The sequence below is a fragment of the Cervus elaphus genome, chromosome X (assembly GCF_910594005.1).
Source record: "Cervus elaphus chromosome X, mCerEla1.1, whole genome shotgun sequence".
Classification (NCBI taxonomy): Eukaryota; Metazoa; Chordata; class Mammalia; order Artiodactyla; family Cervidae; genus Cervus; species Cervus elaphus.
Window position 1 is genome coordinate 57,554,639 of NC_057848.1, and position 72,089 is coordinate 57,626,727.

Sequence of the window (72,089 nt, forward strand, 5' to 3'; positions counted from 1 at the left end):
GAGGTCGTGAGGGGTGAGTCTTAATCCAACAGGATCAATGGCCTTAGAAGAGGAGGAAAAGAGAGAGAGAGATCTCTTTCTGCCCACACACACTGAGGAAAAGCCATGTGAGGACATAGGGAGAAGGCAATCATATGCTGCTGCCTTAAACTTGGAGTTAACAGCCTCCAAATCTGTGAGAAATAGATTTCTGTAGTTTAAGCTACCTAGTCTATGATCCTTTTTTTGGACAATCTGAGCTAAGACACCTAATCTAGGGTTTTCTTAGCTGTGATCTGGAAAATGCTGTTCTGCCTGGACTGTTAGTAGGTGTTGGTTCTATGGTCAAACGCCTTTGAGAATGTTGCATACTATTAATATCTATTGATAGTTCACTACTTACATTAGACTCTTGAAGGCTTTCAGAGCCCTAGAGTGAGGAAACCTGGTTACCATTGTTGGAGGAGCACCTTTTAACATCTACATCACAGATTTCTTACATGGGGCCTGTGGAAGTCCTGAAGATTGCTTCTGTTCTTGTTTCACACCTGTCCAGGCCTTGACTTTGCTAACTCCACAGCTACTGAACCAGAATATCTAGGGGCAGAGTGCCCCAGATTACGAATGACTAAAAGCAGACAGATTTTTGAGGAGCTGAGTCTGGGAACTACTATTCCAGAACAACACTCTCATGTTATAGGTGAGGAATTTAAGATCCTTGGAGGGAAATTGCTTGCCCAAGCATGAGCACAGGGCAAATATTTGGACCATTTCCCCCTCCACTATAAATAACCCCTGAGGCTTTTGATAGTTCTCCCAGCAATCGTGATTCCAGCTTGTGCTTCATCCAGCCTGGCATTACCCATGATGTACTCTGCCTGTAAGTTAAATAAGCAGGGTGACAATATACAGGCTTGCTGCACACCTTTCCGAATTTTGAACCTGTCCTTTGTTCCATGTCTGGTTCTAACTGTTGCTGCTTGACCTGCATACAGGTTTCTCAGAAAAAAGGTTATGTGGTTTGACGTTCTCATCTCTTTAAGAGTTTTCCACAGTTTGCTGTGATCCACACAGGCAAAGGCTTTAGCATAATCAATGAAGCAGAAGTAGATGTGTTTTTTTTGGAATTCCCTTGCTTTTTGTGTGATCCAGTGGATGTTGGCAATTTGATCTCTGGTTTCTCTGCCTTTTCTAAATCCAGCTTGAACATCTGGAAGTTCTCGGTTCACATACTGCTGAAGCCTAGCTTGAAGGATTTTAAGTATAACCTTGCTATCATGTGAAATGAGTGCACTTGTGCGGTAATTTGAATGTTCTTTGGCATTGCCTTTCGTTGGGAGTGCTGGATGTCAATTATATCACAATAAAACCCGGGGGGAATAAGGACCAAGTTATCCGGCAGACGAATTTTTGTGTCTTAGTTGAAAATTTCATAGAGAATGATGACTTCTGAAATGAATACTAAGTCATAAGGAAAGTAGATGGTTGAAGGAAACTATTGCCTAGATGCTAATACCCTTTCCCTTGAGATGGTACCTATGGAACCCAGGGAGGGGAGAGAGAGAGGGAAAAAAAGAACTCAGGGACCAATCAAGTGGCATGTTTCAATCCTGCCTCTCAGCACATAGCCTCTAATTCAGCTTAAATTGGGAAACAGAATCTCACAAGCAGCACAGTTATGGAGACTGATTAAGCGACCCAGAGTGGACTTCCTTCCTTTGAATGGACTCCATGGGGGATTGGAGCTTTGGTACCAGCAGCTGCCCCTTGGGCCCTTCCTCCTCCTCAGCGAGTGCAGACGAATTTGGGTAAGTCTCTCCTGGTTCTTGAATCTCCCATATTGATTGAGATTCTGAGTTTTATTTGGTGGTGGAGCAGGTTACCTGCCCCCTCCTAGTAGGAAAGATACTAGGCGGAGCCCAGTTGAAACATCTTGGGGATACCCACTCCCGGTCTAGACACTGAGTGGGGCTCACTTGAAAGATACCGAGGAATTCCCACCCAGTCAAAAGATGCTAGGTGGGGGGCTGGCTGAAAGATGCCAGGAGAATTTCCCACCCAGTGGAAAGGTACTGGGTGGGGGGGTTCGGTTGGGAAAAAAATCAAGGAACCCCCAGGGTTCGGCTGAAAGATGCCAAGGTCGCTCCATTGAGGGGACTGAATGGCCTTGGCTGAGTGTTTAAGTAAGAGGCTGATCTGACACTTTTCCTCAATTAGACTTCCTTTATAGAATTTGTCAGGATAAAAGTGAGGAAAATACATGAGAGCTTTGCTCTGAAGAAAAGGGATCAGACTCCTCCCGGCCGGTTTCGGTTTTCTCAGGTGACTGAGAAATTTATGGGAGTGGTGGAGGCCTAGTCCTCATGCTGTGCAGTGGGCCCATAGGGAAACCCACTCATTAATTAAAATACTTGCTCGTCCGGGGATCCCACATAAGAACTGGCCATTCAGCTACCTGAGCAGCCGTAATGATCTTAGATTGCTGGAGGCAGAATCCGAGACACAGAAAGACAAGCTGAAATGACTCTGGGGTAACTCCTGAAAGAGTTAGGCTCACAAGCAGCACATGGGCCCACTACACAAGTTCACTAGTGATCTCTCAACAGAAATAAAGGGGTGTCAGAAAGTCAGCCTCTGACTAACTCTCTATCCAGGTTCATGTACAATACCTATGGAGCTCATAGTTGCAAGTAGCTAATTAATTGGAGAAATTCTACTAAAAGAGAGCTCAACCTAAAATGGCCAAACTTGGGTTCTTTTGATATTCTAAGATTGGTATTTTTACATGCACAATTAGAATAGGCTGGCTGTGCTTTGACTGCTTTCTAGCAGCTTCTAAAACAAGAAATGACAGAGCAACTTCTTCCCAGAAAATCAACAAGAAATTGCTTGAATCTATCAGAATTAAAAGGCTGCTAGCACTGACTTTGCCAGCTTGCAGGTCTAATTGAACTGGGAAGTCAGGTTTGGAATTTATGCCACTTGGCTTTTCATTTTGGGGCATCCCTTTACCATCTTTTTGGGGCACTCTTGCCACTTGGCTTTTGATTTCCGGGCATCTCTTTGCTTTTTGTTTCATTTGGAGTGTGACTGCTTGCTGGTGAAGGTCTGGTTTGGTTTGGTTTGTTGGTTTGGTTTGAGTGCACAGACATCTGATACAAACTGTTTGAGCTAATATGTGAATTAAGGTTCCACACCCGACCTGGGAACCATTTGGGAAAAGACTTTTAAATGATTGGTTAATCTATAGCTATGATCCAATGACAAGAAAAATGGCCTGAAACTATTAGGTCTTTATTGACATAGGATAGGAAAATGAACTGAAGTTCCCTTATGTCCAGGACTTCCTCCTGTAATCAACAGCCTGGGGCTGATTAAACCAAGACCCCTACTTCCCCAGAGGGACAGTCCCTGCTGGGACCAATCTGCCCTTGTCATCAGGGCCAAGTTGAGCACTATCTGGTCTAAATTTCGACTATAAAACTATGGTCACAAAAAAAGAATACAATTTTTGACAATATGGTCACAATATTCTTTAGACTCCAGAGGAAGCTTGAAGAAAAAATATCTCTTTAAGAATTCTTGCCCCGAGGAAATAACTCCTTCTATACCTTTAGACCAGATCTCTCTGGATCTAGACCATGTCTAATTCCTGAAACCAAAAGGAACAAAAGGAGAACAAAGCCTTTTAAAATCTTACTCCAACCATTTTTTATGCATAACTAAGTTTGGAAAACAAAGCTATAGGGTCTCTTGTGTCTGTTTGGATGTATGTATGTCTCAGTGTGTGTCTTTGTTTCTTTTTAATTGGTTGTGGCCAATTAACTTTGTCTAGTACTTCTGGGATACCTTGGTGGATTTCTGTTCTCTAGGAATACCCACTAGGAAATTTATTTTAGATGAGTGTTCAGTCCTGTTCTAGCTTCATGATATCACTAGATGGGATTCTCTCACCTGGCCAATTAATAATACCTGCTCTGGGGGTGCTGGCCATAGATTTAAGTTTTCTCTTAGGGTCATTTAAACTCAATCAGAGTGATGAGCTACGTCTCTATTAAAAAAATTAACCTCTCATCTATGAAAAGGTAAAGTCCCACAATTATGAGGTGGATCTACGTGGTTAATATCAGGCTATGGTCATTTAAAAGCTCCTCTATGTTGAGAAGTGTTAAATCATACTAAAACTGATCCACCTGGTACTCATGAGACAAGCCTGGGTGCTTTCTGAACTATGTCTCTTATTACCCTTAGAGAGAGTGATTGGTATGGAACTCAGTGGAATTGTGGAACTAATTTATGGCCTTCACATCTACAGGGATGGATATAAAGGTGTAGCCAGGGATTCCCATGAATTTAAGGTCATACATGATAACAAATTAGAGGTAACATTAACCAATCTACCATTGATATGATCGCAATGGGTTAAAATGTGTATTCTACTGGTATGACCATTTAGCAGCTTGTGTGTGTGTGTGTGCGTGTGCCTTCAATGGGGTTGGAGGATGTAATTGACCATATCTATGCCTTAACAACTTTCATAAGCTTTAAGTGATAGTAATTGGGCTATTTGCTTATTTTTATTATTATTCTATTTTTTCCATTTATTTTTATTTGTTGGAGGCTAATTACTTTACAGTACTGTAGTGGTTTTTGTCATACACTGACATGAATCAGCCATGGATTTACATGTGTTCCCCCTCCCAAGCCCCCCTCCTGCCTCCCTCTCCATTCCATCCCTCTGGGTCTTCCCAGTGCACCAGCCCTGAGCACTTGTCTCATGCATCCATCCTGGCTGATGATCTGTTTCACCCTTGATAGTATACTTGTTTCAATGCTGTTCTCTCAGAACATCCCACCCTCGCCTTCTCCCACAGAGTCTGAAATTCTGTTCTGTACATCTGTGTTTCTTTTTCTGTTTTGCATATAGGGTTATCATTACCATCTTTTTAAATTCCATATATATCCTTTAGTATACTGTATTGGTCTTTATCTTTATGCTTTACTTCACTCTGTGTAATGGGCTCCAGTATCATCCATCTCATTAAACTGATTCAAATGAATTCTTTTTAATGCTTTAGCTCTACACCTAAAGCAACTAGAGAAGGAAGAAATGAAGAACCCCAGGGTTAGTAGAAAGAAAGAAATCTTAAAAATTAGGGCAGAAATAAATGCAAAAGAAACAAAAGAGACCATAGCAAAAATGAACAAAACTAAAAGCTGGTTTTTTGAAAAGATAAACAAAATTGACAAACCATTAGCAAGACTCATTAAGAAACAAAGGGAGAAGAACCAAATCAACAAAATTAGAAATGAAAACGGAGAGATCACAACAGACAACACTGAAATGTGAAGGATCATAAGAGATTACTACCAGCAGCTCTATGCCAATAAAATGGACAACTTGGAAGAAATGGACAAATTCCTAGAAAAGGATAACTTTCCAAAACTGAACCAGGAAGAAATAGAAGATCTTAACAGACCCATCACAAGCACAGAAATCGAAACTGTAGTCAGAAATCCTCCAGCAAACAAAAGCCCAGGACCAGATGGCTTCACAGCTGAATTCTACCGAAAATTTAGAGAAGACCTAACAAAAACTCTTCCAGAAAATTGCAGAAGCTAAATTTCCAAACTCATTCTATGAGGCCAACATCACCCTAATTCCAAAACCAGACAAAGATGCCACAAAAAAAGAAAACTACAGGCCAATATCACTGATGAACATAGATGTAAAAATCCTTACTAGCCTATTGAATTCTGAAATCTCTATGATGAGAAAGGCATTGCTATGCAACTGCAAGGCCATTGACACCTTATAGGATCTCGCGGAGATATCTGTGCTATAATTCAATCTGAATGCCAGATTTTGAAACCTGGTATATCCTTTAATGTAACACATTTGAACCACATGAAAAATCAGATTTCTGCTTTAAGTGACCCATTCCCCAGTCTTGACGAATTAAAAAAAAAAAAAAAACTGGTGTAGGCGGCTCATGGCTAAAATATTTACTTTTAATTCCACTATATCATTTGTATTTTGTTTCACAAGATTCTTATTGTATTACCAACTGTGTGACTGAGCCTCCAATGAAAATGATGACTAGACTTGAAGCAGCTGATCAAATGTATAGCTCAATATATGATGAATGATTTTAATAATGTAACTCTAGGTATGAAAAGTGGAGAAGGCAACGGCACCCCACTGCAGTACCCTTGCCTGGAAAATCCCATGGACGGAGGAGCCTGGTAGGCTGTGGTCCATGGGGTCGCTAAGAGTTAGACAGGACTGAGCAACTTCACTCTCAATTTTCACGTTCATGCATTGGAAAAGGAAATGGCAACCCACTCCAGTGTTCTTGCTTGGAGAATCCCAGGGATGGGGGAGCCTGGTAGGCTATCATCTGTGGGGTCGTACAGAGTTGGACATGACTGAAGCGACTTAGCAGCAGCAGCAGCAGCAGCAGGTATGAAAAGATGCAACGAGAGAGAATACTTTCCTGGACCATAACTAGAAGACAGGTGTCCAGAGATCTTTGACTATTAAGACCTAGTCCAGTAATAGCACATTGAGTGTCTTGTCAACAAAAACCTTCTCCAGAACTGGGAACGAGCCTTCCCAGCAATGCGGGACAACGTGGTCATGAAATGCCTCCCAAAGTATGGTCGGATTTATGACCACAAGGGGGCTGTGTCAACTGCAAACTGGCACTTTCCAAGAGCATTGCCAATGACTGAACATTTGCCATCTGCCTCTAAGGAGATTGAACCGCATGCTGCTATAGCTGTTGACCTTCAACAACCCCTGAGGGAGTGTAGAGTGGAGTGAGGCACTCTGTGCTTCAGGGAATCTGATGGGAAAGGTCTTTAAATAGTTGGATGTTTTTAGGAACAGATTTTATGATCTCAATCCTTGCATCTCCTCATATCTAGAGAAGCACTAAATCCATTCATGGTGATATCAGATCCTATGACTAACAAAAATCCTTTTATAAAATGAGTGCTTCGTGGTATTGAACTCACCCTTCACCAAAATCTTATATATTGACTTTCCCCCACTGCCGCTTTGGAGCAGTCTCTCAGAGCTGTCTGAGATGCTGCCTCCTGGGCTGCAGTCCTCTTGCTGCCCCAAATAAACTGAACTCAACAACTCTCAAGTTGTACATCTTGTTTTGGTCAACACTTCATTAACAGGTAGGACAGTGAGGGATCTTTAATTCATTCTCACTTACTCACCATTTGGGCAAGAGCATTCTCTACTGGATCCCCAGAAGTGTTCTCATATTCTATAACTGGGCTTGTGTGGGCCCTTATCTTTCATCTTCAAGAAATCCCTGTCTCTGTCAGCCTCCCACCCTTGTCTCCAAAGCTGTCAAGCACTGTGCAGGATCTGAGATTTTATCCTACTTACAAATGAACAAGTTAACCTGCTGTATATACATGTTTCATGGATGCTGAAAGAAGACACAAGACTATAGAATCAGACAAAGCACTTTATTACTCACTGCAAAAGTAGAGGCAGAGTGTTCCTGTGATGCTTGTGCCAGCCTCATGCACCCAAGTCCCATGGGGGGATGCCAAGGGTCCATCATGGGTGCCTGCACACACAGTGGACTGTGTTCCAAGAGGAAATGCTGAGTTTGGCAGATTCACTGCTTTCTTTTTTAAACGTTTTATTCATTCATTTGGCTGAGTCAGTTCTTAGTTGTGGCATACGGGATCTTCATTACACCATGTGGAATGTTTTGTTGTGGCACATGGACTCTCTAGTTGTGGTGCACAGGCTCCGGAGTTACGGGGCACAGGCTCAGTGGCTCCATGGCATGTGGGATCTTAGTTCCCTCACCAGGGATTGAAAGCATTTCCCCTGCAGTGGAAGGCTGATTCTTAAAAACTGAACCACCAGGGAAGTCCCTTGTTTCTTTCACAATAAGCAGGAGCAAGCCTGTTCCTTATTGGAGTGAGTCAGCACATCCTTCAGGGTGAGAGATGGCCAGGGGAAAGCATGGTTAGGGCCTCACCCAGCAAAGAACGTGCAGGGACATACACGGCCCACGGTGAATTGTCTCTCACAACAGATACAGACCAAGAGAAAATATTGCAAATCACATCTCTGGCAAAGGACTCACTCCAAATATTATAAAGAGCTCTCAATACAACAGTAGAACAATGCAATTTACATGTGAGCAAAAGACTCAAACAGATACTTCACAAAGAGGAATATACGGTGGAGAATAAGCACATGAAAAGATGTTCAACATCTTTCCTTTAGATGTTCAACAATTCCCATGCAAAGTCAGCCCTGTATGAGATACCTCTATGGAGAAGCTGGTCATCATCTCACTGTAGCCTGACATAGCAGAGAGCAGCGAGGGAAAGCCAGCTCTCTCCTATCTCTTCTTATAAGGGCACTAATCCCATCAAAAGGGCTCCACTCTCATGACTTAATTACCCTCCAAAGGCCCCACCTCTTAATACCAGACAGTGGGGATTAAGGATTCAGTATGTACATTTTGGGGAGACACACACAGAGAAAAGTCCACAGCAGCACCTGTTATAATGTCTGAAATTAAAAATACGGACACTACCAAATGATGGTGAGAACAACCAGAACTCTCACATATTGCTGGGGGAATGCAAAATGATACAGCCACTCAGGAAAACAGTTTGGTGGTTTCTTATAGAGTTAACCATACACTTACCACATGGCTTCCCAGCTGGCACTAGTGGTAAAGAACCACTAGCATTGCTAGCAATGTCTCAAGGCAGGAGACATAAGAGGCCCAGGTTCAATCCCTGGGTTGGAAGATTCCCTGGAGAAGGAAATGGCAACCCACTCCAGTATACTTGCCTGAAGAATCCCATGGACAGAGGAGCCTGGCAGTCTACTGTCCATAGGGTTGCAAATAGTTGGACACAATGAAGCAGCTTAGCAGGCATGCACCACATGACTCATCAATCCCACTTCTAGGTATTTACCCAAGTGAACTGAAAACGTGTGTTCCCACCAAAACTTGTAAACACATATAGCAGCTCAATTCATCATTGCCAGAAACTAGAAACAACTCAAATATCATTCAACCAGTGAAAGGATAAGCAAACACTGGCACTTTCATACACTGAGATGCAGCAATAAAAAGGAATGAATTCTTGATATACTGAACAAGTTGCATGAACTGCAAAGCTGTGCTGAGTGAAAGAAGCTAGTCACTACAGTTGCATACTACATGATTCCACTTATATGACTTTCTTGAAAAGACAGAACTAGACTTATGGAGAGATCAGTGGGTGCCAGTGTATATTGCTGGGGGGAGGGGATCAATATAAAGTGATTGAAGAAGGAAGTTCTTTGGGGGGTGATACAGCTACTGTATAAAAAGACTATTAAAACCCATAGAACTGTATGCCCTCCTCCCTCGCTAAAGTCCCTGCTTTTCCTAGCTTCCCTTGCTGCTAAGCTTTAGACATATAACTTAGGTTCTGCCAATCTGATGATAGTGATTTCTAAGTTCTCCCTTGCCTATCCACCAGAGTTGGTCCAAGAAGCCAAACCTAGAGTCTGTTCCACTATCTTTCCCACAGATTATAACCTCATATATCTCTAATACGTATTTGCTAATTTAAACTAGTTGAGTTGATTCTGTTGTGTAAAACAACAATGATTATTAACATATTTATGTATGACTGATTGTACTGTGCAATTCCAGCCCATGGTCTGCTTCTTGAACATACCATTTAACCGTGATAATCAGTGATTAAACATGGGAAGCCAGCCTTTTCAGAGAGGATCATTTGGACGTCCTTTTAAAATGGCTAAAGGAGGAGCTGTGAATGCTTGCATGCCAAGTACTCCATAACAATTCCTTAGCACCTGGAATGGTGAAATATTGATTCCAGGTAGATTGGTCAGTTGACTGCAAAGAAGGTTCCAACAATTCCTTCCATTGCTAGACGTGCAGCCCTTGGCACTGGGACTATGCCAGTCGTTCCATCAAGAAGTAGAGTCTGTTTCTCTAGGCTCTTGAATCTGAGCTGGTCTGTGACTTGGCCTTGACCTACAGAATGTGGTGCTGGTGGTGGTGTGGATACTGCAGGAGTTCTGAGCCTAGTCAAGGAGGCTCTTGGAACCTTGAAACCTCCATATCTGGAAGCCTGGAAGCTTAAATCTCCTGGAGAACTCTGAAATATATAGACTCCTGAGCCACTCTGCAAGCAGAGCTCCTGAGCATTAGTGCAGGAAGCTATGTCTACCCCACCCACAACTCCATCCCCACCCCAAAAGCTAGCCTGGAAAATACTGACATGTTATCTGCATGTGACACAAAAGACCGATAGCTCTTGACCCTATCCTCTCCAAGGCTGGCAGTGGGGACAGTAACGGAGTTTTCCAGGAGGGCAGAGCAAAGTCCCTGAGTGCTATATGGGCATATATTAATGTACACCATCCACAAGCTGTCCTCAGGACAGCAGGGCACAGAGGAAGGAGCATCTGGGCTCTCTCCAATACACATTTTGCAGGCTGTCCACTGTTTTCTAAATTCTTGCTCCCTGTCAAAGTTGTCTTGCCGGTTCACTCTCACCAGAACAGAACTTTGTTTTGTGTGCATGAGTAGACAGAACTGAGAGGAAAGAGAGAGTCCACCCTGCGGGTGGCTCAGGCCCTGCTCTCCCATCCCACATGAGGCAGTTCCATGCATCTTGGCCTATGAGATCCCCTCTGCTCTATCGTGTGGGCTTGTGATTGGCGTCACATATGACTGAAGCCTTGTGGTCTGCTGATAAAGGTGCTCTCCTCGACCAAACTCTAGCTAGTCTCCTCTGAGCCCTCTTCTCACTTAAGCCTTGAACTTGGTCAATAAAGATGTGAACAAATGCTAAAATAGTTTGTAACAGCTCAGGGTCCCCTCCCAAAGATGACTTGAGTCCCCTTCAACATGCCTGTGTTAGAAAACTCAAGGCTGCCAAAATAAGTTACTGTTTCTTCCAGGCAACAGCAGAACATAGCGTCCCTTTCTCCCAGGTTCTGTGGAAGGGGAGGACCTACATATTGACAGGCACCAGTCAATAAACCCAGATGGGTTTCACACTGACTCCCTTCAAACAACTTTCCACTTTTTGTAATTTTTCACTTTCCTGACTCTACTGAACCTTCACTTACACCCTTCCTTGTTCCTTCATTTTCCCTTTAAAAACACCCAGTCACTTCTGTACAAATCTAAGGTCACGCTGGAATATTCTCTGTGTTGCAATATTATGTTACTGATTAAAATCTGTCCTGACCACTTTAGTGTCTGGCTTTGTTTATCTTTGACACTACCACCAACGGGAACATTCATCCAAATCTTCTAGATGCTACTGTGTTATTCAGATGGCAAGTCCAAAAGGAAAAAGAGTGAGGAAAAATGACTGCACTTGCTGCGTTTTGGGGATGAAATTTTAGCCTTGTTTTGCTTCTCACCCAACACAATTATTTCTTTTGATGTCGCCTTGAAGTTGTTTTGCAGCAAGTAAAGAAAAAAAAATTATAGGTGTGAAAATACATGTTGTCCACCAATACTTTTACAGACCAAATGCCAGTCTAAGATGACAGAACTGATCCTAAATATGATGAATTGCTGAAGACATTAGAAGGTTAAGTTAACCCTCCGGAACTCACCTTGTGTCCTGGCTACTCAGGAATTCAGGAAAAGAGCAGTGAGAAGAAAGGTAGTAAGGGAAGAATTTTGGAGGACAAAGGCTTCCTCACTTCACGTTTTCTAAAAGAAGACTGCGCACTATCATTAGAGATTTTCACTCTTGAAGCCTCGACTCTGTGACTCTGCTTAAGGATGGTGGAAGGGTCCAGGGCTTCTGCTCAGGGACACGGGCTGATTGCTTCTGCAAGGTCCTTATCACAAGCAGCGGTTTATCCTGGTGTACCCCCACGGCGCACGCGCCCCCACGGCGCACGCGCCCCCACGGCGCACGCGCCCCCACGGCGGCTAACCTTGCAGTGGAGCGGAGAGAACGTCCCTTAACAGGGTCTGCTGCATTAGTATCTGCTTTCCTGGTGAAATAGGGAACAGGCAGGCCACCTCTTAGTGCAAGGCCAGGTGAGCATTTCAGTTGCCAGCCCAGACAGAATGGCGGGGCTTTGAATTTGTCCTTTTCAAAATGTAGAATATAGGGTGATTAGGGGAGCAAGGAAAGGGAGGGGGGTTTTTTGTTTGTTTTTTTCATGCAGATGGCCTTTTCTTCCTCAGGGGGATAGACAGAGCTTATGGTAGACAGATTACCTTATTGGTAATTCCAGACATGTTGATTAAGATCACGTTTCTGGGAGAAATTGAAACAAAAGTTGGATCATGTATTAAATCTAGTTTTGGGTTCACGACCTTTTGGGCTTCCCTGATAGCTTGATTGGTAAAGAACCTGCCTGCGATGCAGGAGACACAAGAGATGTGGGTTCGATACCTGGGTTGGGAAGACCCCCTGGAGTAGGAAATGGCAACCCACTCCAGTATTGTTGCCTGGGAAATCCCAGGGACAGAGAAGTCTGGCTGGCTACCGTGCATGGGGTAGTGAAGAGTCAGCCACGACTGAGCAGCTGAGCACAGCTCATCTCCTTAGAACCGGAGACTGGGGAGAGTGGCATGGTATCTGTCTTACCCCCTTCTGGGTTCTCGTGTGTACCAGGTATGACAGTGAATCAGTGCTCAGTAAATGTGTCTTTTACACTTGATTGACAAGGCACAGTTTAAAACACCTGTGAAGAAATATGTTGCCCGTCAAACTGGCAAAGACTTCAAAAGGTAGGACCAGTGTTGCCAATGACAAGATCACAGCAGCATTCTCTCACACTTCCAGAGAGAGTAGAGTTGTCTTTCTGGAAAGCAACTTGGCAATAGGTGTCCAAACCTAAAAGGATTGGTTGGCTTGCCCTTGAGCCAGCAATACCTCTTCTGGTCATTGATCCCCTAAACTAAAGGGCTTATCAGTGGTATTGAAGGGAGAGCAGAGCTTGCCACACCAGAATATGCCTGTTTGGCATATTGATCATTAGGGGCTGGTTATTTCTGAGATGTTACAGACAGAGGAGAAGCTCTGAAAACCAAGTAGAAGTTACTCTTTGATAAGATACCTTTACACTTCTAAGGGAAACCTCCACTTGTAAGGGTGTCTCCTGCTCTCAGAAAGGGGGGGGTGGGGGGTGGATGACTTTATCTCCTGAAACTCTTTATCAGTGGAGAAAGACTTAAGTTTGCATTGCAACTTTACCCTCGTTTACTATTTCTTTCTTGGTTCCCTCCCCTAACCGCCCCCCACCCCCAACACCTGCTTTTGTCTTTAGCTGGAGATGGTACTTAATGTGGTAGTTTGGGCCATTTGGGTGAGTTCCTCAGGTTTCCTAGGTCTCTCCAGTGTATACAGGAGGTATCTATGTTTTTAAGCTTGTTTTTCTCCTGTGTATTTGTCTTTTATTATGCAGGGGAGGGGGGAGTCTCAGTCAAGAATCTAGAAGGGCAGAGGGAACTTTCTTTTTCCTCTCTACTGTATGCATAGAAATTGAACCTCTGTGAAGTATACTGCCCATGTGTTTTGCAATAATTAAATATTAGAAAGTAATGCCATAGAAGAATAAACAACACCTTGGAGAGATCTTTACAAGATTTTATTTCAACGTAGAAGCCAGAGAGTGTGTGGATAAATGTTACGTTGACATTTTATTTATGTTTAAGTAGATGGGAAAAATAATGTAGGCAAAATGCCGTTAAGCTCTGAATGGTTATCTGACATACAAGGTGTCAGATGGTTTTTATTTTCTACTATTGGTCTCTCTATATTTTCCAAATGTCCCCCACTTTTATAATGAGGCAATTAGAATGAAATAGAGCATCGTTGCCCCCTGGTGGTTTCTTCAGTAATGGTCCTTAGTCTGAGGAAGGAATATTGTATCCACTCAGACAGAAGAGCAGATACCACTGCAGGCTTTATTCCCAAGACAGAACTTTCAAACTTCCCAAATCTTTTGCTAGGACAAGTGGTTGTGTCCTAGAGGAGCAGTGCTGTGAAACTCACAACAGAGTTTCATATTGTCCTCATACTGACCGTGTGGGGACTAGATGCTCTCAGCTGCCAGGAGACAGACACAGCAGGAGCAGGGAGAGAGAAATAGGTTCTGGGATCAGCGGGGCACTGGAAGCAGGGCCTTTGCCATCAGAAGGCTAAAGAGGGCAGGCCATTGGAGTTGGGGTGGCGGCCTTGGGGTTGGAGGGGTGGGGACCCATGAAAGTGGGAGTCCAGGGCAGAATGGATTTGGTGACTGTCTGTGGGGGATCAAGAAGAGGGTGGGCACGAAGAGCACTCGGGGTGAGTGAGGGGTGGCAGTGTGGCCTGCAGGGGGACCAAAGGGAGCAGAATACGGGCAAGGTTAAGAGATCTGGGCTGGGCCTGTGACCCCTGAATCTAGCCAGACAGCCTCTTCTGGCCCACGACCTTCCTTGTCATGATGTCAGGGCACCCTCCCTGCCTTTCTTAGGGGTTCAGCTTTTACTAGGATCCCCAGAGGGAGGGGGAAAATTCCAAAAACAATGGTTTTCAAACTTTCTGTGAGTCATGATTTCAGGGATCCCTTTCAACCCAACTCCTACTACACAGTTTCATGTGAAGGGCCTGGAACACCCCATAGCATTGATATACCATTCCACAAACTGCTTCTGTTATTAGCTGTTTTGCCATGACTGGAACCATGAGGAGTTTTTATTTTGTTTTGCTGAATGTGATTCTGACTGACCCCTTTCTCTCCAACTTCCGGGCCCATGGATGTGTGTCTATTTTTGTTTTTAGGTTCATTGCTGCTCATATCTGCCTGTTGGAGAACTTCTGTGGTCACTGCAGCTCACCTGATGGAAGGCTTTTGTCACCGAAGTAGGGAGGGCATCTGGTTTGGCACCTCCAGGAAGCCACCCTGATTGCAGGATTTCCGGGCTTCTCCTACGTGTAAATCATCAATAAACACGACATGACAATTAAGAAGGGAAAAACACTCTTGAGTGAGAGATAGCAGAAACAAATGGCAAAACCAAATCTCCAAAGCCCTCAGATACTGGAAATGTCTGCTTTCGTTTGAATAAGAAATGTATTCTTCCACGCATTTTGTAGACCAAAAAGTAAAATTGATCTCTTCGATATGTATTTTTTTACTTAGTTTTTAAAAAACACTGATTTATTTCTTTGCCTGCACTGGGTCTTAGTTATAGCACAGAGGATCTTTGACCTTTTTTGCGGCATCTGGGTCTTTGTTATGCCCTGTGGGATCTAGTTCCCTCGCCAGGAATGGAACCTGAGCCCCTGCATTGTGAGCTTGGAGTCTTGGCCCCTGGAGCACCAGGGATGTCCTTCTTTGGTATATTTAAAGAAACTAGAAGAACTGGAAACACAAACAAGGAATAGAGGGCTACCCCCAAATGACCAGGTTTCTTCTTTCTCTCCTCTCGCTGACCAATTCAGTCCAAAAGCTATTAGCGGGGGCCAAGCAATGTAGCTGTTTGTGTTGGAGGAGCTTTTGTGATCCTGTATTATGTGGTGTCAGCTGAGGCCAGGGTGAGAAGAGCATCCACGTGGGGGATAGTGTCAGCGGCCTGATGTGGGCTGTTAAGGGTCCAGGTGAGTCCAGGAGAGCAATTCCAGGGGCAGGGGGTGCTTAGTAGCAGTTGGCCCAGCTTTTTAGAACCTGAGAGGAGGTGGAGGATATTCATACGGGGAGGTCTGGCACGATGTTTCAGGATCTGATGACAGTAAGGAGGACAGCTACATGGGATGGCAAGTAACTTGTAGGTTGATTTGTGTCCTACAAAAATTCAGATGTCCAAGTCTGCTGTAGGCTTAGGGATTGTGTCTCCCCAAAGTTCACATGTGCAATCCTAACCCCACAGTGTCGTGGTCTGTGGAAGTAGGGTCTTTGGGAGGTGATTAGGTCATGAGGATGGAGCCTTCATCAATGAGATGAGTGCCCTTAATTCTGTACTGGGATTGGCAAAACATATCTTGGTTCCTGCCTCATTTTCCTAGAGTCAAAGGAGACATGGGCCTTTACGTGCTCTACAGATACACCTGTCACTAACTCTGAAATATGTTTGGAAAAAGATAGTAACCAAGCATGGTGAAGAAGGCTTTCAGTAGCAAATGGTGGGGGGTTGGATCTTGGCAAAAAATGTGAGAGTCTAAGATGATGACAGTCTGTGTGGGAGCAGCTCTGGCCAGAGTGTCTGAGCTTGGGTGAAGTGAGATGGGCATCCACAGGGAAGGGTGAAATCAGCCTGGACTGTCAGAGCGTACGTGGGGTGAGCTGAGGGTGGCAAAGGCAGCACTTAAAATCTTTTTAAAATGTGTTGAAACCTCACACTGAGAACTATAAAACAGTACTGAAATGGAGGAAATGTATTCATGTATTTTTTTTTATTTATATAGTATTTTTAATACATTTTTTTAAATTTGATTGTGCAGGGCCTTAGTTGTAGCTTGCGGCATTTTCAATCTTTTTGCAGCATGTGGGATGTTTATTTGAGGCATGTAGGAAGTAATTCCCTGACCGGGTATTGAATCTGAGCGCCTTGCATTGGGAGCGTGGAGTCTTAACCACTGGACCATCAGGGAAGTCCCATTATATAGTTGTGATGCTTTGACATCTGGGGCCTTGCTGACACTGGAGGGACTGCCCCTCCCAGGGTTGTTCAAGTCCTAGAGAGAGTCAAGAACTCACCTGTGAGCATACCTTTCAAAAGCAAGTCAACCAATTGAAAGGCCATAGCCCCAGTCACTACTGATCTCCTCTACTGGGCTGTCAGACTTTGGGCCACTGTCCACCTGCCCTAATCACACCAGGGCCAGGTACTAGACAACTAGGGACAGCCCCTATGACCCAGAGCCCACTAAAATTATTCAGACTAGCCATGTTCAGTCTGCTTACCTGCCTCACCAGTAGAAACCCCAATAAAGGTTCTTGCTCCCCATTTACCTGCTCCCTTTGCCTCCTGACCAACCCAGGGCCTTCCTCATGTGGTTCCTCATGAGGTGCTCCCTCCTCTTGGGAACTGCCACAAACTGTCTTTTCAATGGCAGTCATCTCCTAATCTGTTGGCCTTACCATACCTGAATAATAGTAAACCTATGTTAAAAGACAAGACCTAAATTAAATGGATACATATGCCAGAATCATGAACTGGAAGGCTCCATATTGTGAAGCTAGCTGTTCTCCCAAAATAAATACATAGAGGCAACACAATCCCAATGAAACCCTCAGCAGTTTATGCATATGTGTGCATGAAAATTAATATGTTATTTCTGAAATTTATATGGAAAGGCAAAGGCCAGGAATAACCAGGACAATCATGTCCTGGATGGCTTATACCAGGAGATACCAAGACCTATTATAAAGCTACTATAGTTAACTAAGTAGTGTATTTGTATGAGGATAGACCTTTTAACCAACAGAACTGAACAGAGATTCCAGGAACAAACCCACATAGATAATCTGATTTGTGATATTACAGGACTCTAAAGAAAGGAGGAACCTGGTGGGCTGCCTTCTATGGGGTCACACAGAGTCGGACACGACTCAAGTGACTTAGCAGCAGCAGCAGCAGCAGCAGCAAAGAACGGATGTTTTTTCCAGTCAGTGGTACTGGGTAAATTTGGCAGTCCCCAACCTTTTTGGCACCAGGTATTGGCTTCGTTGAAAACAATTTTTCCATGGATGGGGGGTGGGTGGGGAGATGGTTTGGGGATGATTCAAGCGCATCTCATTTATTGTGCACTGTATTCCTAATTTAATGCCACCGTTGATCTCAAAGGAGCTAAGAGGTACTGGTCTGGGGCCCGGAGGCTGGGGACCCTTAGTGAGATATCCAAATAGAAAAAAAGTGAATGTTGATCCCTGTCTTACCTTACACAAAAATTATTTCCAAGATGAACTGCTGATCTAAATGTGAAACGTGAAACAGTAGAACTTTCAGGAGACATCTTCATAATAATGGTCATGGAAAAACTATGCAAAGGTAAGGAACAGAATACATGGAAAGACGAAAGAAAAACAATACAAATGGAAAAGTCTTCACCTTACTTGAAATCAAAGAAATGAAAATGAAATGAATTGTTAGGTATCCTTCTTGTTTGTCAGATACAATGGTTATAAAGTAATACTTTACTTTTAGCGAGGGTGTAATGATATGCGCTGCCTTATACTTTCTTAACAGAAGTGGAAATTTATATAACTTCCAAAAATCAATCTGAGAAAATTCATCAAGAGTCTGGAGAATGTTCATGGCTTTGATACAATTCCAATTCTAGAATTCTCACCTAAAGCATGAGCACAAAAGAAGATAAGCATATATAAGGAAATGTTTACAATAGCATCCCTTAAAATAGCAAGGGCTTCCCCAGTGGCTCAGAGGTTAAAGCGTCTGCTTCCAATGCGGGAGACCCGGGTTCGACCCCTGGGTCGGGAAGATCCCCTGGAGAAGGAAATGGCAACCAACTCCAGTATTCTTGCCTGGACAATCCCATGGATGGAGGAGCCTGGGAGGCTACAATCCACGGGGTCGCAAAGAGTCAGATATGACTCACGGACTTCACTTCACTTCACTTCAAAATAGCAAAAGAAATAGAAACAAATTAATATTGTCTAATTTGGGAATACTGTTCATGGGGTTTTCAAGGCAAGAATACTAAAGTGGTTTGCCATTCTCTTCTCCAGTGGACCACATTCTGTCAGACCTCTCCACCATGACCCGTCCGTCTTGGGTGGCCCCACAGAGCATGGCTTAGTTTCCTTGAGTGAGACAAGGCTGTGGTCCTATGATCAGATTGGCTAGTTTTCTGTGATTATGGTTTCAGTGTCTGTCTTTTGATGCCGTCTCGCAACACCTACCATCTTACTTGGGTTTCTCTTACCTTGGACGAGGGTTATCTCCTCACGGCCTCTTGAGAAACCTATCTGCAGGTCAGGAAGCAACAGTTAGAACTGGACATGCAACAACAGACTGGTACCAAATAGGAAAAGCAGTACATCAAGGCTGTATATTGTCACCCTGCTTATTTAACTTTTATGCAGAGTACATCATGAGAAACGCTGGGCTGGAAGAAGCACAGGCTGGAATCAAGATACCGGGAGCAGCATCCAGGAGTTGGGCAGGCAGGCAAATTGGGTGGGTCACAGGCCCACACCTGACCTTAGGTGGGGATGCCAGGAGCTGGAGGTATGCCAGGCCCATGAAGGGAAGTACCCGATGGATGGCCCAGGCCGGCAGATCCCCCAGGACATCTGCAGGCCGCCTTAAGCAAGGGGGTGAGGGCTCAGGCTAGAGCCGGCTCAGGCAGGCAGGGTAGAGGCCTGGCCCCGGGGCCCTTGGAGGGCTCCACTAGGGGCTGCCAATCGACTGGGGCCTCCCTGAGTGGTGGCTGGAACTCAGGATGTGTCTGCCAGCTAGATTCAAGCCCTCCTGGAGGCGGCCAGCGAGGCGGTCATTCCTCTCCTCCAGGTGGTCCAGGCAGGTGTTGACCTGGTCCAACATGGGGTTGATGGCTGCCTGTACTGCTTTTCGGGCAAGCCGTCGACCTTGCCTTCCGTGCTGACATCCACAGGCACACCCTGTTCCACGTGTCCTCCAGACACTGCAGGCTCCTGCACCTGCAAGGCTCATGTGGCGGCCGTAGAGCGAGACCGCACGTTGGGCACACGGACGGCCGAGGCAGGGAGGGTGGAGGGCGGTCATGAAACCCTTGTGCTCATTGAAATCGTCCTCCTGGGGAAAAGAAAGCAAGACTGTCACAGTCTGTCCTGATTGAAAATGTGTCTGCTGGGTGGTGGGCTCGGGTATCTCCCCGATTATTCCCAAAGACCTTACAGGCTGTGGCTGTCAGCAAACTCACCTCTTCCCACCCAGGTCTAAGGGCCCCCCAGAGCTGCAATATGTCATCTCCTGCCCGAGGGGTTCCTCAGGATGTGGAGGTCGAAGAAGGGCCTCTGTACTGTCATCACACCTGTAATTTACTTCTTTTTCTCAGTATTATGACCTACTCCTGTTAAAGAATGACTTATCCATTAAGATGTCAGCTACCTGACTTAGCTATCCAAGTCCAAGTAGGCAGCCAGGAGAGAAACAGGCTGAGATTTGGGGTTTGGTCCTACTTCTCACCTCTCCACCGAATACAGCACTGGCAGGTATTAATTCAATAATTAATCAATTGACACATTTTGTGTTTTGTAGGAGAACAAGGGATTTTGGACCTGGGGAATACTTGAGAGGAGTCTGCATCATTTCTTCCATGCACTGAGGGCTTTTTATGGGCCAGGCTGTATGTGTCTCCCTCAGAACTGTTGCTGTGGGGATAAACGTGGTGCTAAAAGGGGATCTCTGTGAAGCACTGGCTATCCCGGCACTCAGTAGCAGGGTCTCACTGCACAGGCACATGCATGTAGCCTCCCCGTGACTCCTGCACCATGTGTGCACTGCTAGAACTCTGTTATTTTGGTGGAGATCAAGGGTCTCTTAAATCTGGAAGACTCAGTGTTCCCCTCCCAACCCCACCACCACCACACACACTCACACTCAGAGCAGGGGGTCCCTGCCTCCTTCTACCCTCCTTTTTCCTTAAATGTGGTGTCAACTTGGAGATGAATGACTGGGTGACAGGAAGCCTATAGGAAAAGGGGATGAGTAGGGGCCTGCCCATTCTGGGCTCCTTTTCTGCTTTTTGTTCTGGTACTTTTCCCCACCCCAGGTATGCCAAGACTAGAAAGGCATGGAGCACCTTTCTCCCAAGTGTTTGGGAGTGACTGGTGTTCATCTACTGACATTCGGGATGGTTCTCCAGGTACTGAGGGATTCTGTTGAGGCCCGCAGCAAGGGTGGATTAGACTGCAGAGGCTGTGAGGATCCTGGAAGGTGCTAGGGTACAAGTCTCCTCCAGACAAAAGCAAGTGCAGGTTAGTCTGTGCCTTGCTTCCTGTGCTGGTGTCCTATCAGCCTTCCTCCTCCTTCCCCATTCTGTTTTTTTTTAATTCTGTCTCTATATCCCTACAGCGATCATCTATCCATCTATCTGTATCCCCGGGACACAGGCTAGGGACACAGCCTACAATTGCATCCTGGTCTCCAGCCACGGTGGCACAGACATGAAGGTCGGGTTCCTGCTATGTGTGGTCTGAGTTTGTCTGCTGATTCAGACAAGTGATCTGGGCCAAGTATGGGCAGCCAATACTCTTCCAGATGTAGATCTACTCTCGGTGAATGACCCAAGTCCCAGAAGACGACCCACCACAATTTCTATACCCTGGCCCATGTTCCACGTCAGCTCTCCTCAATACACATCTCAGCCTGGTGCAAGTTTTTTCACAGACAGGCCTGATACAGTCAACCAAATCTTCAGTACATTTTTGCCAATTTCTCTTATCAGGGCACCACCCTCGTTGTGCCTTCTGGTTAAACCAATGAGTGGACAAGGGAGTTTATCTCATTCTCATGAGGAATATCGAATATCACGGGGTCTCACCTAATGAAAAGTACTATTTCAGTGTCCCCTTATGTGCTATTGAATATTCATATGTATTGCACTGAATATTGAGCTATATTATACCAGGAGAAAATGAGCGACTAAGCTGATGAATTGGAAACTGGTGCTACAAGTTTTAAGAACAAGAGATACAGATTAAGATGTGTAAAAGTTAATCAGTCAACAAAGACATTAGCATAGATGTAAGTAATAATTGTGGAACAAAACTACTGGCAAACTGGTCAACACGTTGTGAGATGTGGATTATGTTACATGAATGGTAAGTGGAAAAAGAATCAGAGAAAGTAGACGAGTGTTGGCAGAGCTAGCATGGGAAAGTCTCCAGAAAGGAGGTTGTATTTGACCAGAGACCTGCCTGGTGATAAGGTAACAGTCCTAGTTAGTGTGTGTTAGTTACTGGTCTAAATGCTTGTCATGAACTCACCAAGGGTCATGGCAGCCTGATGACAGAGTTCTTATTAGGATCCTCACTCGACTGATTAGGAAACTGAGGCACAAAACAACGAAGGATATTCAGCTGGTAGGAGGAATAATTGTGGTATGAATCCCAAGAGCATACCTCAATCCCATGTACTGTACACAGTAGGTAAGAAGATATGATTTTCCTCAGACAGACCATGAATGTGGAATGAGGTATCAATGAGACAAGAATGAAAGGCAGGCCTTTTCTGGTGGTCCAGTGCTTAAAACTCAGTGCTGTCACTGCTGTGGGCCCAGGATCAGTCCCCTGGTCAGAAAACTAAGAACCCATAAACTGCGCAGTTAGACAAGAGAAAAATGAAAAAGAATGAATGTTGGCCACAGATCGAGGAGACACTGGTGATCTGAAAGATAGGACCTGTGTGGTAGTGGTCATTGTATGCCAGGGATTGAGAGGGTCCAGCATGTACCCATCTGCTGATGCCAGTCAGAGCAACAAGCCTAGGAACACATGGGAAAGACTTGGCAGATCCTGGGGCAGGATTCACATCAATGGCCCCAGTCTTATCTGTCTTCCCTCCCCATGTGGATTCATCATCCGTTACTGATTACTGGACAAGGCCTGCAAGAGCTCTCCTGCCCTCTGGATCATTGTCAGAGGCTCACCTGACAACCCCAGTTCTAGAAGAGCTCACCTGTAAGCTTTCTCTGGGCTTGCAAAGGAACAGCTAATCTAGTGGAAAAGAAACTCCTCTGAGCCAGTATCTGGCTGTTTGTTTCTGGTATCTTAGTTTCCTCACTCATAGTTTGGAACTAATTTTCATGTATTTGATTTTCCTGTTTCTTCCGAATTCTATTTGAGGACTATGAAGCCAAGTCTAACAGCTGCAGCTGGATGCGATGTTCCAGATTTAACAGTCAGAGTTATTCAAGGAAACAGAACCAATAAGAGACATTTTATATCTATCTGTCTGTTTATCTATGTCTATCTATACCTATCTATCTATCTGTATATTGGCTGTTCGTTTAGTCACTAAGTCATGTCCGACTCTTGTGACGCCATGGACTGTAGACCGCCAGGCTCCTCTGCCCGTGGGATTTCCAGGCAGGAATACTGGAGTGGGTTGCCATGTCCTTCTCCAGGGGATCTTCCTGACCAAGGAATCAGGCCTCGGTCTCCTGCATTGCAGGCAGATTCTTTACGAACTGAGCTATGAAGGAAGCCCATATATATATGTATACATATATCTATCTATCTATATATCTTGAGGTTTATCTTGAGTTTAGTTCCCTATTTATGGAGGCTGAGAAATTCCACAATCTCCTGCTTACAAGGTATAAAACCAGGAGAGCCAGTGGTATAATTCAGTCCCACTCTGAAGGCCTGTGAACCAGGGGGGCTGGTGGTGTGAATCCAAGTTGAGGAGAAGGAGAAAACGAGGAGACTCGTTCTATCTCAAGGAGTGAGATGGGGAAAAAACAGGGAATAATTTTTCCTTTCTCTGCCTTTTGTTCCATTTGGACCCTCAATGGATTGGATGATGCCTACCCACATTGGGGAAGGCCTTCTCTTTCACTAAGTCACTGATTCAAATGCTCATCTCGTCCAGAAACACCCTCACAGGTACAACCGGAAATAATGTTTAATTTGGACGCTCCATGACCAGTCAAGGTGGCACGTAAAATTAGCCATCACAGTGGGTAGGGCCACGTCATGGACTGCTGCATAACACTGTGCACACCACGCAGCCTCAGATACCGTCCTAAAAGATCTCTCCCACGGGAAGGACAGTGCTGGCATCAGATCATCTTTCCTCGGAGCACTGTGCACTGTGACCACGCAGTCCAGCTAAGGGACCCAGTGGCTATGTGGTCCACACACCATGTGGAGTGTAGATGAGTTCAACACTCAAGGTAGTCAGGCCTAGGGGAAACTGCACCTTCTTGTTTGTACAACTTACAATTTGAGAGCAGGTGCAGAAATCTCTCAGCAAGAGGATTCCTGGAAAGAAGTAGGCTTCCAGTCTCATTTTGTATAACTGTGAAGCTTAGTGACATTTGCAGCAGAGATATGAAATCCTCATTACTTTCTTCCTATAGCAATAGGAGAAATAACTCTTGTGGTTGGGGTGGGAACATGGATTCAGGAAAAGAGCTAGGGAAGTGATTTATGCCTGGGCCTTATAGGAAGGACAATATTTTCACAGACAGAAAAGCAGGAAAGGATATGGAATTCTTGAAAAGGGTGGTACCAATCCTAGCAAGCTTCTAAGAGTTAGCCTGTTGTCAGTGTTCCCTCGTCTTCCCCAAATGTCTGTAACCTGAACTGACTTGCAAAATATCCAAGTGCAAACCTTGGGTCCCTCACACCACGAACAGCCCTGTACTATCTGACCCCAGGGCTCAGAAACAGTCCTCTGCATCTCTGCTCTGATACATCTCCATGTCCGTATCTCATATGAAGAACTCACATTTTGCCTGGAAGGAGTAAAACCTGGAAGGCTTCCTGGAGAGGGATGGAATTGACCTAGGCCTGGGTAACTTGAACGTGCATGCTTTCCAAAGTCTAAGATGACAAAAAACAAAGCACAAGGTATGTGCAAGGGCCTAAGAAGTAGAGCTAGGCGTAGAGGGATGGACAGGGATATAGAAAGACATAGGAATAGGAGCAGAGATTTCATGACGTCAGCCGGGCCTTGGCAAATGGACAGTTTCCCACCAGTAGACCTCCCTGAGAGGAATGGCCAAACTCCCCGTCAATCATTGCAGGTCCACCAATGACGATGTTGGGAGGCGGGGGCGTGAAACGTTGTGGAAGAAACCCTAGCGCGTGCCTAAGCTCTTGACTGTCTTGACTGTTCTGTGGGGGCTTCCGTAGACCGTTTTCCTCGGTTAGGATTTAACATGGCGGCTCCCTTTCCGGAGATCGCAGATGTGTAAGTTTTACTAACTTTATTCGTATCTGGCCGTCTGTGGTGTGATTTGGAGAGTCGGGTAGATGGTGTGTCCTCATGGACACTTTGACAGACGTGTCTGCGGGCTCCTGGGTGGATGGCGGAGAGGATCTCTCAGGCACTTCCGGGTTTGGTGTTGGGCATTATTGTAATGGCATGATGAAACTTGAAGACGTTCTTTGTTCAAAAGTGGGTCTCAGAGCCTCCTTCCCAATTGTGGTCTTACTGCTTTGTCGTGTTTGCGGCTTAAAGTGAGGAAAGGGCGGGATCGTTTGGCTGGGTGGGTTGGGGTGCCGGACAGTCTGACTGGTGAGGGGCGGCCGCCATGGAGCTGATTCTGCTTTCTATTGTAGGGCGTTGGGGGTGGATATATCGTTGCCGGGGCTTGCTTCAAATGTTGATCTTGGCCATTTTGGTGACCTTTCTTAACCATTGAGGGTCTTTCTGTTCTTTCCTACATGAAAGGCTCTGAGGGATCGTGTGTGGTGTTAGGACAGCTGACGGCCCTGGGCTGCCTTGGTGATTTGTGGATCAGGGGAAGGGGAAGTTTGCCCCAGCCACTCATGTTACGAGCTTCCAGCTTACCTAATTTTCCTGCAACTGTGTTAGGCTGTCCATCTGTAAGCAAGTCTCCTTGTAGATCTGTATAATCACTGTTTCCTTCAGGACCTGGTGATGGCAAAATCGAGTACTGGCCAGCCGATGGGCCTGTAAGGAGAAGAGAGTGGACCCGGAATTACCTGTCCAGACCTGGCAGATGAGTAAGTGCAACCTTATGTTCTGTGGGGCCACAAATGCTGGGAGGAGGGTAGCATCCATCCCATCAGCTGCAACATTTTTTAACATGGTGTTGAAATGTCTTCCCTGGGTCTCTAAGATAGGAACTTGCAACAATGTCAGGATCACTCCCTGAGCGCTGCTCAGACACTATGTTTATAATCGATGTCTTTAACTAGTCAGTGGCATCTTGTTCCAGTTCAGCGTGAGTGCCATTATTACAGACATACTGAATTTAATAGAATGTCACCTTTCCAAAAAGCCTGATCTTGCCATCTTCACATCAGAGTTCGGATCTGTCTTGTTATCCTTTTGGATAACACTTTTAATGCCAGGCAGAAGCAGGCTGGACTGGATGGGATAGTGAAAAACAAATTTCAGGAATCCAGAGACTGTGGGAGTGCTGTTTTTTTCAGGTAGGGGAACATGGATTTGAATGTAATTTCAAGCCAGCTCTATTTAGGAAAGGGGAGAAAGGTGAGGCCTGTACACCAAGTGAGTGGCAGAGAATGATAGTCTCCCAGTCTATCCCCACTATAAGTGTGTGGGCATTTACTTTGCAGGGGTCCTGGAGATGTAGGCTAACAATTCAAGTAATATGCAGGTCAAGACTTCATTAAATATTTACCCTTCTGCCATTTGTAGGGGAGGGGGGCGGGGGGCACAATACTGTTATTTTTTGCCTTGCAGATGTTGCTGAGACAATGCCTCCTGTTTCATTAAAAGTAAATTTTAGTGTCTGAGTCTGACTCTTTCTTACTATCATCTTTGAGCCTCAATTTCCACATTTGCCAAATGGGAATCACACCTTGCTCTCATGGATATCTCTTGTATGTTCTTGTAAAGTGCTCAGCACAAAGGAGGCACTGAAGGGATTAGCACACAATTTACAGAATATGGGAACAGATCACTGTGGCTTCATTTAGCTCGTCTCCCTACCTGTGCAGGCCCCCATTTCAACCAAACATTTGTTTCCTTTCACAGGGCCAGCAAATTTCCTCAGATGTTACAGGGCTTCTGTTTGGAAACCAGCCTTTTAAATCCTGCTGTGATGCCAAGAGATAGCCCAGCAACTCATACCTTGCCTTACTCTGAGCCACTTTCTTGTGTGACCATCTCTGACGCCTTATGCTGAAGCTGATCTGGCTCAGCACCAAAGTTCTGGCACCAAGACGGTGCTTGTTAACTGGCAGTGCCGAAAAGGTCTCCTCGCTTTCATTGTCTGTGTAAACTTACTTCTTTTCTGGGCAGTGGTTACTTTGTTGAAAAATCTCTGGAAGAGTTTTCACAGTTGGGGTGGGGGGAAAGCGCTAAACAGAAATTTGAACTCTTCTAAGGTGCATTCCAAGACACTTCTAAGCTCCAGTTTCATAGAAACCTCGGGCTCCTGTGTTGCTTTATTAGCATGGGTTTTATCCAGAAGGTGGCATCACAGAACCTGAATTTCATTCACTGAAGGTTAAAAGACAATCCACATTTCTTTGTGATTGGAAACTAAAGTATGTAGTTTTATGAGACCATGTTTAAAGACTCTGTGTTTATCCCTGTAATTGGGAAAATTACTTTAAAGCTGTGAAAGATGGCGGTTGTGATAGCTTCCTAATCAGTGAAAACCTGAAGCCTGAGATACTTAGAAAAACCTGCCCTAAGCCCATGTTCCTTCCCCAGGTAACACAATGATGATCAAAACTGCCTATTTCCTAGTCAAGACAATTGTGAAACTTAAGGATAACCGTGAGGCCTTCCTCCCCTTCCACACACACTTGTTCCCACTGCCATCAACGTCATCTTGGCTGACTTCATTTGAGGCAGGGGTCAAGAAAACCTAAATGGATGGTTTAAGAGGTCAATCTGCTGTGTAGTGGCACTTCAAAATAAGTCACAAGGTTGAAGATGCCAAAAAGTTGACTCTGCAGTTGGTGCCAGTGTCACAGATCAGGGCTCTCATGGAAAGAGAAGGTAATCCTCTTCTGAATTTGAGATGGAATCTAGCTTGCTGGTTCTTTCCCAGGAATTCATTCCCAGGCCAGCCATGTCACTTAGGCTCATGAGACAGTACCTAGTGAATGTCTACTCACTCGTGGGAATGTGAATGTTCTAGAAATTCTTGGTGTGATGTATTCCTTTGGATACATACCACAAGTGGGATTGCTGGAGTAGATGGTAGTTCTGTTTTTCATTTTTTGAGGGGCTTTCATACTGTTTTCCATAGTAGCTGTACCAATTGAATCTTGAACTAAATGAGTTTCATGAGTGGTTCTCAGGCCACTTTTGATTGTCGGTTCTTTTCAGGAGAAGTACTGTAGAGATTAGAGGCTCAAAGTGGGAAGGAGTTCCCTGATCAGGAAAGATGGAATGACTGACTAAAAACAGACCTTCGTTGGGGTGCCTAAGCCCAGAGGTGGGGAAGGGGCTGGGAAGAGTGACCCTCTGTAGAGCTGCTCTCAGAGCACAAGGAGAAAGCTGGACAGGAGGACATAGGCCCTCAATGTGAAAGGTGCATTGGACTTTCTGTGGTCAAAAGGGTCTCCTACCTATTTCTCAATCCCTGGTACTGCCTGGGATTATTGTAGTGAGGGGACTGAAAATAATAGTGCACATCACTGAGTGTGACATGAGAGTGGATTCCTTTCAGGGAAAGGTGAGACTTTCATGATGAAGGCTTTACCCTATGTGACAGCATTCCTCAGAGTTCTAGACGTCACTGTTAGGGATGTTCTTGTGTTCCTGCTTCAGTCTGTGCACTGCCTTAGGCTGTGAAAACAGCTCAGGAAAGGTGACCTTTCCCCCTCCTATACTGTGGCCTAAAGCAGTAGTCTGAGAGAATCTCCTGGGAGGCGCCCGCTGATGTTGACTACAGTTGGTTGAGTAGACCGCTCAGCTCATCTGTTGAGACTACCTGTGGCCATAAAGAGGCACATGAATGTGAACTGGTGTTGCTGGTGTGTTCTACTGATATACCAACTAGACACTTCTTCCTTTGACACTCACACACCTCAGGTGCCTTGCTAAAGTCCTAAAAGGTGCATATTGGCAATGGCAGGATGTGGGGCATGGGAAATGTTGAGTCTGGGGCAGAAGTTGGCGGTAGCCTGATGTCAGAATTCTGTGCCATTGCGCCGAGCGAGGGCACACTGGGAATTCTGAGGAGTCCCGACTCTGTTTGTCAGAATGTGGTTGGAACTTTGCACATTCACTTTCTGCACTCTTCCACTGAGCACACTCTGCACATTGGCTGGAAGACAGAGGTCCAGTGGGTCTAGTCAGTGAACTGTCCACGAATCCGGGGCCTTTTGCTTCCTTCGGGGCATATGCCGATGAGCATGGATGTGTAGGAACCTCCCGAGTCAGGTGCCCCAGCTGGAGGATGAAGCCCTTGTATTCCTCTTGCTGGAGAGGGCTGCATCCCCAGGCTGTCGCTGTCTCTCCAACCCGTGTATCTGCTAGAAAGCCTTTCTAGCAGAAAGGCTGGCTGGTGGTTGCTCCTCTTCCATTTGGGGTTTCCTGTTGGTGGGGGTGACATTGCCTCAGGGGAACCTTCTCTGCACTCTCAGGGAAGAAGGTGTTGTTGGTCAACAGTGGAGGGACAGTTATGCATTGTTTGTGGTGTTGTGCTACTGGAGTGGGGGAGAGGAAAGGGGAACTCAATTGGGGGAGGGACAAGGCCTGATGGTTTCCCCATGTCAGGCTTTTGCTTTCTCTTGATTCGGGAAATTTGGGCCCAGCAGGACTATGAGGAGGCGGCTCTGAGAGTATAAGGAAAGATTGCCAGTGGGGAGGACAAGGGTCTTTGGTGCGATGACTGTGGTGGGCATTGTGGGTTCAGGGCTCTTTCCCCTGTCTTCTTTCTCCATTCTCATGCCCTTCCTATGGGTTAGCATAGCTGAGTCACAAAAATTAACAATGGACCCTGATGGATATACTATAAGAAGTTACAGCTTTGGTATAAACTAGGACATTTATTATGGGAACAGGATTGTTTTCGATTTTCCCAAGTGAATTGTGATTTTGTCTGCAAGTGAAGGCTTTGCTGTCTCTTCCTTGCTCTGTGTTGCCTAGACCTGTGACAAATGGCTGGTGTGGAAGGGGAACTCTTTGTCCAGCTGTACTGTTGCCCAGTATATAATCTAAGGGAGTTCTGAGAAGGGACTGCTGTTGCTTACACTATTTTTTCCCCCCCGGTGATATTTCCTGCCCTTTTCCTGTAGCTTTATGGGCTCTTGGTCACTGCTTTTTCTGCCAGGTCCCTGAAAGAACACTCATGGTTTTTCAAATACCCAAGAGGCTTCTTTAACTTACAGAAAAGATTTGCATACATTGCAGAGAGTCAGAAATGGCAACCTATTGCCTGGAGAATCCCAGGGACAGCGGAGCCTGGTGGGCTACCGTCTGTGGGGTCACACAGAATCAGGCACGACTGAAGTGATTTCGCAGAGTCAGACAAAGAACTGACCACAGTACAGTTTTTTGGGAAATGTGAGAAAGAAGTCCTCGTCCATTTTCAGCATGAGCAATTTCATTTTCCTTATTTGAGTGTCCCTTACAATGTGCTCCCCGTGAGATACCAGGTCCCCTGGGGATCTTCACCATCCCTCCAAGTGCTGATTCTAAAGTTCTGGCCATAGCCAGACCTGGGCAGAGGAATTCCTCAAGAGGAACTTGTGGAAACAGCACCTGAAGGACAAGTAAAAAGGATGAGTGACTGCTTGTCCTCTCGGAGCTTTTAAACCATACATATGTCCTCAGGGCGAATTCTCTGTGATCAATAGGATCACTGGGGATGAGGATGAAAAGTACAAACCTCGTTTAGAGAAGGTTTAAGTCACTCTGCTGACGTCAGCAGTCTGTTTGCAAGCGGAGCTGAACTTCTCTCTCACTGTCCCTTTGTCACGTACTCTGAAGGAGCAGAGATTTGATCTCCAATTGGCAGAGGTCCGATTTTTGTGTCTTGTGGTGCATAGGACCTGCTAGAATACTTGGGAGGAGGCAAGGACTCAGATCCGGCAGAGATTTACTTACAGAATTTTAGTGTGCAGCTCTGTCAAAAAGAGTGGACAGAATGAGTCAAATCTGTGCATTCCTGGACAGTTTGAATGGTCTCTTCATCCCTATGGATTTAAATTTGCCCTCCCAGTCCACTGTGCTGACTCCAGCATGCACCCATAATGGGTTACTGAGTGTCGCCAGCGAGGCCACCTCACAGTTTTGATTTGGGTTGGCTTTCTGAGCTTCCTTTGCTTCTCCTTATTCACGTGCAAGCCTACTATATTACTTCTTATCAGCTTTGGAAAAGAGCAGCAGTGGACCCACTTCAGTGAATCCTAAGGAGATTCACTGGTTTACCCAGCCTCCCCCATCAGTCAGACAAAGCACCTTCCAGAGTGCTGAAAGGCCTGTTGTAGATTTTCCTCTAGTAGGTTGTCAGAATACTGAGCTACAGGATATAGGATATAGTTAAAGCCAGGAACCAAGCACCTGTGCATCTCCTCCAGACCCCGGAACTGATGTGTCCTGAAAAGGCTAAGAGAGTGGATCTTGATCTGTCATGTTTTTATTACTAAATACTACTACTAATAAATTATGAAGGTAGAATGAAACTTCAGAGTGGATGGGTGTGTTTATGGTATAGATTATGGAGATGCTTTATGGATGTATACTTATCTCCAGACTCATTCGATTGTATACATTAAGATGTGTACATCTTTTTGTATGTCAGTCATTGCTCATACCTCAATAAAGGGGTTTAAAAAATAATAAAAAAGAACCTTCCATGGTCACAAATGAGTGTCACCTCCCTCCAAGAGTTTTTATAGTTTAGAACTGAGAGGGAAGAATATTTCTCCTTCGGGAAATGGTTAATACCATTTACAGCTTCTGAATTATGGTTTTGCCTTGGTTTCTCTATATATACATAGTATCTGCATTAGTGGTCTATAAGGTTACCCTTTAGTCCATAGGATTTTGAATTTCATAGAATCTCAGCAGTTCTACAGAAGACTACGGCTTCATGCGGAGGACCTCGTCTCAAGGAGTGGCCCTGTGACATCAGCGAGTTGTCATTTGACCAGAAATTGACTTTGGGGTATTGTGCCTTTGGGAATGGCTTGGACTTTGGGTTGTTTTCATTTTGTATAATATGTGCTTTTGTGCTTCCTCAAGAAATCTTTAAAAATATTGTACCCATGGGGGCATGTCAAAGTGCGTGTGTGCTGTTTTTGTATTCCAGATGCTTGAAGGCACTGTCTCAGGCTGATTGGTCTCTCTAGCAGGCCTCATTTCTCTGAGACCTTCCCACAGCCTTCTCTTTTCTGTGCCACTGAGTTTCCTGGCCGTAGCTACTTGGTTTGGAATACTTTTCATCTTATCCTAGTTGAGCCAGTAATACTTTTGTTATGGTTTGGGACTAGACCCGCAAGAATGAGTGAGAGCCTGCAAAGGCCCACTGGTAACCTTTCACAGCAGAGAATACAAGAAGACATACTGTTGGGACTTGCCCAGCAGTCCAGTGGTTAAGACTCCATGCTTCCAATATAGGGGGGAGGGGGTTCAGTCCCTGGTGGGGGAAATAAAATCCCACATGCTGCATGGCATGGCGAGAAAACAAAACAAAAAAAGAGGCCATGCAGCTGAGTTTCCCTGATTTAGCCTCATTTCTGTGTCTTTAAAATGTATTCCTTGCTTCAGTTTCTTGTATTTTGTTAAATACCTGTGTTCTTCCAATAAAACTCATTTGCTTTAGAAGATCTCACTTGTTTGTTTTAATTATTCACAATGAACACCAGCATGACCAAGGAAGCTGCGGCTCTGTCATGTGCATTATCACCCGAACCGGGGCAGAGCTCTACGCCCTGGAGTCTGATGCATTAAGAACAGGAGCCGGTGGAAAGGGGATGGGGTCTCCAGGCCATGCTAAAAGTCCCCCTGTTTGTTAAGCTCGCCCCTTTGTCTAGTGATATATTCCCCTTAAAGCTAGTCACTCAGTGGTGTCTTTGCGACCCCATGGCCTGTAGCCCGCCAGGCCTACTGTCCATGGGATTCTCCAGGCAAGAATACTGGAGTGGGTTGCCATTCCCTTCTCCAGGGGATCTTCCCACCCCAGGGATCGATCCCTGGCCTCCTGCATGACAGGCAGATTCTTTACCATCCGAGCCACCTGGGGAGCCTGATCCCCTAAAGGTAGCAGGTAATCTAATACCTCCCCATGAGAAGTGATCCTTTTAGCCACTTCATGAAAGCCATGAATGCATATTTGGGGATATGCTGTGCATATAGTGTTTCCAAGTATTAGTTCTCTATAATTAAGAAGAGTGTATGTTATATAATATATATTTCTGTCTGGCTCAGTAACGGCAACCCACTCCAGTATTCTTGCCTGGAAAATGCCATGGACAGAGGAGCCTGTTAGGCTACAGTCCCTGGGATCACAACAAGTCAGACAGGACTGAGCAACTGAGCATGCACATACTACCCCATTCCATTGATGGACTATTTCTGTTTAGCCCAGCTTCTGTTGCATATTTAGCTTATCCCCCCCGCCCCCTTGCTATTATGATCAATACTAAAATGTGAGAACCTTGTCTAAACATCATGGGGTACTTGCCCAATTCTTCAGTTTTGAAAAATTAAATCACTGGAGCCCATCATACAGAGTGAAGTAAGCCAGAAAGATAAAGGTCAATACAGTATACTAATGCATATATATGGAACTTAGAAAGATGGTAACGATAACCCTATATGCAAAAGAGAAAAAGAGACACAGATGTACAGAACAGAATTTTGGACTCTGTGGGAGAAGGCAAGGGTGGGATGTTTCGAGAGAACAGCATGGAAACATGTATCTTATCTAGGGTGAAATAGATCACCAGCCCAGGCTGGATGCATGAGACAAGTGCTCGGGCCTGGTGCACTGGGAAGACCCAGAGGAATCGGGTGGAGAGGGAGGTGGGAGGGGGGATCGGGATGGGGAATACATGTAAATCCATGGCTGATTCATGTCAATGTATGACAGAAACCACTACAATATTGTAAAGTAATTAGCCTCAAACTAATAAAAATAAATGGAAAAAAAATAAAAGAAAGAAAAAAAAGAAAAATTAAATCACACTTTTTGTTTTGTTTTTACCTTAAACATGACATTGTAGAGATTAGCTCATGAGAAGTTTCATAGACTAAGGAAACTCTGGACTATCTGAGGATTACTGATCATTTCATCAGGCATTTCCTTATGATCTTATGCTGTACTTGGAAAGCAAGGAAATCATATTTCATGTGATCATTCGGGAACAGTTTAGGATACGCATCCACTATCACAGAAAGATAGGAAGGCAGAACCTACCTGGACTCATGGGCCACTCCCCAACCCCCTTCCCCCAAATTTCATTCCAACTGCAGTAAATTCACTTTTAATAGGTTTTAATTTTTAATCAAGATAATACATGCATATAAAGGATTATAAAAAAAAATCAACCAGTACAAAAGGGCATATAATGAAAAGCAGTGAATCCCCACCTACCCTTCTTAGCTTTTGCTTCCCCATTCCAGAGGCAAAAACTTTACATGTCTGCCTAGAGGTTAACTCCATTTTTCCTAGTAATATGCTTTTCTTACTATTTGTTAACTTTGATGAAGTGAGACATTTTCTGCTGCCTTCCCGCTGTCTCCTGGGTTTTCCTGCCCCACTTCCCTACCATTGTATCACTATTTTTAAGTTTCCTGTTGGTTAACTCCTTCAGTTTAAAAATGTAACCCCTGAATCTGCCTTATTCTTTCACCTGGAGACTTCCTAGTTTAGGAGAATAACACCAGTATTCCCTTTCCTCCCCTCTGGTTGCCAACTTGTTGCCTGTACTTGTCAAAGTTGATTACCATTCCCATTCTGTTCTATGACCATAATTTAGTCTTCCCTGATTTGTCTAGAGATTTACTCTAAAAACGAAAAAGCATAACTAATATTTCCCCTGTAATGGTTATTTAAACACTGTTCATTGAATAGGGATGTTGAAGCTATGATTGGATTTTCTGTGATTGCAGAGTCTTGATCCACGTATGCCAGTGTTCCGATTCCTTTTCTCACACTCCCCGCAATGCTTGAAAACTGAGGTTGCTTCATATAGGAAGCATGTTCTCCTTGTACAGTTTGAAATGTTTGTTTTCCCCTGAAAGTTCTGTTTTTTCCTTTGGGGGATGAAGACAAGTATGTCTTCCAGATCATGTGATCAGTTTCCTCCAGCTTCCATCCATCTATTGCCTAGAATTGATTCCATCCAGTGGGAAGTCCTTTCACTTCTTTTTTCAAATTTGGAAGATTTGCTTCCTATTTGGACCATTCTTGTGCAGTTTATTTAAGTCCTTGGTAACTTTTCCTTTTTTTTTCTCCTTTAGCGCATCCTGTGCTCATTGTAATTTCCCAGCGTGCGTGCTCATTCTTTACCAGCTGAGCCACGAGGGAAGAAACCCTTTATGTACAGAAGAACTTCTTAAATATTTCTGAGGATTTTCAGATTTTTAAGTTCTGTTCCTTGAATTAGCTACTTCCTTGAGATTCAACTTCTCGTTTATTTTAGAGTTTCCTGGTTAGATTGCAGACTTGCCACAAATAATGATTTCTAGCTGCGCGTTTATATGAAAAGGTGGGGCGACAGCAGGACAGGCCGGCAAGTGTGTGTGCGTGAGGCGAGCTGGGCACTGTGCTCTAGGGCGGGTGAGCCAGTGGGTGGAGGTCAGCCATCCTGCTGGGCCTCCCCACTGCCACAAAGTTAGTTGCTCTAAATATGTACCTGCAGGCGGACGTTTAGAATCACCGAAGCCGCTATGTAGAAGTAGGGGAAATTCATGCGCAGACGCCAGGCCAGGTCGAAGAAGGTGATCAGCGTGCGCGTGAGCCCCTTGCAGAAGGCGCCATACGAGCCGCGGGTCGTGGCTGAGCGCGACAGCCGCACTGCTACGCCCGACAGGGCCGCTGCTGCTGCCATCGGTTTGCTGTGGCCCCGGATACAGCGCCCAGAGCCAGGTGATTCCCGCTGGTTCAGGGGACAGAAGGATGCTCTCGCGGGGGAATCGGCGCGGTAGGTGGATCGCGCGGCAGCAGATGCTAATTGCGCTGCACTGCGGGATCCCTCCTCCTCTGGCTGTGCTCCCTCCTCCTCTGGCTGTGCTCTGGCCACAGCGGGCACTGGTGCCCCGCCGGGCCTCCCTCCTAGGCTGCCTCGGGGCCACGTGGGGCGGGATCAGGCAGAGCGCCAGGGATCCAGAGCCCTGGGACGGGGAAGGGGCAATGTTAAGGGGGAGTCGGGAGGAGCGGGGAGGGGCGGGCAGTTTGTCCGGGAGACCTAGCTTCCTGACCCCAGTGGTCCTTTTTCAACTTTTAACTTTTAAATTTTAACGGAAGCAAAGTGAAACTTGCTCGAATCGTTAGAAATTTTGCTCCGTAAGCAGGATCTTGAGCAACTTCGAAGCTTGAACGCATTTCCTGTCGCCTCAAATCCCTTTAGGAATTTTTTCGGTCCCCGGTTGTAAGCTAGTACAAACACACCAAACCAACTAATTGAACTTTAAGTTGTGTGCATTCTGCGTTATTCATTCAAGCGTCTTATTTGTTTTTGCTTTATATCTGTAGTATTCTGCTAATGGGCAAAGTCTAAAAGCGAGTTGTTAGACTTTGTCAGCAGCACAATGAGAACAATGGAAAGCAAATTCCCTGCTTCGTTTCCCTTTCACCACCCTGCCCCAGCAGCCATGAACTGAGATCATGTTTCCTGTATATACCTCCAGATGTGATGTGTAGATAAGGTGCCCTTACCATGTCAATAACACACAACTACCTCACTCTCCCTGAAGATGGATAATTACACCAATACATATATCAGCTCATAGTGTTCGATAATTCTTATAACAAGTCCCTTGTTGATGGGTGTTCTGAACGTTTCCAGTTTTTCTTATGCCAAAATTTATTGCAATAGCATCATTGTAAACATGAATTTGCAAGTGGCAGAAGAGGATGAATAATATAATTCATTCTTTATTATAAAAAACCATCACATAGCATAGATATTTAGTGTTTGAGGTCAAAAAGTTTTCCTAATACATGCGGTTGATCAAAGAAGTTTAGAGAAGGAAGCTCTATACAATATTGTCAGTCTTGGAATTTTTTTCCTCAACATGATAGACAACAGGTGTATCTTATTATTCTTCTAATTTGCATTTATTTAACTATCAGAGAAGCTTAGCAACTTTACAAAATTTCTTAAGTTTTAATATATATGATTTTTACCAATTGTTTGTAGATCATTGAAACTTAAGTATATATTATGAGAAAAGCAAAGTTTCTAGGATCACAACCACCAGAAAAAAAAGACTATTAACAGCTTGGTATATGTTTTAGTCAATTTTATTAAACAAAACACACAGACACACATACACACACATATATATATTTCACACACCAATAGTAAGACAAAAGTGAAATCATAGTAACATACTGCCTTGATAGTTGTTTTAAACATAATGATATATCTTGCTTATCCTTTCATATTGATTCTTTGTGATTAATAGTACCGTGTATGACTCCTTATAGCAGGCCAATCATTAACTGAAGGATATTTGGATGGTTTCAAAGTTTCCACAGTCATAAACAGTGTTGAGATTAGCATCCTCAGGCATATCTTTGTATACTTCTCTGATGTCTCGCTCTGGTACATTCCTAGAAATGGAGTTCTTGGATCAAAAGTTTTTCATTTGTTTAATGATTTTGATACATATTGTCAAACTGCCTTTCACACAGCTCTAAGGTATCCATGAACATCTTCTACTTTCTTAATAATAGCATTGATATTCTTTTAAATCTTGGGCATTCTAGGTGAAAATGACATCTCATTGTTTTAATTTGCATATTTTGTTTACTGGCAAGGTTAGACATCTTTTATACATACAGATATTGTTGCACATTTGCATGAAAGGAAGTACTCTGTCAAAAGATTTGTAGTCTTATAGAACACAAATTTATGGTTACTGGAGGGAGAGGGATAAATTAGGAGTTTGGGATTAACACATTGCTATATATAAAAGACAGTGAAGAATCTGCCTGCTATGCGATAGACCCAGGTTTGATCCCTGGGTCGGGAAGATTCCCTGGAGAAGGGAATGTCTATGACCAACACTTTCACTTTTTCATATAGAAAAGAGATAAAGAACAAAGACCTGTATAGCATAGGGAACTATATTCAATATCGTGCAATAACATACAGTGGGAAAGAATCTGAAAAAGTATATTTAGATATAGATATATAGGCTTCCCCAGTGGCTCAGACAGTAAGTCAGTCAGACAGAAAAGCCCTCCATAAAACTGAGGGCTTCCTAGGCGGTGCAATGGTAAACCAGTGCAGGAAACACAAGTTCGATCCCTGCGTCAGAAAGATCCCCTGGAGTAGTAAATGAAAACCCACTCCAGTATTCTTGCCTGGAAAATTCCATGGACAGAGGAGACGGCAGGCTACAGTCATGGGATCACAGAGAGTTGAATACGACTGAGTGCACACACACATATATAACTGAATCACTTTATTGTACACCTGAAACTAACACAATACTGTAAATAAATTATACTTCAATTAAATATATATATTAAATAAATATGTATATATATAAACATTTGGATGAGCTAAGAAAAAGATTTGCAGTCTTCATTTTAATCAGTATATTCAATTTCCGTGTAAGAAAGGTTGTACCAATTTCCACTCCCTCAGGTAATGTATGACGCTGTCCATTTCCCCACATCCTCACTCATATTATTATTAGGTATTATTTTATTATTGCTAATCTAAAAGCAAAGCATTATTCTGATTAATTTGCTTATATTTGATTACAGTTGAAGCTGAATATTATGTTTATTGGTCATTCATAGTGGCCTCAAAAGGAAGGAGGGCCCCATGGACTAGATGACTGGAAGGCAGACTAAAAGGGTCCTGGAAACCCCAGGGGCAGTGGCATCAGTGGGGGAGAGGAGAGTTAGGCTTTTTTTTCAGTTAACTTTCCCTTCTCCTCACCCCTTTCTCTTTGCCCCTCAAGTTGCCCAGGCTCGGTTCCTTTGCTCATTTTTATATTAAAATTTTTGTCTAAGGCAAGCAGAACAGCACAAGCAATCTATAAATGATACAATCTCAACCCCAGCTTTAGGAGAAACAGAGTAGACAAGACAGCCTCAGGCAATGCATTGTCTTTGGGAAACTGTACAATCTTGTGAAAGTTGCTCAGTCGTGTCTGACTCTTTGAGACCCCATAACTATACAGTCCATGGAATTCTCTAGGCCAGAATACTGGAGTGTGTAGCCTTTCCCTTCTCCAGGGGATCTTCCCAACCCAGGGATCGAACCCAGGTCTCTTGCATTGCAATTGGATTTACCAACTGAGCTATCAGGGAAGCCCCTAGTGGCCCAAAATGTTTGATAAATTCCTGGAATGAACACAGATTGGCTCAAACTGAAATCACACAGGAGGGCACCACAGCCCAGCGAATCTCAGGCAGGCAAAGGATGCTGCAGAAACAGAGCCACTTTGAGGGAAGAAGGACCAGGTATGGAAAGCGGACATGGGAGGATGAGGGAAAGGAAATGATTATTTTAAAAAGTATTTGAAAAATGGCTGAATAATTTGGGTTTTACTTTCACCATCTTCCTTTCCCTCATCACCAGTGAAGGAGTGTATCTCCTGGATGAAAATGAACAGTGTTTTTTGTAAAGAAATTGAGTGATATGCCTGCAAAAGGCTAGGGCTCCAGAATAGGAGGGGGAAGAGGATTGGTGCCTGGGGCAGAATAAAAATCACCACAAATGCTCCCTCTCCCTGAATCCATAACTTTGCACTGAGGCTGCAGATCTGTCAAGAGGTGACCTATTTGTTTCTTCTCTTGAAGATATCTTTTAACTTGCTTTGGTCAATGGGACATTGGCAAAAACAGTGCAGACAAAAGCGAGAAAAGTGCTTATGCATTGGGGCCCACACTATTGCTAGTCTTGTAAGCCTGCTGGCATCAGACTGGATGATCAAACTCATGCCCCAATTATCCCTGTATGCCCAAATAATAGCCAACCAACTCCTAGAAGTAGTGTCACCAAGACTGCTAGCAGCAGCTGACCACAGATACGTGAGAGTCCAGCGGACACAAGCAAAAGAATAGTCCACATGTGCCCAGCCCAAATTGCCAACTCCCAACAACTGTACATTAAATAAATAGCGGTTGTTTTAAGGCTCTGGGTTTTGAGTGGTTTGATCTTTGGTGGAAATTACTTGAATCATGGGGCCCTAGGACTCAAATAGAAATATGACTCATTTAACCAAAAGAAGTCTGGCAAAAAGAGAGTTGGGTCACCATGAGAGAGGGCCATAGCTCCTCAGGTTGTGTATCCAGGGTCCCTAGAATGAAGGGGCGACTGAGAGCCTCGAGGAAGGATGTTATGGTAACACTGTAATTATGCACAGTAAATCTTCCTAGTTACCCCTGAAAGGACACACAGTAATTTCCCAAAGTAATTGCGTAGCGGAGAAATAAAAATCCACATACTCGCCAGGGCTTAGTAGACAATGGCTCTGAGCTGACAGTCATCCTGGGGAATGAGAGCATCACAGTTACCCACAGTCAGAGTGAGGGCTAATGAATGTCAAATGATAAATGGATAAATCCAACTCATAGTGGGGCCAGGGGTGTACAAACCCACTCTCCGGTAATTTCTCCAGTTCCTAGGTTTACAGTTGTAATAGGTAAAACCAGCAACTGGCAAAATACCCCAACTGGCTCCCCGTGGAAAAAGAATTTTTCTGTTGAGGAAGGGACAGGTGGAAACCTGGAACTTACTCTCCTTTCCAATTGTAGCAGGAATAGCAAACACAATTATCACTCTTGTTACATGCCAGACACTCTTCCAAGCACTTTATATGCATTAAAAAAATATTCCTCAAAACAACACTACAAAGTAGGTACTATTTTTGTTTGCTTTTAGGTATTTTAAAATGATTTTTTAATCTAAGTCTAGTTGACTTACAATATTGTATTAGTTTCACAGTAGGTACTGTTATTGTACACATTTTACAGAAAAGTTAAGCTTAAGTAACTTACCCAGGGTCACCAGTTAATAATTGATAAGGTAGAACTTAAACCAGAAGCTGGCTCCAGAGTCCATGCTATTAACCGTTATATTGTACTGTCTAAATAGTAAACTGTAACCAATACTGCAGACATAGGAGACTCTCAGAAATGAGGGTCGCCATCAAGACTTTAAAATTCCAGTGTAGTGATCCCTATTACATAACATTCTTATGTGATATACTTGTTTGGCTAGTGAAGAGTACCAGAGGGCTCTTGAAATAGAAATGATATATATGGAGTGGCTTTGAGGAGGTTCTGAAGGCACAAGTAACATTTGTGAGCAGTGACTCACACTGCCACTGTGCCCCCACCTGCCACATGGCTTTCCTTTTGTCAACCCACACTTATGGTTTCATGGGAACTGTTATGGGCTAAACTGAATATTTTTTATTTGGCCGTGCTGGGCCTTTGTTGCCGTGTGCAGGCTTTCTCTAGTTGTGGCGAGTAGGGGCTGCTCCTAGTTGCGGTGCTCAGGCTTCTTATTGCAGTGGCTTCTCTTGTTGTGAAGCACTGGCTTTTGTAGTTGCAGCTCGTGGACTCTGGAGTGCAGGCTCAGTAGTTGTAGCACTCAGGCTCAGTAGTTGTGGGACACAGAGTTAATTGCTTGGAGGCATGTGGGATCCTCCCAGTCTAGGGACTGAACCCATGTCCCCTGCCCTGGAAGTCAGACTCTCAACCTGGACCACCAGGGAAGTCCCAAGACAAGGTCGTTAAACATGTAACTGAGGTTATATAAGGTCCTTGAGGTGAGCCTTAATCCAGCATGACTGCTGTTCTTATAAGAAGAGTGAGTGAGTGACTGAGTGAGTCATGTCTGACTCTTTGTGACCCCATGGACTGTAGCCCATCAGGGTCCTCTGTCCATGGGATTCTCCAGGCAAGAATACTGGAGTGGGTTGCCATTTCCTCTTCCTGTCCCAGGGATCAAACCTGGGTCTCCCGCATTGCAGGCAGCGTCTTGACCAACTGAGCCATCAGGGGAGATTATAAGGACTCAAATAGGCCCAGAGAGAAGACCATGTGAAGACATTTGGAGAAGATGGCAGAGGTGAGGGCTTCAGAAGAAACTAACACTGCTGATAACTTAATTTCTGACTTCTAGCCTCCAGGGCTCTAAGGAAATAAATTTCTGTTGTTAGGGCCACCCATTCTGTGGTTCTTTGTCATGGCAATCCTGGCAAACTAATATAGGGACTTCTTTATAGACCAGTTGTATTTAGTCAGGGTTCTCCAGAGAAACAATAGTGTGTGTGTGTGTGTGTATATATATATATATATATATATATATACATATATATATATATATATATATATATGAAAAGATTTATGATAGAAATTGTCTCACACAATTATGGAGACTGAGAACTTCCACAGTCTGCTGTCAGCTAGCTAGAGAACCGGGAAGGCCAGTGGTATAATTCAGTCCAAGTCCTAAGTCTGAGAACCAGGGGTGCTGGTATAAATCCTGGAGTTCAAAGGCCCAGGAACCAGCACCACAATCAAATGTTTGAGGGTAGGAAAAGATGGATGTCCCGGGTCAAAAAGAGAGAGAATTCTCCCTTTGCCTTTTTGTTCCTTTCAGGCCCTCCCACCAAACTGGTGAGGATGGATGTCCTTACTCAGTCAGGAATCTATTGAAGTACAGCTTTGTGTGACATTAGGGCACCAGCCAGAAGCATATCGCTGCAGCAGTCCAGCCCCACATAGGAGCAGGCCGAGAAAGACAGTGCAAAAGTAAAATCTTCCCTGAAGATTGGTATATCTGGTTGTTCAATTTGCTTAGAAGGAGAGATGGCCTCAGGTATGGCTCTACACTGTCTGATGTTCAGGAACTAGGAAAGAAAATAATTTATAGTACTGGTGACAAGAAGGTTTGGGAGGAGTAATATGTAGCTGGACCTCTAGGAAGGGCCAGAGAGTGTGAGTACATTTGTGCTTCATATAAATGCCCAACAGAGCATGTTAGCTGTGATGAAGGCTCTCAAGAATCATGTAAACAAGGCGACTTACCTAAGAATGTCAGCCAGCCCCACCCTGAGTCTTGCTCAGTGGCCCACATACAAAGTGGCCATGGTTGCAGGGACAGAGGCTCTTCATAGGCTCAATTACATGGGCGGCCCCTCACCCAGGCTGATGTAGTTATCAGATCAGTTGAGTGTCCAACCCCAACTTGCCAATAGCAGAGGCCAATACCAAACTCATGATACGTGCCATTTCCTTCTGGGAGGACGGTTCCAACCAGCCATCTGGTGGCAGGTTAATTACATTGGACCCCTTCCATGAGAGAAGGGGCAGGAATATGGACTTGCCTTCCCTAACTGCAACACTGCAGCCAGCACCACTCTCGCCGACATACAATTATGATATCCCACACAACACTGCTTCTGACTAAGGAACTCCTTTTACAGAAAAAGGCAAAAAAGAGTTAAACAGAATTCACCCTGGTCATACCTTATCCTCCATCATCTAAAATGGTGAACTGCCTATTCAACCTCCATTTGCAAGTATTTCCTTCACATCCTCTTGATTTTGGCCTCTGCTGATTTAAAACTCTGATTATTAGTCTACCAGTAGAAATAACAGTGATTCTGTTGAATAGATTGTTGAGACTGCAACCTAGCCATCTGAGCTTCATGCATCACTGGGCCAGTAGGCAAAATATGGGTTTGATTGGTGTGATTGATCCTGATCATCAAGGGGATGCATTCTCCTACACAATGCATGCAGGAAGAATTAAGTCTGAAACTCTGTGGCTCCTCTTGAAACTGGAATATTCAGTGGTCAAAGTTAATGAAAGATTACAGCCACATCACATAGGCAAGACCACTGAAAGCTCAAACCTCTGAGTAATGAAGCTTTACCTCTGCCCACTGGGCAAAGAGAACTCAATAGCTGAGAAACTGACTGAGGGCAAGAGAAAATGGGATAAGTTATGGAAGAAAGAAGTCATATTAATAAATACCAACTATAACTTTGTGGCTAGTTACAGAAACAACATAGAAATAGTTGTTTATATTTTCTATTTTCCCCATTTTGAAATATGTGTGTGTGTTCTAGATGTGTTAATGTACCCTCTTCACCTTGTCCCCTTATCTAAGGGATGTTGTGACTGAACTTCACAATTTAGTCCACAAATTACAGAATATCAGTATGTGATTATGTTGAACTTAGGAATCAACATGGGTCAATAATCCTAAATTTAGAGCTGGGTGTGATAACTTGTGAGAGTTTGGGCATTCTCTTTTGGGGGAAAGTTGAGTGTGATTTGTTTTGTACAAGCCATAGTTGTTCTACGCTAAATTGAACATCTTTATTTATTTGTTTGTTTGTTTTAGTCATTAAAAAACATTTTATGAAATATTCCTTGTAACCGCACAGGCCAAGAATCCAGTAAAGTGACAGATGCCCTTCCAGAGCCTGACCCTCCAGGAATGATGCCCACTTCAGAATGTGAAGAGGAGGAAGGGTCCGGAAGGCCATGCTGGCCATGCGTGGCAGGTGGGGCCATCCCGCTGGGCTGCAGGCTCTTCTCACCATGATCCGTGCACACTCCTCTAAAGCATAATTCATGCTGTACCTCTGTGATGAAGCACCAGATTCTGGAGAAGTTCCCTGCTAATTATCTCTCCACTTGTTGCAGAGGTTTTGAGATTTCACCTTCAGGAATATAAACAAAAGCATCTTTTGGGGATCTGGGCTAAGAAGTCTGTCTTCTTGCAAAGTGCTTCTGAGAAGGGATTGAATTGCCTGAATACTGAAGTCTATGTACATGTTTATCTGCAAAACATATATGTGAAATTTTTATTTGTTGTTGTTTGTTTGCTAAGTTGTGTCCGACTCTTTCCTACCCCATGGACTGCAGCAATTGAAAATCTTAAAAAAAAAAATTATTTATTTATTTGGCTGCATTGGGTCTTAGTTGTGGCATGCGGGCTTAGTTGCCTCGCAGTATGTGGGCTCCTGGTTCCCTGACTAGGGATTGAACCTGCATTCCAGGTGTTGGGGGCAGATTCTTAACCACTGGACCACCAGGGAAGTCCCTGGAACACTTTATTGTTGTCACCATTGTTATTTAGAATTTTAAGTGTGGAAAAAGATTGAATAGACATTCATCATTATTTAAATCTAATCTGTTACAGAAAGTACATTGAATAGCACATTGTTGGATAGCAGAAGCCTATCTTTCATTAATTTAGGTGAGAAAAATAAGGTTTCTTAGCTTACCCAAACTCATTTTCCCAAATATTACTAAAAGACTCTTAAAAAAATCTATATAATCCACCAAAGTTTTCTGTAACAATATAAAGCATTTATAATCCATCTATCTAGCTATTTAATATTTAAGGAACTCACTAGTTTATATCTTTAGGTGCAGTATGTGATGATACTATAACGTATAGGATATGAATTACACTCTTCCACATTCCAGGACACACATTCTGTAATATTATTACACTATAATGTTACAGTAATCAAATAGTGTGGTATTGAAGAAGAGATAAATACACATATCAGTGGAATAGAAGAGAGCCCAGAAATAAACCTACACACATATGGCTAAATGAATTTTTACCAAGATGAAAAAGTAATTAAATGGAGAAAAGACAGCCTTTCAAAAATGGGTTGAAATAATTGAACATCAATAGGCAAAAAAAAAAAAGAAGAAGAAAAGAAAAAGAAAAATTGTCTCGACTTAAAAATAATAATTTATTTAAAAAGTAGTCTGAACTGGATAATAAATCTAAATGTAAAACGTAAAGTATAAAAGGTTTTAGAAGAAAGCACAGGAAAAAATCTGTATGACCTGGGATTAGACAAAGAATGAGTAAGCATGACACAAAAACACAATCCCTGAAAAAAAAATTGATGAACATTATCAAAATTAAAAACTTGTGCTCTTTAGATGTCATTACTAAGGAAATGAAAAGACAAGGTACTGTCAAGAACTTGATGATATGAGATTTTATCATACTTAGAAGATTTAAAAGCTAACCTGTTCCGTGGGTACTGGCAAAAGACTCTTGGGTCTGACACAAAGGACCTTATTGCTCCTGGCAAAAGCCATAGCTAGAGGATCAGCATGATGCTCATGTTGGTCCCTCATGCTCCCTAAGTCCCACGGAGGTGATGCAAAGCCACTATTATGGATGTTAGGACACACAGGGGCTACATTACAGGAGAGGGACAGTGGGCTTGGTGAATACATTGCTTTTATAACAAGCGTAAGCAAGCCCTTTCTGTCTAGGGGAAGTCGCCATCTCATTCATCAAGGCTGTTTGCTCTGATATAAACACAATCCTGAAAAATGGACATGTAAAGAGCGTTAATGTTTCCAGTCTTGGCCAGACCATCAGAAAGATGTGCAAGGGCACTAGTGGCCCATGGTGACTCTCTCTCCCAACATTCTTGGCCAAATGTGTTTTTGGTGCATGAATATGCCACCTTCATCTGACCAAGAGAGCCTGGGATCAAATCTGTTGAGTTTGTCTCATAAACTGTTTTCACCAGAACTCCAAGCTGCAGGATGAGACTGCCTAGCAGTAGTCACCTCATCCACCCCTCCCAGAGTCCTAGGCTCATCTAACTTTGAATAAGTCCCAGCAGGGAGCACTTGGTCTTCTTTTACACACTAAGGATATAGTCTCAGGCCAGACTACTATCCATAACAACCCACAAAAGGGAGTTTAGACTATCCTGATGATCTTTAATATCACTGCCAATAATTATAAGGGCCAAAAAGCAATCTCTGTTCCCAATGGAGAGAGGCCATGGCTCATTTCCCCCCACATACAAACATACAACCCAAAAGGGCACAGTTCAGGATTTGTTGTCACCATTACACTGGTTTGCTCAAGCCACATGGGCAGTGTCACCAAGTATTTGTAGCCTCAGTCTTCATACGTGGCATGACTCAAAGTCACTTGGGTGTCAGGAGAAGCATATGAATCCGAATTAGATTGAAACAATGTTATACTGGATCATGTGTTTACACATGTTCACTTTCAGGGGAGGCTGTTGATGGCATTAGGTATACCAAAATACTTCTAGACCTGTCATAACCACGTGAGTTTTTCTGATTTCATAGAACATGGAAGGGGATTACAGTATTAAGCAGCAAGTCAGATTGCCAGTGCAGCTGCTGCCTGACTTAGGTGACAGTGCTGGATCCAGGGGACAAAGACAGCATTAATCACCCTCCATCCTTGGAGGTCTAAGGTGTTCTCTGTCAAAGTGCTGGGGATTGGTAATTTCCCTTCTCTGTCACATGATTGGGGTGTCCCTTCCTAATACCTATAACTTCGCTTTTTCGCCAGTCATCCCTTGCTTGTATGCAGAACTTTCATCCTGGCCATTGCAAAGGAGGCAGCCAAGTGATCTCTTTCTGGGGACAGCTGCAGTCAGTGACCAAATTGCCCCACTAAGGTGTGTGGACCAAGCAGAAGTAGAGTCATAAGTCATTCCAATGCTTAACAATATCAGATACTAATGGATGGTAGGGTGTGGAATGGTCATCAAATACTTTGACTATTGGTCCATTACTGGGTGACATTTGAGGGGGGAAAAAGATGTACTATTTGTCATGCTGCAGAGGGACTGGAGAACTGAAAATGTAACACAGATAAGACTCACAGAAGCCATATGGTATAGTTGAAGTCAAGTGATCAGGCTGAAACAGCAACACATAACCTTAAAAGGTGTCAAAAGTGATGAGACCATGCGTGGCATTGAGGGGGACAGTAAAAGGTCTCATGTGGTCAATCTGTCAGGAGGGAGCAAAGTCAATTCCCCATGCATTGTGGCTCCCATTGTTGCAAACAAACAGGCCAACTTTTGAAAAAAAGTCACAAATCTGGCACATGCTAGTGGCTTCTGCATCAGAAACAGAGTCCTTTAATTTGTGCCTAGTCCCCAATGCCAGATGTGTTGCCATGTCTGGTGGCATTGTGTCAGTGCAGCCTTGATCAGCAGCTGAATTTTAGTTGGTCTCCCAGGTGGTCCATTGGTTAAGGATCTGCCTGCCTGGAGCTCACACCCGGTGCTCTGTGACAACCTAGAGGCATGAGATGGGGTAGGAGGTGGGAAGGAGGTTCAGGAGGGAGGGGACATATGTATGCCCATGGCCGATTCATGTTGATGTATGGCAGAAACCAACACAATATTGTAAAGCAATTATCCTCCAATTAAAAGCAAATAGAAAAAAAGTAAAGAAAAAAAAAAAAAAGAATCTGTCTGCAAATGCAGGGAACGTGGCTTTGATTCCTGGTCTGGGAAGATTTGGCTCTAGAGCCTGAACTACTGAGCCCGTTGTGCCACAACTACTGAAGCCCTTGTGCCCTAGAGCTCATGCTCTGCAGCAAGAGAAGGCACCACAATGAGAATCCTGCACCCCGCAACTAGAGAGCAGCCCCTGCTCGCCACAGCTAGTGAAAAAACCCAAGCAGCAATGAAGACCCAGCACAGCCAAAAAAGAGAAAAGAACAGACCGCCTTTACTGTAGGCATCCCTATGAGTGAGCCAGACATTCTCATTAACACCCACAGTTTGTGTTTCCATAGTTTACAAGCCCCCACCCCAAGAGGTGTCTTTTATCTGCCAGTCTGTAGTCTTTCAACTGACAGATTGAATGGCCAAACCATTAGCAATAGCCTCAGAGCCAGTAAAAGTATAACAAGGTTCATCAAGGGACAGGTTCACCAAATTGATGAGAACAGCCCTGAATTCTGCCCGCTGAGCACAAGTGCTCCCTCCCTGCTGAGACGTCTGTATAGAGATCAGGAAGCAACAGCTAGAACCGGACATGGACCAACGGACTGATTCAAAATTGGGAAAGGAGTACAGCAAGGCTGCATATTGTCACCCTGCTTATTTCACTTATATGCACAGTACATCATTCGAAGTGCTGTGCTGGACGAAGCACAAGCTGAAATCAAGATTGCCGGGAGAAATATCAGTAACCTCAGATATGCAGATGACACCACCCTTATGGCAGAAAGCAAAGAAGAACTAAAGAGCCTCTTGATGAAGGTGAAAGAGGAGAGTGAAAAAGCTGGCCTAAAACTCAACATTCAGAAAACTAAAATCATGGCATCTGGTCCCATCACTTCATGGCAAATAGATCAGGAAACAATGGAAACAGTGACTTTATTTTCTTGGGCTCCAAAATCACTGCAGATCGTGACTGCATCCACAAAATTCAAAGACACTTGCTCCTTGGAAAAAAGCTATGTCCAACCTAGACAGCATCTTAAAAAGCAGAGACATTACTGTGCCAACAAATGTCTGTCTACTCAAAGCTATGGCTTTTCTAGTAGTCATGTATGAATGTTAGAGTTGGACTATAACAAAAGCTGAGCACCAAAGAATCGATGCTTTTGAACTGTGGTGTTGGGGAAGACTCTTGAGTGTCCCTTGGACTGTGAGGAGATCCAACCAGTCAATCCTAAAGGAAATCAGTCCTGGATATTCACTGGAAGGACTGATGCTGAAGCTGAAACTCCAGCCATTTGGCCACCTGATGTGAAGAACTGACTCATTGGAAAAGAGCCTGATGTTCAGAAAGATTGAAGCCAGGAGAAGGCTGTGACAGAGGATGAGACGGCTGGATGGCATCACCGACTCAATGGACATGAATTGAGCAAACTCCAGGAGCTGATGATGGACAGGGAAGCCTGGCATGCCATAGTCCATGGGGTTGCACAAAGAGTTGGAAATGACTGAGTGACTGAACTGAACTGAGCTGAGCACAAGTGTGATAACATTGCAGTTAGGGCTGTTGATTTGGAGGAATTCTGATGTCATCTATACCATGGAAACTTTGGACCTCAGAGGATAAAGGCGCTTGCAGTAAATGCTGACACACATGCCCCTCTTCCCCCATGATGGGTGGCAAATAGCAGGGGAGTTTGTCCCAGTAGCACCTCTCTACCTTTGTAAGTGCCCTGAATGGAAGTATCTCCTTTGACCTTTTTTTTTTTTGGCTGCCCTGCAGGGCATGTGGGATCTTAGTTTTGCCCGATCAAGGATCGACCCTGCGACCCCTGCATTGGAAGCTCAGAGTCTTAACCACTGAACTGCCAGGGGAGTCCCTCTGCTAACTCTTTGTGAGCATTTATAGTACAGTACAAGCCATTTAACACACCGGTTTCCTTGTACATTTTCACATCAGTAGATTGAATTGGCACATAATGTTCTAATCGCAAGATCACTTGAGCTGTTTTCCTTCACCGAGAGTTTTACTCAAGCTCTACCAGTTGAGTTCAGGCTCTTTTTGTTCCCCTGGGGGAACACAGACCAAGTTGTTTAGCACCTGCACTTCTGCAGTTGTAACCGCAGCTCCGGGCAGCTCCTGGCATGGGTGGAAGGAAGATGGGGAGGGAAGTGGACTGGAGGAGGCCAGCCTTTTTCTTTGTCTCCTAGCACTAGGAGTAGCTTCCCTCCACCCCTAGTACCTTCCAGAGTGCTCTGCTCCGGGAGTCTTCCCTTCTGCCTCTCCACTCGCCACAGCTCTACCCTGGAGACCGCAAGGCCATTGGCCCTGTGTGTGCCCAGTGGCTTCTCCTGCCAAAGGATTGTGTATGATGGTGGCTTGGATGTTCATTGTCAACAGTCATAAAGTTTGAGCCCCTCCCCCTGCACCTCCCCTGTGCACTCTTTTTTTGTTCTTTAAAGCACCTGGAATCTGGGTAGAGGAGGAGGGAGGCTTCACAGGGTGTGAAGGGAGAGAAGCTCTGCACCAGCAAGCAGGGCTTTCCATTTACTTTCAATTTTGATGGAACTTTACTTTCAATATTTCTCCCACTCGGGTTCAGCTATTGAATCTCTCATGTTTTTCATGACCTAAACCAGTACATCTTCGTTTCTGATACTGTTTATTTCAGCTTAGGAGACCCCTTGACTCAGCAACCATATTTCCTTTAACTAGGGATCCAGGGCTGTCCCATTGTCATGATAATGTCTGGTTCAGGATAATGACCCTTCCTCTGCCCTCCCACAGGAGAGGGATCAAGAACTAAGCTGTGAAACTTGTAGAAAAAGAGATTAGACTGGTGGGGGGAGAGAGCATTGGAGCAATGTGGTCAAAAAGTAAAACTTGCAGTTATAAGATAAATGTTAGGGATGTAATATACAACATGATAGTATAATTGACACTGCTGTATACTCTTCATATATAGTCCATGACTTTGCAAAAAGTCGGACACGACTGAGTGACTTTCACTTCACTTATACACTTTATGAAGGTTGTTAGAGAGCAAATCCTAAGGCGTTCTCATCACAAGGAAAACTTTTTTTCTATTTAATTTTGTATCTGTATGAGATGGTGGTTGCTCACTAAACTTATTGTGGTCATCATTTCATGATGTATGTAATTCAAATCATTATGCTGTACACCTTAAACATATACTGTTTGTATGAGTATTGTGATTATTGTTGTTATTGTTTAGTTGCTCAGTCGTGTCCGACTCTGCCACCCCATGAACTGTAGCCCACCAGACTTCCCTGTCCTTCACTGTATCCCCAAGTTTGCCCAAACTCGTGTCTATTGAGTCAGTGATGCCATCCAGCCATCTCATCCTCTGTCGGCCCCTTCTCCTCTTGCCCTCAATCTTTCCCAGCATCAGGGTCTTTTCCAATGAGTCAGCTCTTCACATCAGGTGGCCAAATTATTGAACTTCAACATCAGTCCTTCCAGTGAATATTCAGGGTTGATTTCCTTTAGGATTGACTTCCTTGATCTCCTCGCTGTCCAAGGCTCTCAAGACTCTTCTCCAGCACCACAGTTTGAAAGCATCATTTTTTTGACATTCAGCCTTCTTTATGTCCAACTCACATTAATACATGACTATTGGAAAAACCATAGCTTTGACTACATGGACTTTTGTCAGTAAAGTGATGTCTCTGCTTTTTAATACACTGTCTAGGTTTGTCATAGCTTTTCTTCCGAGAAGCAAGCATCTTTTAATTTCATGGCTTCAGTCATTGTCCGCAGTGATTCTGGAGCCCAGGAAAATAAAATCTATTGGTGTTTCCACTTTCCCCCAATCTATTTGCTATGAAGTGATGGGACCAAATGCCTGACCTTAGTTTTTTGAATGTTGAGTTTTAAAGCCAGTTTTTTCACTCTCCTTTTTCAACTTCATCAAGAGGCTCTTTAGTTCTTCTTTGCTTTCTGCCATAGGTGGGTGTCATCTGCATATCTGAGGTTGTTGATATTTCACCAAGCAATCTTGATTCCAGCTTGTGAGTCATCCAGCCTGGCATTTGGCATAATATACTCTGCATATAAGTTAAATAAGCAGAGTAACAATATACAGCCTGGCAGTACTCCTTTCCCAATTTTAACCAGTCCTTTATTCCATGTCTGGATCTAACTGTTGCTTCTTGACCTGCACATAGGTTTCTCAGAAAACAGGTAAAGTGGTTTGGTATTCTCATCTTTTTAAGAGTTTTCCACAGTTTGCTGTGATCCACACAGGCAAAGGCTTTAGCATAATCAATGAAGCAGAAGTAGATGGGTTGTTTATTTTTAAATTCCCTTGCCTTTTGTATGATGCAGTGGATGTTGGCAATTTGATCTCTGGTTTCTCTGCCTTTTCTAAATCCAGCTTGAACATCTGGAAGTTCTCGGTTCATATACTGCTGAAGCCTAGCTTGAAGGATTTTAAATATAATCTTGCTATCATGTGAAATGAATGCAGTTGCATGGTAATTTGAATGTTCTTTGGCATTGCCTTTCGTTGGGAGTGCTGGATGTCAATTATATCGCAATAAAACCTGGGGGGAATAAGGACAAAGGTATCCGCCAGATGAATTTTTGTGTCTTAGTTGAAAATTCTCTAGGGAATGATGACTTCTGAAATGAATACTAAGTCATAAGAAGATGGTTGAAGGAAACTATTGCCTAGATGCTAACACCCTTTCCCTTGAGATGGGACCTATGGAACCCAGGGAGGAGAGAGAGGGGGAACAAAAGAACTCAGGGACCAATCAGGTGGCTTGTTTCAATCCTGCCTCTCAGCACATAGCCTCTAATTCAGCTTAAATTGGGAAACAGAATCTCGCAAGCAGCACAGTTATGGAGACTGATGAAGCGACCCAGAGTGGACTTCCTTTCTTGGAATGGACTCCACGGGGGACTGGAGATTTGGTACCAGCAGCTGCCCCTTGCACCCATCCACCTCCTCGGTGAGTGCAGACGAATTTGGGTAGGTCTCTCCTGGTTCTTGAATCTCCCATGTTGATTGAGATTCTGAGTTTTATTTGGTGGTGGAGCAGGTTACCTGCCCCCTCCTAGTAGGAAAGATACTAGGGGGAGCCCAGGTGAAATATCTGGGGGATACCCACTCACGATCTAGACACTGAGTGGGGCGCGGTTGAAAGACACCGAGGAATTCCCACCCAGTCAAAAGATGCTAGGTGGGAGGCTGGCTGAAAGATGCCAGGAGAATTGCCCGCCCAGTGGAAAGGTGCTGGGTAGGGGGCCTGATTGGGGGAAAAATCGAGGAATACCCAGGACTTGGCTGAAAGATGCCAAGGTCGCTCCGTTGGAGGGGACTAAGTGGTCTTGGCTGACACTTTTCCTCAATTTGACCGCCTTTATAGAATTTGTCAGGATAAAAGTGAGGAAAATACATGAGAGCTGTGCTCTGAAGAAAAGGGACCAGACTCCTCCCAGGCAGTTTCATTTTTCTCAGGTGACTGAGAAATTTATGGTAGTGGTGGAGGCCTAGTCCTCATACCCCACAGTGGGCCCATAGGGAAACCCACTCATTAATTAAAATACTTGCTTGTCCAGGGGTTGCACATAAGAACTGGCCATTCAGCGACCTGAGCAGCCATGGTAGTCTTAGATTGCCAGAGGCAGAATCTGAGACACAAAAGACAAGCTGAAATGACTCTGGGGTAAATCCTGAAAGAGTTAGGCTCACAAGCAGCACATGGGCCCACTACACAAGTTCACTAGTGATCTCTCAACAGAAATAAAGGGGTGTCAGAAAGTCAGCCTCTGACTAACTCTCTAGCCAGGTTCATGTACACTACATATGGAGCTCATAGTTGCAAGTACCTAATTAATTGGAGAAATTATACTAAAAGAGAGCTCAACCTAAAATGGCCAGAGTTGGGTTCTTTTGATATTCTAAAATTTATATTTTTACATGCACAATTAGAAAAGGCCGGCTGTGCTTTGACTGGTTTCAAGAAGCTTCTAAAACAAGAAATGATAGAGCAACTTCTTCCCAGAAAATCAACAAGAAATTGCTTGAAACTCTCAGAACTAAAAAGGCTGCTAGCCCTGACTTTGCCAGCTTGCAGGTCTAATTGAACTGGGAAGTCAGGTTTGGAATTTATACCATTTGAGTTTTCATTTTGGGGCATCCCTTTACCATCTTTTTAGGGACACTCTTGCCACTTGGCTTTTGATTTCCGGGCATCTCTTTGCCTTTTGTTTCATTTGGAGTGTGACTCCTGGCTGGTGAAGTTCTAGTTTGGTTTGGTTTGTTAGTTTGGTTTGAGTGCACAGACATCTGATACAAACTGTTTGAGCTAATATGTGAATTAAGGTTCCACACCCGACCTGGGAACCCTTTGGGAAAAGACTTTTAAATGATTGGTTAATCTATAGCTATGATCCAATGACAAGAAAAATGGCCTGAAACTATTAGGTCTTTATTGACATAGGATAGGAAAATGAACTGAAGTTCCCTTATGTCCAGGACTTCCTCCTGTAATCAACAGCCTGGGGCTGATTAAATCAAGACCCCTACTTCCCCAGAGGGACAGTCCCTGCTGGGACCAATCTGCCCTTGTCATCAGGGCCAAGTTGAGCACTATCTGGTCTAAATTTCGACTATAAAACTATGGTCACAAAAAAAGAATACAATTTTTGACAATATGGTCACAATATTCTTTAGACTCCAGAGGAAGCTTGAAGAAAAAATATCTCTTAAGAATTCTTGCCCCGAGGAAATAAGTCCTTCTATACCTTTAGACCAGATCTCTCTGGATCTAGACCATATCTAATTCCTGAAACCAAAAGGAACAAAAAGGAGAACAAAGCCTTTTAAAATCTTACTCCAACCATTTTTTATGCATAACTAAGTTTGGAAAACAAAGCTATAGGGTCTCTTGTGTCTGTTTGGATGTATGTATGTCTCAGTGTGTGTCTTTGTTTCTTTTGATAATATTGCTGATTGCTGAGACCAGTTTGTAAATGAGCTCTAATCTGATTGGCCTTAAAAAAAAAGTAAAACTCAATCCAATTGTTTGGTTGTGGCCAATTACCTTATGTCTAGTACTTCTGGGTTACCTTGGTGGATTTCTGTTCTCTAGGGATACCGACTAGGAAATTTATTTTAGATGAGTGTTCATTCCTGTTCCAGCTTTATGATATTACCAAATGGGATTCTCTCACCTGGCCAACTAATAATACCTGCTCTGGGGGTGCTGACCATAGATTTAAGTTATCTCTTAGGGTCATTTAAACTCAATCAGAGTGATGAGCTAAGTCTCAATTAAAAAAATTAACCTCTCATCTATGAAAAGGTAAATTCCCACAATTATGGGGTGGATCTATATGGTTAATATCAGGCTATGGTCATTTAAAAGCTCTTCTATGTTGGGAAGGGTCAAATAATACTAAAACTGATCCACCTGGTACTCATGAGACAAGCCTGGGTGCTTTCTGAACTATGTCTATTATTACCCTTAGAGAGAGTGATGGGTATGGAACTCAGTGGATTTGTGGAACTAATTTATGGCCTTCACATCTACAGGGATGGATATGAAGATGTAGCCTTGGATTCCCATGAATTTAAGGTCATACATGATAACGAATTAGAGGTAACCCTAACCAATCTACCATTGGTATGATCGCAATGGGTCAAAATGTGTATTCTACTGGTATGACCATTTAGCAGCTTGTGTGTGTGTGTGCGTGTGCCTTCAATGGGGTTGGAGGTTGTAATTGACCATATCTAAGCCTTAACAAATTTCATAAGCTTTAAATGATAGTAATTGGCCTGTTAGCCTATTTTTATTATTATTATTATTATTTTCCATTTATTTTTATTTGTTGGAGGCTAATTACTTTATAATATTGTAGTGGTTTTTGTCATACACTGATATGAATCAGCCATGGATTTACATGTGTTCCCCCTCCCGATCCCCTCCTCCTGCCTCCCTCTCCATTCCATCCCTCTGGGTCTTCCCAGTGCACCAGCCCTGAGCACTTGTCTCATGCATCCAACCTGGGCTGGTGATCTGTTGCACCCTTGATAGTATACTTGTTTCAGTGCTGTTCTTTCAGAACATCCCACCCTCGCTTTCTCCCACAGAGTCTAAAATTCTGTTCTGTACATCTGTGTCTCTTTTTCTGTTTTGCATATAGGGTTATCGTTACCATCTTTTTATTTTTTTTTTTATTTTTTTAATTTTTTTTAATTTTTTTATTAGTTGGAGGCTAATTACTTCACAACATTTCAGTGGGTTTTGTCATACCATCTTTTTAAATTCCATATATATGCGTTAGTATACTGTATTGGTCTTTATCTTTATGGTTTGCTTCACTCTGTATAATGGGCTCCAGTTTTATCCATCTCATTAGAACTGATTCAAATGAATTCTTCTTAATGCTTTAGCTCTACACCTAAAGCAACTAGAGAAGGAAAAAATGAAGAACCCCAGGGTTAGTAGAAGGAAAGAAATCTTAAAAATTAGGGCAGAAATAAATGCAAAAGAAACAAAAGAGACCATAGCAAAAATCAACAAAACTAAAAGCTGGTTTTTTTTTTTTTTTTAAAGCTGGTTTTTTTAAAAGATAAACAAAACTGACAATCCGTTAGCAAGACTCATTAAGAAACAAAGGGAGAAGAACCAAATCAACAAAATTAGAAATGAAAACGGAGAGATCACAACAACAGACAACACTGAAATACAAAGGATCATAAGAGATTACTACCAGCAGCTCTATGCCAATAAAATGGACAACTTGGAAGAAATGGACAAATTGCCAGAAAGGATAACTTTCCAAAACTGAACCAGGAAGAAATAGAAGATCTTAACAGACCCATCACAAGCATGGAAATCGAAACTGTAGTCAGAAATCTTCCAGCAAACAAAAGCCCAGGACCAGATGGCTTCACAGCTGAATTGTACCAAAAATTTAGAGAAGACCTAACACCTATCTTACTCCAACTCTTCCAGAAAATTGCAGAAGAAGGTAAATTTACAAACTCACTCTATGAGGCCACCATCACCCTAATTCCAAAACCAGACAAAGATGCCACAAAAAGAGAAAACTACAGGCCAATATCACTGATGAACATAGATGCAAAAATCCTTATTAGCCTATTGAATTCTGAAATCTCTATGATGAGCAAGGCATTGCTACACAACTGCAAGACCCTTGACACCTTAAAGGATCTCAGGGAGATATCTGTGCTATAATTCAATCTGAATGCCAGATTTTCATACCTGGTACATCCTTTAATGTAACACATTTGAACCACATGAAAAATCAGATTTCTGCTTTAAGTGACCCATTCCCTAGTCTTAACGATCTTTAAAAAAAAAAAAAACTGGTGTAGGAGGCTCATGGCTAATATATTTACTTTTAATTCCACTATACCATTTGTATTTTGTTTCACAAGATTCTTATTGTATTACCAAGTGTGTGACTGAGCCTCCAATGAAAATGATGACTAAACTTGAAGCAGTTGATCAAATGTATCGCTCGATATATGATGAATGATTGTAATAGTGTAACTCTAGGTATGAAAAGTGGAGAAGGCAATGGCACCCCACTCCAGTACTCTTGCCTGGAAAATGCCATGGATGGAGGAGCCTGGTAGGCTGCAGTCCATGGGGACGCTAAGAGTTAGACAGGACTGAGCAACTTCATTTTCCCTTTTCACTTTCATGCATTGGAAAAGAAAATTGCAACCCACTCCAGTGTTCTTGTCTGGAGAGTCCCAGGGATGGGGGAGCCTGGTGGGCTGCCATCTATGGGGTCCCACAGAGACGGACATGACTGAAGCGACTTAGCAGCAGCAGCAACAGAAGCAGCAGCAGGTATGAAAAGATGCAATGAGAGGGAATACTTTCCTGGACCATAACTAGAAGACAGGTGTCCAGAGATCTTTGACTATTAAGACCTAGTCCAGTAATAGCACATTGAGTGTCTTATCAACAAAAACCTTCTCCAGAACTGGGAACGAGCCTTCCCAGCAATGCGGGACAACGTGGTCATGAAATGCCCCCCAAAGTATGGTCGGATTTATGACCACAAGGGGGCCGTGTCAACTACAAATTGGCACTTTCCAAGAGCATTGCCAACGACTGAACAACAAAGGCATTTGCCATCTGCCTCTAAGGAGGTTGAACCCCATGCTGCTATAGCTGTTGACCTTCAACAACCCCTGAGGGAGTGTAGAGTGGAGTGAGGCACTCTGTGCTCCAGGGAATCTGATGGGAAAGGTCTTTAAATAGTTGGATGTTTTTAGGAACAGATTTTATGATCTCAATCCTTGCATCTCCTCATATCTAGAGAAGCACTAAATCCATTCATAGTGATATCAGATCCTCATGACTAACAAAAATCCTTTTGTAAAATGAGTGCTTCATGGTATTGAACTCCCCCTTCACCAAAATCTTATTTATTGATTTTCCCCCACTGCCGCTTTGGAGCAGTCTCTCAGAGCTGTCTGAGATGCTGCCTCCTGGGCTTCAGTCCTCTTGCTGCCCCAAATAAAACTTAACTCACAACTCTCAAGTGGTACATCTTGTTTTAGTCAACACTTCATTAACAGGTAGGACAGTGAGGGATCTTTAATTCATTCTCACTTACTCACCATTTGGGCAAGAGCATTCTCTACTGGATCCCCAGAAGTGTTCTCATATTCTATAACTGGGCTTGTGTGGGCCCTTATCTTTCATCTTCCAGAAATCCCTGTCTCTGTCAGCCTCCCACCCTTGTCTCCAAAGCTGTCAAGCACTGTGCAGGATCTGAGATTTTATCCTACTTACAAATGAACAAGTTAACCTGCTGTATATACATGTTTCATGGATGCTGAAAGAAGACACAAGACTATCGAATCAGACAAAGCACTTTATTACTCACTGCAAAAGTAGAGGCAGAGTGTTCCTGTGATGCTTGTGCCAGCCTCATGCACCCAAGTCCCATGGGGCGGATGCCAAGGGTCCATCATGGGTGCCTGCACACACAGTGGACTGTGTTCCAAGAGGAAATGCTGAGTTTGGCAGATTCACTGCTTTCTTTTTTAAACGTTTTATTCATTCATTTGGCTGAGTCAGTTCTTAGTTGTGGCATGCGGGATCTTCATTACACCATGTGGAATGTTTTGTTGTGGCACATGGACTCTCTAGTTGTGGTGCACAGGCTCCGGAGTTACAGGGCACAGGCTCAGTGGCTCCATGGCATGTGGGATCTTAGTTCCCTGACCAGGGATTGAAACCATTTCCCCTGCAGTGGAAGGCTGATTCTTAACCACTGAACCACCAGGGAAGTCCCTTGTTTCTTTCACAATAAGCAGGAGCAAGCCTGTTCCTTATTGGGGTGAGTCAGCACATCCTTCAGGGTGAGAGATGGCCAGGGGAAAGCATGGTTAGGGCCTCACCCAGCAAAGAACTTGCAGGGACATACATGGCCCACGGTGAATTGTCTCTCACAACAGATACAGACCAAGAGAAAATATTGCAAATCACATCTCTGGCAAAGGACTCACTCAAAATATTATAAAGAGCTCTCAGTACAACAGTAGAACAATGCAATTTACATGTGAGCAAAAGACTCAAACAGATACTTCACAAAGAGGAATATACGGTGGAGAATAAGCACATGAAAAGATGTTCAACATCTTTCCTTGAGAGGTTCAACAATTCCGATGCAAAGTCAGCCCTCTATGAGATACCTCTATGAAAAAGATGGTCATTTTCTCATTGTAGCCTCACATAGCAGAGAGCAGCGAGGGAAAGCCAGCTCTCTCCTACCTCTTCTTATAATGGCACTAATCCCATGAAAAGGGCTCCCCTCTCATGACTTATTTACCCTCCAAATCCCCAGCTGTTAATACCAGACAGTGGGGATTAGGGTTTCAGTATGTACATTTTGGGGAGACACACACAGAGGAAAGTCCACAGCAGCATCTCTCATATTGGCTGAAATTAAAAATACGGACACTACCAAATGCTGGTGAGAAGAACCAGAACTCTCACATATTGCTGGGGGAATGCAAAATGATACAGCCACTCAGGAAAACAGTTTGGTGGTTTCTTACAGAGTTAACCATACACTTACCACATGGCTTCCCAGCTGGCGCTAGTGGTAAAGAACCCACATGACAATGCAGGAGACATAAGAGGCCCAGGTTCAATCCCTGGGTTGGAAGATTCCCTGGAGAAGGAAATGGCAACCCACTCCAGTATACTTGCCTGAAGAATCCCATGGACAGAGGAGCCTGGCAGTCTACTGTCCATAGGGTTGCAAATAGTTGGACATGACTGAAGCAGCTTAGCATGCATTCACCACATGACCCATCAATCCCACCTCTAGGTATTTACCCAAGTGAACTGAAAATGTGTGTTCCCACCAAAACTTGTAAACACATATAGCAGCTCAATTCATCATTGCCAGAAACTAGAAACAACTCAAATATCATTCAACCAGTGAAAGGATAAGCAAACACTGGCACTTTCATACACTGAGATGCAGCAATAAAAAGGAATGAATTCTTGATATACTGAACAAGTTGCATGAACTGCAAAGGTGTGCTGAGTGAAAGAAGCTAGTCACTACAGTTGCATACTATATGATTCCACTTATATGACTTTCTTGAAAAGACAGAACTAGACTTATGGAGAGATCAGTGGGTGCCAGTGTATATTGCTGGGGGGAGGGGATCAATATAAAGTGATTGTAGAAGGGAGTTCTTTGGGGAGTGATACAGCTACTGTAAAAAAAGACTATTAAAACCCATAGAACCGTATGCCCTCCTCCCTCGCTAAACTCCCTGCTTTTCCTAGCTTCCCTTGCTGCTAAGCTTTAGACATATAACTTAGGTTCTGCCAATCTGATGCCAGTGATTTCTAAGTTCTCCCTCGCCTATCCACCAGAGTTGGTCCATGAAGCCCAACCTAGAGTCTGTTCCACTATCTTTCCCACAGATTATAACCTAATATATCTCTAATAACTATTTGCTAATTTAAACTAGTTGAGTGGATTCTGTTGTGTAAAACAACAATGATTATTAACATATTTATGTATGAATGATGGTATTGTGCAAATCCAGCTCATGGCCTGCTTCTTGAACGTGCCATTTAACCATGATAATCAGTTATTAACCATGACAAGCCACCCTTTTCAGAGAGGATCATTTGGATGTCCTTTTAAAATGGCTAAAGGAGGAGCTGTGAATGCTTGCATGCCGAGTACTCCATAACAATTCCTTAGCACCTGGAATGGTGAAATTTTGATTCTGGGTAGATTGGCCAGCTGACTGCAAAGAAGGTTCCAACAATTCCTTCCATTGCTAGACGTGCAGCCCTTGGCACTGGGACTATGCCAGTCGTTCCATCAAGAAGTAGAGTCTGTTTCTCTAGGCTCTTGAATCTGAGCTGGTCTGTGACTTGGCCTTGACCTACAGAATGTGGTGCTGGTGGTGGTGTGGATACTGCAGGAGTTCTGAGCCTAGTCAAGGAGGCTCTTGGAACCTTGAAACCTCCATATCTGGAAGCCTGGAAGCTTAAATCTCCTGGAGAACTCTGAAATATATAGACTCCTGAGCCACTCTGCAAGCAGAGCTCCTGAGCATTAGTGCAGGAAGGTATGTCTACCCCACCCACAACTCCATCCCCACCCCAAAAGCTAGCCTGGAAAATACTGACATGTTATCTGCATGTGACACAAAAGACCGATAGCTCTTGACCCTGTCCTCTCCAAGGCTGGCAGTGGGGACAGTAACTGGGAGTTTTCCAGGAGGGTAGAGCAAAGTCCCTGAGTGCTATATGGGCATATATTAATGTACACCATCCACAAGCTGTCCTCAGGACAGCAGGGCACAGAGGAAGGAGCATCTGGGCTCTCTCCAATACACATTTTGCAGGCTGTCCACTGTTTTCTAAATTCTTGCTCCCTGTCAAAGTTGTCTTGCCGGTTCACTCTCAGCAGAACAGAACTTTGTTTTGTGTGCATGAGTAGACAGAACTGAGAGGAAAGAAACAGTCCACCCTGCGGGTGGCTCAGGCCCTGCTCTCCCATCCCACAGAGGCAGTTCCATGCATCTTGGCCTATGAGATCCCCTCTGCTCTATCGTGTGGGCTTGTGATTGGCGTCACATACCACTGAAGCCTTGTGGTCTGCTGATAAAGGTGCTCTCCTCGACCAAACTCTAGCTAGTCTCCTCTGAGCCCTCTTCTCACTTAAGCCTCGAACTTGGTCAATAAAGATGTGAACAAATACTAAAATAGTTTGTAACAGCTCAGGGTCTCCTCCCAAGGATGACCTGAGTCCCCTTCAACATGCCTGTGTTAGAAAACTCAAGGCTGCCAAAATAATTTACTGTTTCTTCCAGGCAACAGCAGAACATAGGGTCCCTTTCTCCCAGGTTCTGTGGAAGGGGAGGACCTACATATTGACAGGCACCAGTTAATAAACCCAGACGGGTTTCACACTGACGCCCCTCAAAGAACTTGCCACTTTTTGTAATTTTTCACTTCCCTGACTCTACTGAACCTTCACTTACACCCTTCCTTGTTCCTCCATTTTCTCTTTAAAAACACCCAGTCACTTCTGTACAAATCAAAGCTCATGCTGGAATACTCTCTGGGTTGCAATAGTATGTTACTGATTAAAATCTGTCCTGACCACTTTAGTGTCTGGCTTTGTTTATCTTTGATACTACCACCAACGGCAACATGTATCCAAATATTCTAGATGCTACTGTGTTATTCAGATGCCAAGTCCCAAAGGAAAAATTGTGAGGAAAAATGACTGCACTTGCTGCATGAGTGGGATGAAATTTTAGCCTTGTTTTGCTTCTCACCCAACACAATTATTTCTTTTGATGTCGCCTTGAAATTGTTTTGCAGCAAGTAAAAAAAAAATTATAGATGTGAAAAAGCACGTTGTCCAACAATACTTTTACAGACCAAATGCCAGTCTAGGATGACAGAACTGATCCTAAATATGATGAATTGCTGAAGACATTAGAAGGTTAGTTAACCCTCCGGAACTCACCTTGTGTCCTGGCTACTCAGGAATTCAGGAAAAGAGCAGTGAGAAGAAAGGTAGTAAGGGAAGAATTTTGGAGGACAAAGGCTTCCTCATTTCATGTTTTCTCAAATAAGACTGTGCACTGTCATTACAGATTTTCACTCTTGAAGCCTCGTCTCTGTGACTCCGCTTAAGGATGGTGGAAGGGTCCAGGGCTTCTGCTCAGGGACACGGGCTGATTGCTTCTGCAAGGTCCTTATCACAAGCAGCGGTTTATCCTGGTGTACATGGCGCACGCGCCCCCACGTGGGCTAACCTTGCAGTGGAGCGGAGAGAACGTCCCTTAACAGGGTCTGCTGCATTAGTATCTGCTTTCCTGGTGAAATAGGGAACAGGCAGGCCACCTCTTAGTGCAAGGCCAGGTGAGCATTTCAGTTGCCAGCCCAGACAGAATGGCGGGGCTTTGAATTTGTCCTTTTCAAAATGTAGGATATGGGGTGATTAGGGGAGCAAGGAAAGGGAGGGGGGGGTTTTGTTTGTTTTTTTCACGCAGATGGCCTTTTCTTCCTCTGGGGGATAGACAGAGCTTATGAGACAGATTACCTTATTGGTAATTCCAGACATGTTGATTAAGATCACGTTTCTGGGAGAAACTGAAACAACAGTTGGATCATGTATTAAATCTAGTTTTGGGGTCACGACCTTTTGGGCTTCCCTGATAGCTTGATTGGTAAAGAACCTGCCTGCGATGCAGGAGACACAAGAGATGTGGGTTCGATACCTGGGTTGGGAAGACACCCTGGAGTAGGAAGTGGCAACCCACTCCAGTATTGTTGCCTGGGAAATCCCAGGGACAGAGAAGTCTGGCTGGCTACCGTGCATGGGGTAGTGAAGAGTCAGCCACGACTGAGCAGCTGAGCACAGCTCATCTCCTTAGAACCGGAGACTGGGGAGAGTGGCATGGTATCTGTCTTACCCCCTTCTGGGTTCTCGTGTGTACCAGGTATGACAGTGAATCAGTGCTCAGTAAATGTGTCTTTTACACTTGATTGACAAGGCACAGTTTAAAACACCTGTGAAGAAATATGTTGCCCGTCAAACTGGCAAAGACTTCAAAAGATAGGACCAGTGTTGCCAATGACAAGATCACAGCAGCATTCTCTCACACTTCCAGAGAGAGTAGAGTTGTCTTTCTGGAAAGCAACTTGGCAATAGGTGTCCAAACCTAAAAGGATTGGTTGGCTTGCCCGTGAGCCAGCAATACCTCTTCTGGTCATTGATCCCCTAAACTAAAGGGCTTATCAGTGGTATTGAAGGGAGAGCAGAGCTTGCCACACCAGAATATGCCTGTTTGGCATATTGATCATTAGGGGCTGGTTATTTCTGAGATGTTACAGACAGAGGAGAAGCTCTGAAAACCAAGTAGAAGTTACTCTTTGATAAGATACCTTTACACTTCTAAGGGAAACCTCCATTTGTAAGGGTGTCTCCTGCTCTCAGAAAGGGGGGGTGGGGGATGGATGACTTTCTCTCCGGAAACTCTTTATCAGTGGAGAAAGACTTAAGTTTGCATTGCAACTTTACCCTCGTTTACTATTTCTTTCTTGGTTCCCTCCCCTAACAGCTCCCCACCCCCAACACCTGCTTTTGTCTTTAGCTGGAGATGGTACTTAATGTGGTAGTTTGGGCCATTTGGGTGAATTCCTCAGGTTTCCTAGGTCTCTCGAGTGTATACAGGAGGTATCTTTGTTTTTAAACTTGTTTTTCTCCTGTGTATTTGTCTTTTATTATGCAGGGGAGGGGGGAGTCTCAGTCAAGAATCTAGAAGGGCAGAGGGAACTTTCTTTTTCCTCTCTACTGTATGCATAGAAATTGAACCTCTGTGAAGTATACTGTCCATGTGTTTTGCAATAATTAAATATTAGAAAGTAATGCCATAGAAGAATAAATAACACCTTGGAGAGATCTTTACAAGATTTTATTTCAACGTAGAAGCCAGAGAGTGTGTGCATAAATGTTACATTGACATTTTATTTATGTTTAAGTAGATGGGAAAAATAATGTAGGCAAAATGCCGTTAAGCTCTGAATGATTATCTGACATACAAGGTGTCAGATGGTTTTTATTTTCTACTATTGGTCTCTCTACATTTTCCAAATGTCCCCCACTTTTATAATGAGGCAATTAGAATTAAATAGAGCATCGTTGCCCCCTGGTGGTTTCTTCAGTAATGGTCCTTAGTCTGAGGAAGGAATATTGTATCCACTCAGACAGAAGAGCAGATACCACTGCAGGCTTTATTCCCAAGGCAGAACTTTCAAACTTCCCAAATCTTTTGCTAGGACAAGTGGTTGTGTCCTAGAGGAGCAGTGCTGTGAAACTCACAACAGAGTTTCATATTGTCCATATTGTTCATATTGTGGGGACTAGATGCTCTCAGCTGCCAGGAGACAGACACAGCAGGAGCAGGGAGAGAGAAATAGGTTCTGGGATCAGCGGGGCACTGGAAGCAGGGCCTTTGCCATCAGAAGGCTAAAGAGGGCAGGCCATTGGAGTTGGGGTGGCGGCCTTGGGGTTGGAGGGGTGGGGACCCATGAAAGTGGGAGTCCAGGGCAGAATGGATTTGGTGACTGTCTGTGGGGGATCAAGAAGAGGGTGGGCACGAAGAGCACTCGGGGTGAGTGAGGGGTGGCAGTGTGGCCTGCAGGGGGACCAAAGGGAGCAGAATACGGGCAAGGTTAAGAGATCTGGGCTGGGCCTGTGACCCCTGAATCTAGCCAGACAGCCTCTTCTGGCCCACGACCTTCCTTGTCATGATGTCAGGGCACCCTCCCTGCATTTCTTAGGGGTTCAGCTTTTACTAGGATCCCCAGAGGGAGAGGAAAAATTCCAAAAACAATGGTTTTCAAACTTTCTGTGAGTCATGATTTCAGGGATCCCTTTCAACCCAACTCCTACTACACAGTTTCATGTGAAGGGCCTGGAACACCCCATAGCATTGATATACCGTTCCATAAACTGCTTCTCTTATTTGCTGTTTTGCCATAACTGGAACCATGAGGAGTTTTTATTTTGTTTTGCTGAATGTGATTCTGACTGACCCCTTTCTCTCCAACCTCCGGGCCCATGGATGTGTGTCTATTTTTGTTTTTAGGCTCATTGCTGCTCATATCTGCCTGTTGGAGAACTTTTGTGGTCACTGCAGCTCACCTGATGGAAGGCTTTTGTCACTGAAGTAGGGAGGGCATCTGGTTTGGCACCAACAGGAAGCCACCCTGATTGCAGGATTTCCAGCCTTCTCCTATGTGTAAATCATGAATAAACATAACAAGACAATTAAGAAGGAAAAAAACACACTTGAGTGAGAGATAGCAGAAACAAATGGCAAAACCAAATCTCCAAAGCCCTCAGATATTGGAAATGTCTGCTTTAGTTTGAGTAAGAAATGTATTCTTCCACGCATTTTGTAGACCAAAAAGTAAAATTGATCTCTTCAGTATATATTTTTTGACTTAGTTTTTAAAAAATACTGATTTATTTCTTTGCCTGCACTGGGTCTTAGTTATAGCAGAGAGGATCTTTGACCTTTTTTGCTGCATCTGGGCCTTTGTTATGCCATGTGGAATCTAGTTCCCTCCCCAGGAACCAAACCTGAGACCCTGCATTGTGAGCTTGGAGTCTTGGCCCCTGGAGCACCAGGGAAGTCCTTCTTTGGTATATTTAAAGAAACCAGAAGAACTGGAAACACAAACAAGGAATATAGGGCTATCCCAGATGACCAGGTTTCTTCTTTCTCTCCTCTCGCTGACCAATTCAGTCCAAAAGCTATTAGCGGGGGCCAAGCAATGTAGCTGTTTGTGTTGGAGGAGCTTTTGTGATCCTATATTATGTGGTGTCAGCTGAGGGCAGGGTGAAAAGAGCATCCACGTGGGGGATAGTGTCAGGGGCCTGATATGGGCTGTTAAGGGTCCAGGTGAGTTCAGGAGAGCAATTCCAGGGGCAGGGGGTGCTTAGTAGCAGTTGGCCCAGCTTTTTAGATCCTGAGAGGAGATGGAGGATATTCATACAGGGAGGTCTGGCACGATGTTTCAGGATCTGATGACAGTAAGGAGGACAGCTACATGGGATGGCAAGTAACTTGTAGGTTGATTTGTGTCCTACAAAAATTCAGATGTCAGTGTCTGCTATAGACTTAGGGATTGTGTCTCCCCAAAGTTCATATGTGCATTCCTAACCCCACAATGTCGTGGTCTGTGGAAGTAGGGTCTTTGGGAGGTGTTTAGGTCATGAGGATGGAGCCTTCATCAATGAGATGAGTGCCCTTAATTCTAAAAGAGACCCCAGAGAGCTCCCTTCCCCCTACTGCCATGTGAGAAAGATTACCATCTATGAACTAGAAAGGGGGTCCTCATAAGACATTGAATCTGCCCCTGCCTTGATCCTGGACTTCCCAGCTTCCAAAATGGAGAAATCAACTTCTGCTGTTTATAAGCAACCCAGTCTATGGAATCCTGTTATAGCAGCTGGACTGGACTGAACTGATAAAATTCTAATTCCTGGTACCTCAGAATGTGAACATAGTTGGAGATAAAGTCTTCACAGAGGTAATCAATTTAGGATGAGATGATGAAGAGTGGGCCCTAATCCAGTATGACTGGTGTCTTAATGAAAACGGTAAATTTGGACATATAGAGATACATACAGAGGGAGAAGATGGCCAAGGAGAGAGCCAAGGAACACATTCTCCCTCCTAACTTGTCGAAGGAACCAGCGTTGCCAATACCTTGATTTGGGGCTTTGAGTCTCCAGAACTGTGCGATAGCAAGTTTCTGTTATTGAAATCACCCAGTTTATGGTACTTGGTTAAGGTAGCCCTAGTCAACAAGTGCAGTAACCCAGCTCAGGGGTTTGGAGCCTGAGCTCCATAAAAGAGAGTCAACACAGTTGAGGGTGAGGGGTGAGCAGGGTAGTGGTGAGGATGATCTGGTGTGGGTGTTAGAGCCTAGACTGGGTAAGAAAGATGTCGAGGCAGGACCCAGCCCAGTCCAGGTTGAGCTGATAAGAAACCAAGCAAGGTAGTAATCATTTCATAATGTATATGTATTTCAAAACATCACATTGCACAGCTTAAAATATGCAATTCTTCTATGTCAATGAGATCTCAAAAACTGCTTAAATATCATATGAATGAGGATGGTGCAATATGCTATAGAACTAGACGAAAGGGAAACCTATCTGTACCTGAAAAATCTGTACTGGGATTGGCAAAACATATCCTGGTTCCTGCCTCATTTTCCTAGAGTCAAAGGAGACATGGGCCTTTATGTGCTCTACAGATACACCTGTCACTAACTCTGGAATATGTTTGGAAAAAGATAGTAACCAAGCATAGTGAAGATTGCTTTCTGTAGCAAATGGTGGGGGGTTGGATCTTGGCAAAAAATGTGAGAGTCTAAAAGACATGAAGACAGTCTGTGTGGGAGCAGCTCTGGCCGGAGTGTCTGAGCTTGGGTGAAGTGAGATGGGCATCCACAGGGAAGGGTGAAATCAGCCTGGACTGTCAGAGCGCACATGGGGTGAGCTGAGGGTCGCAAAGGCAGCACTTAAAATCTTTTTAAAATGTGTTTGAACCTCACACTGAGAACTATAAAACAGTACTGAAATGGAGGAAATGTATTCATGTATTTTTTTATTTATATAGTCTTTTTTAATACATATTTTTATCTATTTATTTGACTGTGCCAGGCCTTAGTTGTAGCTCGTGGCATTTTCCATCTTTTTGCAGAATGTGGGATGTTTAGTTGTGGCATGTAGGAACTAATTCCCTGACCGGGTATTGAATCTGAGCCCCTTGCATTGGGAGCGTGGAGCCTTAATGACTGGACCATCAGGGAAGTCCCATTATATAGTTTTGATGTTTGACATCTGGGCCTTGGTGAAGGGGGAGTTCTATATCGGGAAGCACTCATTTTACAAAAGGATTTTTGTTAGTCATGAGGATCTGATATCACTATGAATGGATTTAGTGCTTCTCTAGATATGAGGAGATGCAAGGATTGAGACGATAAAATCTGCTCCAAAAAGCATCCAACTATTTAAAGACTTTTCCTATCAGATTCCCTGAAGCACAGAGTGCCTCACTCCACCCTGCACTCCCTCAGGGCGGTTGTTGAAGGTCAACAGCTATAGCAGCATGGGGTTCAATCTCCTTAGAGGCAGATGGCAAATGCCTTTGTTGTTCAGTCGTTGGCAATGCTCTTGGAAAGTGCCAATTTGTAGTTGACACGGCCCCCTTGTGGTCATAAATCCGACCATACTTTGGGGGGCATTTCATGACCACGTTGTCCCGCGTTGCTGGGAAGGCTCGTTCCCAGTTCTGGAGAAGGTTTTTGTTGATAAGACACTCAATGTGCTATTACTGGACTAGGTCTTAATAGTCAAAGATCTCTGGACACCTGTCTTCTAGTTATGGTCCAGGAAAGTATTCCCTCTCGTTGCATCTTTTCATACCTGCTGCTGCTTCTGTTGCTGCTGCTGCTAAGTTGCTTCAGTCATGTCCGTCTCTGTGGGACCCCATAGATGGCAGCCCACCAGTCTCCCCCATCCCTGGGATTCTCCAGGCAAGAACACTGGAGTGGGTTGCAATTTACTTTTCCAATGCATGAAAGTGAAAAGGGAAAATGAAGTTGCTCAGTCCTGTCTAACTCTTAGCGTCCCCATGGACTGCAGCCTACCAGGCTCCTCCATCCATGGCATTTTCCAGGCAAGAGTACTGGAGTGGGGTGCCATTGCCTTCTCCACTTTTCATACCTAGAGTTACACTATTACAATCATTCATCATATATCAAGCTATACATTTGATCAACTGCTTCAAGTCATCATTTTCATTGGAGGCTCAGTCACACACTTGGTAATACAATAAGAATCTTGTGAAACAAAATACAAATGATATAGTGGAATTAAAAGTAAATATTTAAACCATTAGCTTCCTACACCAGTTTTTTTTTTTTTTAAGATCATCAAGACTAGGGAATGGGTCACTTAAAGCAGAAATCTGATTTTTCATGTGGTTCAAATGTGTTACATTAAAGGATGTACCAGGTATGAAAATCTGGCATTCAGATTGAATTATAGCACAGATATTTCCCTGAGATCTGTAAGGTGTCAAGAGCCTTGCAGGTGTGTAGCAATGCCTTTCTCATCATGGAGATTTCAGAATTCAATAGGCTAATAAGGATATTTACATCTATGTTCATCAGTGATATTGGCCTGTAGTTTTCTTTTTTTGTGGCATCTTTGTCTGGTTTTGGAATTAGGGTGATGCTGGCCTCATAGGGTGAGTTTGGAAGTTTACCTTCTTCTGCAATTTTCTGGAAGAGTTTGAGTATGATAGGTGTTAGCTCTTCTCTAAATTTTTGGTAGAAGTCAGCTGTGAAGCCATCTGGTCCTGGGCTTTTGTTTGCTGGATCTTTTCTGATTACAGTTTTGATTTCCGTGCTTGTGAAGGGTGTGTTAAGATCTTCTATTTTTTCCTGGTTCAGTTTTGGAAAGTTATACTTTTCTAAGAATTTGTCCATTTATTCCAAGTTGTCCATTCTTTTTGCATATAGCTGCTGGTAGTAGTCTCTTATGAGTCTTTGAATTTCTGTGTTGTCTGTTGAGATCTCTCCATTTTCACTTCTAATTTTGTGGATTTGATTCCTCTCCCTTTGTTTCTTGATTAATCTGGCTAATGGTTTGTCGATTTTATTTATGCTTTCAAAAAACCAGCTTTTAACTTTGTTGATTTTTGCTATGGTCTCTTTTGTTTCCTTTGCATTTATTTCTGCCCTAATTTTTAAGATTTCTTTCCTTCTGCTAGCCCTGGGGATCTTCATTTCTTCCTTCTCTAGTTGCTTTAGGTGTAGAGTTAGATTATTTATTTCATTTTTTTCTTGTTTCTTGACATAAGCCTGTATCGCTATGAACCTTCCCCGTAGCACTGCTTTTACAGTGTCCCGTAGGTTTTGGGTTGTTGGGTTTTCATTTTCATTCATTTCTATCCATATTTTGGTTTCTTTTTTGATTTCTTCTATGATTTGTTGGTTATTCAGAAGTGTGTTACTTAGCCTCCATATGTTGGAGTTTTTAAGAGTTTTTCTCCTGTAATTGAGAACTAATCTTACTGCACGGTGGTCAGAAAAGATGACTGGAATGGTTTCAATTTTTTTGAATTTACCAATTGCTACCTCTTCTTAATATCTTCTGCTTCTGTTAGGTCCATACCATTTCTGTCCTTTATGAGCCCATATTTGCATGAAATGGTCCCTTGGTTTCTCTCATTTTCTTGAAGAGATCTCTAGTCTTTCCCATTCTATTGTATTCCTCTATTTCTTTGCATTGATGGCTGAGGAAGGCTTTCTCATCTCTGCTTGCTCTTGTTTGGCACTCTGTATTTAAATGGGTATAGCTTACCTTTTCTCTTTGCTTTTTGATTCTCTTCTTTTCACAGCTCTTTGTAAGGCCTCCTCAGACAGCCATTTTGCTTTTTTGCATTTCTTTTTCTTGGGGATGGTCTTGATTCCTGTCTCCTGTACAATGTCAAGAACCTCCATCCATAGTTCCTCAGGCACTCTGTCTATCAGATCTAGTCTCTTAAATCTACTATTCACTTCCTCTCTATAGTCATAAGGGATTTGATTTAGGTCATACCTGAATGGTCTAGTGGTTTTCCCTACTTTCTTCAGTTTCTGTCTGAATTTGGCAACAAGGAGTTCATGATGTGAGCCACAGTCAGCTCCCAGTCTTGTTTTTGCTGACTGTAGAGAGCTTCTCCATCTCTGGCTGCAAAGAATATAATCCATCTGATTTTGGTGTTGACCATCTGGTGATGTCCATGAGTAGAGTCTCCTCTTGTGTTGTTGGCAGAGGGTGTTTGCTATGAATAGTGCGTTCTCTTGGCAGAACTCTATTAGCTTTCGCCCTGCTTCAGTCTGTACTCCAAGGTCAAATTTGCCTGTTACTCCAGGTGTTTCTTGACTTCCTACTTTTGCATTCCAGTCTCCTATAA

At 43.8% G+C, this 72,089-nt stretch overlaps 1 protein-coding gene, 1 long non-coding RNA gene and 1 pseudogene across 2 annotated transcripts; 1 reads left to right on the forward strand and 2 right to left on the reverse strand.

Annotated features, from left to right (window-relative positions):
* Window positions 1-19,133: 19,133 nt before the first annotated feature.
* On the reverse strand, window positions 19,134-21,297 carry LOC122690319 (annotated as a pseudogene).
* Window positions 21,298-24,752: 3,455 nt separating this feature from the next.
* On the forward strand, window positions 24,753-27,241 carry LOC122689645. The gene is made up of 3 exons (XR_006339864.1): window positions 24,753-24,884; window positions 25,569-25,663; window positions 26,664-27,241. It is a non-coding gene; the product is annotated as an uncharacterized LOC122689645 (long non-coding RNA).
* A 6,833-nt stretch (window positions 27,242-34,074) lies between these two features.
* LOC122689642 (small integral membrane protein 10-like protein 2A) lies at window positions 34,075-35,910 on the reverse strand. The gene has a single exon (XM_043896252.1). It carries the CDS (start codon window positions 35,648-35,650, stop codon window positions 35,444-35,446), a length of 207 nt encoding a protein of 68 aa, XP_043752187.1. The 5' UTR covers window positions 35,651-35,910; the 3' UTR covers window positions 34,075-35,443.
* Window positions 35,911-72,089: the final 36,179 nt, after the last annotated feature.

Bases quoted from the DNA above. Each gene is read 5' to 3' on its own strand.
- LOC122689642 (XM_043896252.1), bottom strand. From the start codon at position 35,650: ATGGCAGCAGCAGCGGCCCTGTCGGGCGTAGCAGTGCGGCTGTCGCGC.